Source organism: Vicia villosa, unplaced genomic scaffold (genome assembly GCF_029867415.1).
Source record: "Vicia villosa cultivar HV-30 ecotype Madison, WI unplaced genomic scaffold, Vvil1.0 ctg.000494F_1_1, whole genome shotgun sequence".
Lineage (NCBI taxonomy): Eukaryota > Viridiplantae > Streptophyta > Magnoliopsida > Fabales > Fabaceae > Vicia > Vicia villosa.
This window is the reverse complement of record NW_026705239.1, coordinates 133,389-205,477: the sequence shown is the minus strand read 5'-3', so window position 1 is coordinate 205,477 and position 72,089 is coordinate 133,389. Positions and strand designations below refer to the sequence as shown.

At 33.0% G+C, this 72,089-nt stretch overlaps 4 protein-coding genes across 4 annotated transcripts; 2 read left to right on the top strand and 2 right to left on the bottom strand.

The window, feature by feature from the left end:
• The first annotated feature begins 14,474 nt into the window (after positions 1–14,474).
• Positions 14,475–15,284, top strand: LOC131628998 (uncharacterized). Its single transcript, XM_058899801.1, has one exon. The coding sequence runs from the start codon at positions 14,475–14,477 to the stop codon at positions 15,282–15,284; it is 810 nt and encodes a 269-aa protein (XP_058755784.1).
• Positions 15,285–37,474: 22,190 nt separating this feature from the next.
• On the top strand, positions 37,475–37,968 carry LOC131628997 (uncharacterized). Its single transcript, XM_058899800.1, has 2 exons — positions 37,475–37,624; positions 37,723–37,968. The coding sequence occupies exons 1-2, from the start codon at positions 37,475–37,477 to the stop codon at positions 37,966–37,968; spliced, it is 396 nt and encodes a 131-aa protein (XP_058755783.1).
• Positions 37,969–38,490: 522 nt separating this feature from the next.
• LOC131628996 (uncharacterized) lies at positions 38,491–40,287 on the bottom strand. Its single transcript, XM_058899799.1, has 3 exons — positions 39,790–40,287; positions 39,039–39,709; positions 38,491–38,962 (listed from the first exon to the last, which is right to left on the bottom strand). Exons 1-3 carry the CDS (start codon positions 40,285–40,287, stop codon positions 38,491–38,493), a joined length of 1,641 nt encoding a protein of 546 aa, XP_058755782.1.
• Positions 40,288–54,142: 13,855 nt separating this feature from the next.
• On the bottom strand, positions 54,143–67,589 carry LOC131628981 (protein MICRORCHIDIA 1-like). The gene is made up of 18 exons (XM_058899781.1): positions 67,250–67,589; positions 67,091–67,165; positions 66,948–66,982; positions 66,153–66,231; positions 65,967–66,056; positions 65,805–65,880; positions 64,318–64,396; positions 64,103–64,231; positions 62,380–62,478; positions 61,286–61,393; positions 61,047–61,193; positions 60,128–60,220; positions 57,116–57,167; positions 56,920–57,031; positions 56,033–56,237; positions 55,636–55,697; positions 54,577–54,619; positions 54,143–54,490 (listed from the first exon to the last, which is right to left on the bottom strand). The coding sequence occupies exons 1-18, from the start codon at positions 67,479–67,481 to the stop codon at positions 54,392–54,394; spliced, it is 1,815 nt and encodes a 604-aa protein (XP_058755764.1). The 5' UTR covers positions 67,482–67,589; the 3' UTR covers positions 54,143–54,391.
• Positions 67,590–72,089: the final 4,500 nt, after the last annotated feature.

The following is a 72,089-nucleotide window of genomic DNA, read 5'->3' as shown; positions in this document are numbered from 1 at the left end:
AATCTTATAAACCTTCAAAACCTTTTTCAATGATTCATTGTGATGTTTTGGGGCCTAATCAAACAAGTACTTTATCCAATAAAAAATGGTTTATCCCTTTCACAGATGATCATACTAGACTTTGTTGGGTATACTTGTTGAAAGAAAAGTTTGTGGTTGGTCAAATATTTCAAAAAATTTGAAACTTGGTGCAAACACAGTTTAACACCCAATTACAAGTGTTTAGAGCTGACAATGGTACTAAATTTTTTAATAAAATTGTTAGAAATTTTTTCTTGAAAATGGAATTGTGCATCAAAGTTCATGTGTTAACTCACCCCAACACAATGGGATTGCAGAGAGGAAAAACCGACACCTTATTGAAGTTTCCCGAGCATTACTTTTCTCTACCAATGCCCCTAAATATTTATGGGGTGAAGTTGTCTTGACAGCTGCACATTTAATAAACCATACGCCTTCCTGTGTTTTGAAATTTCAAACTCCTTTGCAAAGTTTCTTGAAATATTTTCCAATTGCTTCAGTTCTATCTGATTTACCACTTAAAATATTTGGATGCACAACTTTTTTTCACGAACACAAGCATCTGGGTAAACTTGAACCCTGTGCAATCAAATGTGTTTTTATTGGGTATTCATATTCTCAAAAGGTAGTAAATGTTTTGATCCTAATACAAAGAATTTTTTTGTAACAATGGATGTTACTTTTTTTTTAAAACAAACCTTTTTTTGGTAATGATCATCTTCAGGAGGGGAAAACAAATGAAGATTCTCATGAATTGTTTGAAAACTTAATTGTCTCAGAAGATGTGTATATATCACATGATTATGCTCCATGTACATCTGCACCTAAAGAAAATGCCTTGAAAAAATTAGATGAACCTACTCCTTCCATGAGTAAGGATAAATCAGAATCCGAGGCAACAAATCAAAACAAAGATCAAACAATTGTTTTTTTTTGAAATTAATGAAAATGCACCAGATAAAGATCCTTATAATGAAACAAGAAAAAGATTTGAGGAAGGAAATCCAATTTGGAAAGGAAAAATTTATACCAGAAGAAACAATGATCAAGTAGTAGAAGACCCTACTCCTCAGCTCAGCTAAGAATATGAATAGAGTGAAAGCCAACCGACTCAGATAGGTAAATCTCTCCTTGATCCTAATTCTCTATATACCGACCTTGATGTCCCCATAGAACTTAGGAAACAATATACTAATCTTAATGTTCCCATAGCCCTTAGGAAGCCAGGTAGGCCATGTACTAGGCACCCCTTGTCTAACTTTGTATCTTATTCAAATTTTTCTCCCAATTTTGCTGCATTTACTTCTAATATATCTAGTGTCAAAATTCCTAAGAATGTACAGAAGGATCCAGAAATTCCAAAGTGGAAGGAATCTGTCTTTGAGAAGATGAAAGCTCTTGAAAAGTATAAAACTTTGAGTGTCATAACTCTGCCGGCAGGTAAAAGAACTGTGGGATGTAACTGAGTGTTCACAATAAAGTACAATTCTAATGGATCAAAATGAAGGTACAAAGCTTGATTGTTTGCAAAAGGATTCACTCAGACCTATGGCATAGATTACTCAGAGACCTTTGCTCCTGTTGCAAAGCTTAACACAATCAGAACACTCTTATCCCTTGCTGCTAATTTAGATTGGCCTCTCCATCAGCTAGATGTCAAAAATGCATTTCTCAATATTGATTTAGAAGAAGAAGTATAAATGGATTGTCCTCCAAGTTTCTAAGAAACCTTTGAGTCACAGGTGTGTAAACTAAAGAAGTCCTTGTGCGGGTTGAAACAATCTCCAAGAGCTTGGTTTGAAAAGTTTACTCAGTCTATGAAGAAATAGGAATATACTTAAGGACAAGAAGATCATACCTTATTCAAAAAGTCAGGTCAAAATGGAATGATAACTGTTTTGATAGTCTATGTTGATGATATTATTCTTACAGGTAATAATGAGATAGAAATTGAGAGATTAAAAAGAAACTTAGCAACATTTTTTGAAATCAAAGACTTGGGTCCGCTCAAGTATTTCCTTGGCATGGAAGTAGCAAGGTCAAAGAAAGAAATTGTTGTTTCACAGAGAAAATATGTTCTTGATCTCATACAAGAGACATGTGTGAGTGGTTGTAAGCCTGCTGACACACCGATGGACCAAAGTGCCAAACTTTGGGAGAAAGGGGACACACCAGTTGACACTAGAAGATATCAGATGTTGGTTGGAAAATTTATATATTTGGCTCATACTCGTCCTGACATTGCTTTCTTTATTAGTGTTGTGATTCAATTCATGTATGTACCATATGAAGAACACCTTGAAGTTGTGCACAGAATCTTGAGATACTTATAAGCAACTCTTGGAAAAGGGTTATTCGTCAAGAAGACCAATGATACAAATGTGGAAATATTCACTGATGCAGATTGGGTAGGGTCCATTATTGATAGAAAATCGACTTCAGGTTATTGCACATATGTGTGGGAGAACCTAGTGACTTGGAGAAGCAAAAAACAAGGAGTAGTTGCAAGAAGTAGTGTTGAAGCTGAGTTTAGAGCAATGGCCCAAGGAATTTGTGAAGGTACGTGGATTCTCAGAGTCCTAAAAGAACCAAAGATAGAGGTATAACTCCCATTGAAATTGTAAAGTGACAACAAGGCATCTATAACCATAGCTCATAATCCGGTTCAACATGATCGTACAAAACATATTGAGATCGATCGTCATTTCATCAAAGAAAAGATAGACTCTGGTACTCTCTGCTTGACATTTATCCCTTCCAACCAACATACCGCTGAAATATATTGACCAAAAGCTTGGGAAGAACAACATTTGAATACTTGATCAGCAAGTTGTGCATGATTGACATCTACGCACTAACTTGAGAGGGGGTGTTGAAATATTTCTTATTTAATATTATTTATTTTCTTGTTTAAGATTCATTATGAGTCATTATATTACTCCTAAAATAAAGGAGTTGATTTTGTATTTTCTCTCCTATAAAAGGAGCATTCTTTTCTTTATAATAATATACAAAAAATTATGACCCATATACTTTTCTTCATCTCTCTCGCGACCTGTGTTGGAGAAGCTAATTCCATGGCAGAATTTATTGATCCATATTCGAGGTTGAATATAGGGAAGTTTTGTCTCGCACGTGGATGAAAGCTATTATTCTCACTATGATAGGAAAGTAAACTCAGATGCAGGAAGTTTGAGGGAATAGAAAGGGGGAAAAGCAAAGCAGTTACTCCTGAAAAATATATAGGAAGTCCAAGAGAAGCTGACTCTTACTAACGACCAATAAACTAACTTCAGGAGCGGGAAAACACCCACGTCTGGGTGCCACATGTAAATATGGGGGAATGCTTTGTCTTCTCATGGAAAATCATCACGAGGAGCATTTATGCCGCACATGCCTCTTTCCCTCCAACACTTAACCTGATCAAGTTGGTTGACGTCACATCAATATAAACATGTTTCCCAAATCTTTTGCACGCCATGCGATGTGGGCATGGGCCCAACAAAGTATTCTCGCTGGAAAACTTGCCTGTTATTTTCCTCGCTGCATACTTAGGGACTCGCTAAAAAGAGGACAATGACCTCAGCGAGAAGATTCGACCCCAGTCATAAGGGTTGCTTGTTAGGCGAGGGCGTGCAAAGAGTAAGGACGTCTTAAACACTTCGCGCCTTTAACAAAAAAGCCCTCGTGTGTGAGGAATTGTGTAGTGTCCTATTTGACAAAGTCTTAGATTAAGGCACCCATCGCCTAACAGTTGAGCCGCCTAAGAAAAATTCAGTGGGGCCGCCCCGGTGGTCCACCAAAATATAAATATTAAGCAAGTAAAGTCTTTATTAACCCAAATATACAGTCGGTCAAGGGGTCTTTCGAGAAAGGGGGAACAAACAATACCATTTCTAAGGAACCGTAAACCCTAGTCCCGGAGAACTCTTATAAATGGACTATCCCTTAGAGGATAAAGGATCCTCATTCATTCAAGTGACAACCACTTATCACCACCCAATACTACCCCGAGAGTGCTTCTTTCCGAGTAGCCACCTAAAACACCACTCTAACCAACCTCCTATAACCTAGCAGCGCCGACCACCATCAGGACCACTCACCTCATGTGGGTTGGCTCACTAAATACTCTAAAAAACCATCATAAAAGGGCTAATCGCCGTCGTGGGCTAGGCTACACTCATTTCATGTAATATACCTACTAGGGCCTCTGAGTCTCCTTGCCATTGCAGGGATAACACGCACACATTTGTACTTTTTTTTAGACAATACAGTCTCCTTATCCAACCACATTAAAGAATTGTCTCCCATTGCCTTACAGGGCATAGTAGGTAGAATATTCATTTTGTAGAATACTGTCAACACAGAAAATGCAAAAGTGAAGAAATAAAGCAATACACACGTAAGGGTAAAGGTTCATCACTCTAATTAAAGATGCCAATAATATAAGTTCTAACATCAGAGATATCTAAAACCTACTCTCCAAAAACCCTAACAAAGAAGGAAGAGAAAGCAATGAGAAAGATATATACTTTATTTTAAAAGAAATAGGTTGATCTCATATATGTCTTAGATACCACTGGACGAGATACCATAGATGAAACTAATTATAAAGTTAGTGTAGAATAGCTCACAAGAAAAAAAAAATTTGATGATACAAAAGAAAATAGCTTTTGTAATTCGTAAATGGCAGAAAGAGGAAAAAAGATACTTCTGGAACGCTTTATGTATGCCTTAACCACGAGGACCATACTACCCACTACGTTGGGAAGTGAGAGGTGCATTAATGGTCGATATTTCATCTATTATTCAAGATACTTGAGTATCCTGAGGTAGAGAAAGAACTATTATAATTAACTAGCATAGGGACACACGTTAAAGACCCTCTGTGAAACGTTAAACATTGCAGGAAAGAAATTTAATGGGCCTGTTTCCAATGATAGTGATGTTCCATCAAGGCTTTTCACCTACTCCGGTCTAGCAGCTAGGCTATGGGCGTTCATGACAAACCCTCGCCCTGAAAAGTAGGGACAAAGGCATGAGGGGCAAGTGTTCTAAGTCGTTCGTAAATCCTAAAACAAAAAGTCTAAGAGCACCACCAAAAGGTAAAGTGCGTGAATCATGTGATCTCTCATTCATCTAAGAACACAATTCATCCCTTCAAACACGTTTACCACCGTGTGATTAGATCCAACGACTATCCTCACAATGCGTCTCACCTCACATGGATGATTTTAATCACTCCGACTATATAAGAAGAAAATCGTGTTATTTCAAATATTCAAATTCATTTCTACTCTCACTTTATTTCTTTTTCTCAAACTGACTTGAGTGTTAGAATTCTAACCTTACAAGTCACCTCATCTCCAACGTATATTCCACTATACCAAAATCTCATTTCACCATTCATCGAATACTCTAGTTCTTTAATGGAACAATTTCCACCCATTTGTAGTAAATATTAAAGGTGTAATATCAATTATGAATTGAATATATATGTTCTTTTTCTATCTTTGCCATCTTTTATCAAATGTATTTTTCATTTATATTTGCATATATATTTCATGTCTAGTAATTTGTCTTCAAAATTTCTTTTAACTTCTTTAGTTTCATTTTCTTAAGCATATTTTTCTTTCGATCTATTCCGTGTATTGTAGTTTTCTCTTATGCTTCATATTTTTAGTTCTTCACCTCCTTTTGGCATTGCACTCAGTTATTATTTTGTTTACTTTTATATGTCTTTATTTTGTTTTTATAAATGTTAACATCATATGTTCTTTTGTTATATAAGTTTGGTGCTTTTTTTTTTATGTCTCTTTAATTAGTATATTTCTTGATTTATTTTTATTTTTTTAAAATTTTTAGTTTTTTTAGTTTACTTCGTTTTGTTTGGTGCAAAATGTTTTTAACTCTTAGATATAATGGATAATAAGTAATTTTATTAAATACGAATGTTCCATGACCCCTGCTTTACATGAGCAATGATTTGTTTGGAACTAGTGTGGTCACAACATACTAGTCTATGGTTTATGTGTAGTATCCCATGCATGTGATATGTTATTTTATGATTTAAATTGTGAAATATTTTTTTTCAGCACAAGAAAACTTGTATTTTGGGATGAAAGTTTCGGATTTGATTTTATCTCAAGTTTAATTATATTTTCAAATGTATAAAGGATAAATTGAGTTTAATGAAGATGCATTGATAATGTATTTTTTTTTTTTTTGCACTTTCATTTGATAAAAGAGTTAAATATATTTTTGTTCTTTATAAATATTTTACATTTTATTTTTAGTTTTTATTAAAAAAGTAAATATTTTAATTTCTATAAAAAATTTATGCATGCAGTTTTAGTTTATGTTATTTTTTAAAATTTTGAAAACTATTTAATTACTCTTTAATTTTTAAATTTTTGAATAATTTTTTCATATATGTTTAGAGTACTGTAAAATATCTATTAACCAAATTTTAGAATTTTTTAAAATGAGAAGAATTAAATATGAAATTTTTAAATTTCAAAAGATAATGATAAAAGTAATAAAAATCTCGACTTAAAAATCAAATTTTGAGTTCTTTGTTTAAGGGACTTTTTAAAACGTTCTAAACTAGTAAATCACCCATGTTGTCGCACGGGTACATTTATTTGATATTATATATATATATATATATATATATATATATATATAAAATTTGTTTAGATATTTATAATATTAAATGATAAATATAATTGTATAAAGAATAATGATATTCATGCATTTGCATAGGTTAGAATAATTTTGTATGGTGATTCTATACTCGATGCATATTGATAGCAATATTTATAAAAAAATTGCGTGAATTTAACTAATTGTGTCCCGTTACAAATTTATTTATTATGATATAGATTTTATTTAAATAAACATGTAGATATTTTATTGATAGTGCCCCGTGAGAAAAATAAAAATTTTGACATTTGAAAATAAGAATTTTGTGTCTCATATAAAAAAAAACTGCAAATTAAAATAAAATATGTATTTTGCTGATAGTTTTCAGTGAGAAAATAGAAATATTGACATTTGAAAATATTTTTTCAATAATTATAAATAATTTTGACATTTAAAAATAATATTTTTAATTATTATGTTAATTCAATTTATTAATTTATTTATGTTTAAAAAATAAAAAAGAAAAGAGAAAATTGAAAGAGAGAAAATTAAAATGAAAGTGAAAATATTGGAGAGAGAAAAAGAAAATGATAATTTCAAAACTGAAAGATTGGGGGACATGTGTTGCATTTTGATTTGTTTGTAAGTTGAATAAAATGGTTGGATTATAAAAATACAATTTAGTGCTTTTTTTCTTTGTAAATTGTTGAAACAAAAATGGTAATTTTTGTAGAATGATAGACTTCTTTTTTAATAGCTTGATAGTAGACATATCTGTAAAACATTCATTCAAAAATACACATTGGTTTAACAGTAGAAAGATGCATAATAATTTTAGGGACCGAAACATGTCATTTTTTATAGGAATAAAAAATAAAATTTAGTATTTTATTGGGACAAAAAACATATGTAACCCTTTAATAAAAATATATTATTCTTCTATGTCATATAAGTAATTTTAAAATTTCAATTTGATTTGACAAAATATATGATCGTTTACAATGTAAAATTAATTTCTATCGAGTACATCATCCATTTTCTCTTTCAAATTTGTTAAAAGAATTAGGACATATTTTAAACAAAATTTATCTTGTTTATTATTTTTAATTTATTGAAAAATTGTTTCAAATTCGTATGAAAATTTTGACAGATTTGAAGCAACACACATAACATTGAAATTTTTTATTTGTTAATCAATTTTAAATTAATTTTTTCAAAATTTTGAGACGGGTTTAAAACGGTATAATATTGTGCATCTTTTATTTTTAATCAATTCCATCTCAAATATATTTAAAATTTTGGGACGAACGATAAATATAATATTGTTTCTGTTGAGATTAATTGTTATGTACTGTCCCTATAAAACTTTTTATACAATCACTCTATCACAACCATTTATAATAATTATACTTTATATACATTTAAAATAAAAGTCAAACGTAATTTAAAATCCGACAATTATCATTTATTTGCTGTGTAAAATTTCTTTACACTTTCCGTACATTCCAATTAAATTCTTTTTTATTTGGAACAGAATTGATATTGAAAATATAATGTTGTACATTTCCCAAATATGTCAAACTTTTGGGACATAAATGTTTTGCATTTACTGTTTAACTTTGTCTTGAATAAATTCAAAAGTTTGGTGCATGTGAATATTGTGCTTTTTTAAATTGTTAATTTATTTTAGATGGAGAAAAGGGGTTATGCACCGATAGTGTAAAATATTTTTACACTGTTAACCAATCACCATCATGTATCCAATTAAAGTATTTTTTTATTTAAAAAAAACTTTAATGACATGGCATTTTAATGATTCTCTATTGGATGACAGTGTAAAACTATTTTATACTATCAGTGCACTACCTTTTAACTCTTTTAGATTTAGTTGCAATTTAGTTCTTCTTATTTTATCTTTGTTTTTTTAATTTTGGTCCCCCATTTTAAAAACATGGATTTTAGCCTCTTTTTACGTTTTATTTTAGATTTTAATCCTCCATCAAAATTTGGAATCAATTTTTAGTGAGGTGGCTCTGTCGTTGATGACGTGTTAGTTTTTATTAGACCAATATTGATTTCCACGTCAGAATAGTCATTTTTAAATTAAGTAAAATTTAGTTATGATATTAAAATTATTATTATTTCATCACATTTATTATTATTTCATTTTCATTATTAAAATATCGTTACACTTAAAATTAGGTTTTTTTATTAAGTGACTTATAAAAAAACCTGAAGAAACACACTTTAACACTTTGAATACAAACCCACGAAGACAAATCCTAAGTCATTATCACCATCGCAATCCAACATATATAATTGTTGTTCGCGTTTCTGTGAATCTGAAATGTCAAACACAACTTATGTTTTGAGGTATGCACATCTGTTGTACTGATTTTGTGTTTCATTGTTTCAAAGTTTCCATTAAGGTTTATGTTTCAATATTTTGCTTTAGGTTTATGTGCATAATGTTTAGGTTGATTTGTTTATGGTTACGTTTGGGATCTGTTGATGTCCTGATTTGATGTTTTGTGGTCCTAGGGTTTGTGGTTTCTTCATGTTTATGTTGTGGTCCCTGATTTGTTTTGTGGTTACTTTCTTGTTGTTCCTTGTGGTTGATCCCAACTTTACAATGGTGTGTTTTTTTTTTGTGTGTGTAGGACAACTGAAATATAAGTTGGTAGACTTAGAATACATCATAGGGGACGTTTGGTTCAGCATCCAATGAAGTTGTATGTTGGAAGGATTGTAACTGAAATGAATTGGGTTTCAGATGTGGACTTAATGTCATATATGGATATCGAAAAGATAATTAAAAATGAAGGGTATTGTAATATACGGTGTTTATGGTATTGGAATCCTAAGTTTTCTTTTCCTCGTGGACTTCAGTTTTTGAATGATGACAAAGATGTGTTAAGGTTCGTGGAAGATGTTAGAGGATTTAAATTGATTGACATTTATGTTGAAAACAAAGTTGAAGAAGTTAATATTGAAGATGTTAGGTTTGATGATGCAAATGTTTAAGAAGTAAATGTGGAAGATGCAAATGTTAAATAAGCTAATGTTGAAGATGCAAATGTTGAAGAAGCAAATGTTGAAGATGAAAATGTAGAAGAAGTAAATGTTGAATATGAAAATGTTGAACGTGTCAATAGTGAAGATGTCAATGGTGGGGACGCAAATGTTGAAGATGTCAATAGTGAGGATGCAAATGTTAAGTTTAATAAAGACAGTGAAACATATCCTGGTTATAACATGAGTAATGAGGAGTATGAGGATGATGAGGAAAGTGAGGATGGTGAGTGGAACTTAGGTCATGATGTTGGTGTTGATTGTACCACAGTTCTCCCTAACAGTTCAACCGAGCAACCCTCAAGATTGGATGATAATTCAGATAATGAAAGTTGTGATTCATATGAACTTCATACACCACTTGGAAGTGATGTTGAACAAGCATGGAAATGTTTCCAGCTTTTAAACAAACTACAAAGTTTGAAATTGGGATGATGTTCAAGGATAAGATGCAAATCAAAGATGCCATAAAAGAGTATGCAATGGAATATAATAAGAATGTTGTGATCAGGAAAAATGACAATAAAAGATTTGTTTGATAACAGTCTTTTTATCCCGAGCTTATAGCTTATTTTACTAGCTTATAGCTTATTTTCCAAACGCTATTTCAAATAGCGTTTTATCTTATAGCTTATCATTTTCTTCCATTTTTACCCTTATTATTTTAGCTAAAATCCACTTTTATCCTTTATAATTTATTTTAATTTAAAATAAAATAATTAAGTATTAAATATCTGTTATGTTATTTTAATTAATTAACTAGTTGAACTGCTAATTTAACAAACACTTCAATTATCTTATCAGCTATAAATCATCAAACATCAGCTATAACCTATAAACTATCGGTCATCAGCTATAAGCTATACCGCTATTTTTTATCAAACAGAACCTAAATACATAATACAAATTTCTTTTTTTATTATTTTTAAAATGGTTTGTCCCAAACTGTTAAAGAATTTGAAATATTATATATTTTAAATTTAAGTTTTTTTTATCCTAAATCAATGTGAAGCGTTGAATAAATTCTGACAGTTTCATCTCTAATCAATTTGCACGAGTTCTTTTTTAAAATCTCAGCCATTAATAATCCAAATTTAATTTTAAAATGAAATAAAAATAAATTATAAAACACATGATAATTTTTTACAAATGTAGATAAATTGAAAAAATAGTAGTACTATATTGTTTAATTGATAATAAGAGATAGTAGTGTTTTTTTATATGTCAAAATGAAAGACAGGGAAAATAGTTGTATTACATTTCTATGTAATACTATGATAAGTTTTTTATAGGCATCTACCCCCTGTAAATTTTATTCAACATTAAAATTTTAAAAAATAATTTTTAATATATTGGTATGATTTTTTTATATTAATTGTATTTCTTATAAAAATATTATTAATAATTGAAATTTTTGTATTTTTAGTATAATTATAAAAATAGAGAAAAATATAAAGATTTAAACATAGTAATATTAAGAGAAAGTAAAAAAAAAAAAAATAGGGTCCCTCTCTTATTATTGGCGTAGTAGACAAAAAGTCACATATTAAAAACAAAATTCAATGATTAAATATTATTTAAAGTGTAAATAAATAATATCTACTATTAATTTAAAATCAAATGTATATATTTATTATAGGCAGTACATGATAATGTTGTGAATAGTCAAAGTAACAAAAACTCACATTCGACCTATAATGCTTTTCATTTGTCTTTAATTTTTTATTCTCTATTCAATATTCAATTCATTCATAAATATAAATAAATTGTTTATAAATTTGTAATTTTGAAAAACAAAAAACAATAAGTTTGTAAATGCTTATGTTATTCTGAATTAATTATTAAAAAAAATTGAGTATGCATAAAATAAATCAACAATTTTAATTAAAAACATTAAGTGAGACAATTAAAAAGTTGAATACGAATAATTTTTTTTCATAACATGCTTATACCTACACTCATAAAAAATTATGGCAGGCTAATATCTGGACATAAAAAAGAAAATAAATAAATAAAAAGAAAATAATTAGTAAAATAGATAGAAACAATAAAAGCAAAAAAAAAAATGATAATACGATAAAAGATAAAACAGAAAATTTGAATAATATAACTAAATAATATCTTATTTCCAATGTAAAATCCTTTCATCCATGTCATGCTTTATACATGCAAAAACAAAAACAAAAAACAAAATAAAACATAAGTAAAACATGGAATAAAAAAATTAGAAATTTAATCTATGACAGATTGATATATACATAAATAAAATACATTACATTTTATACCTTTAAATTTTACCTTAAGGTCTTTTTGATAAACATATCAGCTGACTGATAAGCTAGTTGATAGCTTATAAATTATAGTTGATGGCTGATGACAGATAGCTTATAGCTTATGACTGATGGTTGTGATTGATAACTGATAAATTAATTGAAATGTTTGTTAAAATTAGCGGTTCAAATAACTTAGAAATATAAAATTACATAAAAGATATTTAATACATAATTATTTAATTTAAAATTGAAATAAATTATAAAGGATAAAAATGAGTTTATGTTAAAATAATAAAGATAAAAAAGGAAAAAAATATAAGCTATAAGGTCGCTAAAACGCTATTTGAAATAGCGTCTGGAAAATAAACTAAAAGTTGGTAAAATAAATTATAAGCTAGTGATGAAAAGACCGTTACCGAACATGTCTAAATTGTTATATGAATTTATAAACTATAAGACATAAAACATAAATTCAAAATTATGTTTTACCAAACAGAGCCTTATAGAATTAAGTTAGTTTTATTTTGCCTATTCAATTATAATATGCACAATAAATATTTCATAAAAAAAACTCGTATAAATTGGGAATTACGGTGCATAAAAAGTCATAAACCTACTTGGTCAGAAAAAATAACCAGCATATATACATCAGCCTCTAAATATTTCAAGTGAATCTATCAATAAATCAAAGAAATGAGTAATTAATATAAATTCACTGGAATGAAATGAAAATAGAAAGAAAAAAAACCTTTTTATATGATGTGGGTCTTTTGATCAAATAAATAGCACTCTAAAGATGATCAATGATCGAAGCATGTTTTTGAAGCAGTGTGACAAATCCTTTATTAGTGTTAAACTGTTAATGTTAGTAGACTCGAGCAGATTGTAAAAAATGGTATATAAGTTCCATAATGCTGACCCACGACTAGGGTGGTGAAAATAGGTTAAGGTAGGCTAGTTTTTATAAGGTCTGAGTCTGGTATCTAATAAATTTGAAAGACCTGAGTCTGGCCTTTGACCTATAATAGGCTATTTTTTTTATCTGACCTGACTTTTTTAAAAGTCTGGCATGACCTGAAAGCTTATTTAAAAGTCTATTTTCATTATGGTTATCAATTCATCCATATTATTTAAGAAACCTTATAGTCGTCCTATATATACATATATAGACCGACCTATTTAACCTTTGTTCTAATATATATGTATATATAGGGTTGTCAATTAAGCCTTTTTTCTAATATACATGCAAATATAGACCGATATATTTAGCTTATTTTTAATATACATGAAAATATAGGTCGGCCTATAAGACTTCATAGCCTTTTTTAATAGCTTAAGCTTGATCTATTTTATTAAATAGGCTTTAAAAAAAGTCTAAGCCTGACCTTTTTGTTAAATAAGCTTGGTCTAGCCCGACCTTATATAGGCTAGATCATAGGCCCCCGTAGGCCAGCCTGACCTATTTCCACTCCTACCCACGACATCACCGTAACGATTCCACGATTTTCCATCAATTAATTTTATAAAGTGTCGGTTTTATTTCAATAACAACTTTCATATATAAAATTAATAACTATTTTTATTAGTTAAATTTAAAAACTAAAATTAATTGTTACTTGTTAGTGAGAGAAAAGTTGATATTTATTTATTAATTAAAAACAAAATTAAATAAATATAAGAAAGATCAATGACTATTTTTACTAGTTAATTCTAGAAATTAAAAAGTATTAAATAAATATAAGAAAGATGAATGACTATTTTTACTAGTTAATTCTAGAAAATAAAAAGTAATTGTTAGAGAGAAAAGTTAAATTTCTTCCTATTTGTAAACAAAAAAAAGAGAAAAAGTTAATTTTTATTTATTAATAAAAAAATTAAATTAAATAAATATAAGAAGATAGTGAAAGAAAATGTTTCTTTGTTAAATATAAATTTATTTATTAATTAAATATTTATATTAAATAAATATAAGACATTATTTAGTGGGAGAAAAATCAATATTTATTTATTAAACAAAAAATAAATATAAGAAGTTAGTCGAAGAAAATGTTTATTAGTTAAATTTAAATTTATATTATAATTAAAAACCTAAATTAAGTAAGTATAAGCTTAGTGGAAAAATATTTATCATTTATACTTAAAAAATAAAAATAATCGTTAGTGAGAGAATAATTAATATTTATTTATTAATTAGAAAACAAAATTAAAAAGCTATAAGATGTTAGTCGAAGAAAAATCAAATTTTATTAAATAAATAATTAGAAAATAAAAATAATAAAATTAAATTAAATAAATATGAGAAGTTAGTGAAAAAAATTATTTTTTATTAAATTAATAATTAAAAATTAAAATATAATAACTATTAGTAATTACTAAAATAACTCAATAACTCTTAGTGTGCTACAAGCTAAAAGAGGGTTGAGACAGGGTGATCCCATCTCACCTCTTCTTTTTACCCTTGTTATGGAATATCTACATAGGCACCTGGCAACTCTCAAAAAAGAGGAAGGTTTTAAATTTCGTCCTAGATGTGCTAAGCTAGGGATTACCAACATCTGCTTTGCAGATGATCTACTACTGTTTGCAAGAGGAGATGACAGGTCTATCAGGCACTTGATGGGAAAGTTTCATCAATTTTCAGAGGCAACTGGTTTAAAGGCAAACCCTGCAAAATGTAAGATATATTTTGGGGGCTTAAAGGATCAGGAGCAAAGAGATCTTGCAGCTGCCAGCAATTTTGGTGTGGGCTCCTTACCATTCAAATATTTGGGAGTTCCTTTATCCACAAGGAAACTCACTGTGAACCAATGCCAACCTATTATTGACAAAATGCTTGAGAAGATCCATCACTGGTCTGCTAGTTTGCTCAGCTATGCAGGTAGGAAGCAACTTGTCCAAAGTACTTTGATGACCATAGCTGGATACTGGATGCAAGCTTTTCCACTCCCAAAAACAATTATCCAGAGAATTGAAACTATTTGTAAGAATTTTCTCTGGTCTGGCAGATCTGTGGGTAGAAAGGCTCTGGTGGCTTGGGATAAAATATGCCTCCCTTCTAGTGCAGGTGGTCTGAATCTGACTTACTTAAGAGATTGGAACAAAGCTACTATTCTGAAACTTTTGTGGAATCTCCATATGAAATCGGATAAACTGTGGATTAGGTGGATTGGAGCCTACTATCTGAAAGGGGGAAGCATAATGCATTGGGAACCTAAGACTACTAGCTCGTGGATACTAAGGAACATAGCTAAGGTGCGAGATCTTACTATGTAGAGTGAATATTGGAGTGACAGTGTTCAGCAGAACAAATTCAACACCAATGCTATGTATAAGGAACTGAGGGGAAGGCATGAAAATCAACCTTGGAGAAAGCTTTTAGTCCAAAATTATGCTAGACCTAGGGCGTGTTTTACCCTATGGCTTGCTATTCTAAACCGGTTCCCATCCAAAGATAGATTGTTGAAGATCAATATTCATACTGATGGAAAGTGCATCTTTTGTGGGCAGCCTGAGAGCATTGAACACCTGTTTTTCCTGTGCAGCTTTACCAGTAACATTTGGAACCGTGTCCTGGGTTGGATAGGTTATTATCGAAGCTGTAAGGGGTGGGAGGAGGAAAAGAAATGGTTATGTATTGAAACTGCAAAGAAGGGATGGCGTCGATGCCTCCTTAAGCTTGCCATTGCTGAAGTTATATATCAATTATGGCAAATGCGCAATGATAGAATCTTTAACCATAAGAATGCAGATGGAGATATTATGAATATGATCAAGCAGACCATTGTTATCAGAGCTTGTGCCAAGAGAGTTTTGAAGAACCATATGACTTTGGAAAACCTGTCAGTTAGCTGAGTTAGTTTTGTTGATGTTGGTGATTTAGAATGATGTCCTCCTTGTTTTTTTTGTCTCTTCTAGCTGCCTGGATCGGTTTGTGATCGGCATGTTTAAATTGTTTTGGTAATAAAATTTTTACATTTTACTCCAAAAAAAAAATTACTAAAATAACTCTAATTTTAACGCGCAATTGTCTTTAATAACTTAACAACTTTTATATTTAAATATTTAATTATTTTTTGAATAAAAAATAAAAGAATGTTAAGGATTAAGATGAAGATAGTCGAAGTCAACTACACAAACCTTAAATTTCTCTCATAGTTTTCCTTTTTATTCTAGGCCTCAGTATTTCTAAATTCTACTGTGTTGCTTTCTTCTTTTTCATTCTCGTCTTTATAATTTTTGTATCATCACATATTCTGCTGTGAAAAACGATACTGTAAATAAAGTATAAACAATTTTTTTTACGGTAAGAAACTCATGAAGGTTAGAAAAGATGGTAAAATAAGAAGAACACAATAATTGGTTATAACTGCTATTCTTTCATTTCTCCTTAAAACAAGATTATAAGTTACAAGAATAACAAATAACCCTCTCACCCTAAATTAAAATTTGTAGTACACAATGATGAGAGACTAGTATGTTATTTATAATAAAACCTAACATACTAACTAATGGGTTTTTCCCACAAGGCTTATTACACAAGTTAACTTAATAAACAAGCTAACTTAACAAATTAGAGTTTAAACACTAAAACCTAATTTAACATGCTAACAACCCTAGCATCTTTGACACCTGCATGCTCGACCCATCTTCGACTACAACATGCACATTTCGACACCAGCTATCCTTCGACCATACTAGAGTTCGATCCAATATCTCACAAATCTCCGCCTTGAAACTAACTCTACAACATCAAGGGAACAAACTAGCTTTCTTCATGCAGCTTTATCAACTGCATACAATGAAAAAATTTGCAACTAGGCAATGTCTTGGTAATCATATTAGCAACATCGTGATCTGTTGAAACCTTCAGCACTAGGACTTCTCCACGCTCGATTACTCCTCTGACGAAATGCAACTTCACATCAATGTGCTTAGTTCGCTCATGATATGCTGAGTTCTTCGACAGGTGTATTACACTTTGACTATAACATTTAATAGTGATACCTCGACCTTGAAGTTTTAGATCCTTCACAAAACCTTCAAGCCACAATGCTTCTTTCACAGCTTCAGTTATGGCAATATACTCTGCTTCATTGGTTGATAGAGCAACAATCTTCTAAAGTGTTGCTTTCCAACTAATTGATGTCCCAAACATAGTGAAAACATATTCAGAAATAGACTTTCTAGAATCCATACAACCTGCATAATCAGAGTCGACATATCCTTCGATTACTGCTTTACTATCTTCACCCAAGGCTCCACCATAAATTAGGACCCAGTTCAGAGACCCATTTATGTACCTTAAAATCCACTTCAATGCTTGCCAGTGAGTCTTTCCAGGATTCGCCATGTACGTGCTTACAAGACTTATTGCATATGATATGTCGGGTCTAGTACAAACCATAACATACATCAAAGAACCTACTATATTAGCATATGAGATCCTATTCATATAAGCTCTTTCTAAATCAGTACTGGGACACTGATCTACACTCAGCTTAAATTGAGACTTTGTTGGAGTCACAACAGACTTTGACTTCGACATACCAAACTTGTCAAGAATCTTTCGTAGGTATGCCTCTTGAGATAAGCATAATTTCGACTGCTTTCTATCTCTTCGTATGTCAACTCCAAGAATCCTGGATGCAGCACCCATATCCTTCATATCGAACTCCTTATGAGAATATCATCCACTTGAAGAAACAAAATAACAAATGAATTACCAAGTAGAAATCTGAAGTAAACGCAATGGTCGAACTGACTTCTAATGAAACTTATGTGTGCCATGAACTTGTCGAATCCCCTATTCCACTATCGAGGAGATTGTTTCAGTCCATATAAAGATCTCTTTATCTTACACACATAATCTTTCTTCCCCTTTTCGACATACCCTTCAGGTTGCCTCATCTGGATCGTTTCATCTAGACCACATACAAGAATGCAGTCTTCACATCCATCTGTTCCAGTTCAAGATCGAACTGTGCCACCGTGGCAAGCAACATTCGAATGAACCTATGCTTCACAATAGGAGAAAACACATCATTGAAGTCGACACCTTCTTTCTGAGTGAAACCCATTGCGACCAATATTGCCTTGTATCTTTTCGACACCACTCCTTTGATTCCTTCCTGAACTTTGAAAATCCATTTACAGATGACTAACCTTGCTCCAACAGGTTTCTTGATCAGTTCCCAGGTGTGATTATCATGAAGAGATCTGATCTCATCATTAATGGCCTTCATCCAATCAGTCTTATTTCGACTCCTCATAACTTCCTTATAGTCTCTAGGTTCTTCGTCTATAACCTCATTTGCAGAGATTAAGGCATAAGCTATAAGATCTGCATACCCAAGTCTCTGAGGTGGCTTGATGACTCTTCTCAATCCATCTCTTTCCAACAGGTAGTCATCGACAGTTTCCTCAACTTTCTCAGCATCTTCTGCTTCTTCTTCGACTTCATCCGGAATACGCAATTCAACATCAGCTTGCTCCACCTCAACAGGAATCTCTACCTGTTCCAGCTCTTCGTCAAATTTTTCTGCATTTCGATCAACATCACCAGTTTTCTTAAAAGCCATTTCATCTTCATTCAAAACTACATCTCGACTGGTGATACTCCTCCCGTGACCTGGCTCTAGGCACCATAGCCTATAAGCTTTGACCCCTTTAGGATATCCCATGAACATGCATTTCATAGCTCTAGGTTCGACCTTGTCTTGCCTAATGTGAGTATAGACTACGCAGCCAACTACTCTAAGTTTGTCAAAATCTGGTGGATGTCCCGACCAAACTTCTTCAGGTGTTTTCATATTTAACACTGTCCAAAGACATCTGTTTATCAAATATGTTGTTGTCGAAACCGCCTCAGCCCAAAACACATTCTTTAACCAAGCACTAGTCAACATGCATCTGACTCTCTCCAAAATAGTTCGATTAAACCTTTCAGCCAAACCATTTTGCTGTGGAGTACCTGCAGTAGTTCTATGCCTTACAATACCAGAGGCAGCACAAAAGCTGTCCAACGCCTCATTGCAAAATTCAAGGCCATTATCGATTCTCAAACTCTTGACCTTTCTGCCAGTCTGATTTTCGACCAGAGTCTTCCAACTTTTGAAATTCTCAAAAGTTTCATCCTTAGTCTTCTGGATGAATACCCATAATTTTGTGGAATAATCATCTACTATGGATAGAAAATACCTCGCTCCTGAATGTGATGGACACCTTGTAGGCCCCCAAAGATCAGCATGGATATAATCAAGGGATCCATGCGTTCTTTGTTCGCCTTTGTTGAACTTCACTTTGCAAGATTTTCCAAGTACACAGGGTTCAGAAAACTTTAGCTTTTCGACTTTGTCTTCACCAAGCTGATTTTGTTTCCCTAATTCGACCAGACCCCTTTCACTGACATGGCCCAATCTCATGTGCTAGATTTTTGTCTTCGACAAAGGTTTCGTGGATGCGACATTTGTCAAACCACTTACAACTTCAGCATCAAGGATATACAGGCCTTGTTTCATCACGCCTCTCAATACTTCCTTTGACCCCTTCATGACTCTTAAGATACTTTTCTCTCCTTGGAAAACATATCCTTTCTTGTCGAATTCACTAAGAGAAATCAAATTTCTCTTCAAATCAGGAACATACCTGACTTCAGCCAACAACCTTATTGACTCATCATGGAGCTTAAATCTCACAGATCCAACACCTGCAATCTTGCAAGCTTTGTTGTTTCCCAGCAATATTGATCCACCATCTTGATCACATAATTCCTCGAACAAGTCTTTGTTTGGAGTCATGTGCCAAGTGCAACCTGAATCCATAATCCACTCTCTTCTCGAGTCACTGCTTGAAACCACAAGAACGTCAGATGATTCGAAATCATCTTGAACAATAGCTGCATTGCCATTATCCCTACCTCCATGATCTTTCAGGCGTTCAGGGAACACCTTTCTTATGTGACCCTCCTTCTTACAATGATATCATCGAATACCAGATGCTTCACCACTATAAGACTTCTGCTGAATTTTGCCTTTCTTCTTGTCGAACTTAAAATCCTTTCGCAAGAATTTTCCCTTAACGGCCAAACCTTCACCAACAGTCGATGGTTTATGTTCCTCTTGTTCATTCAAGTCCTTAGGATACAAAGTTGATTGAACTTCTTCAAATGTCAGAGACTCCCTTCCATGCAGGAGAGTTTCTTTGAAGTGAGCATGTGTTCGAGGCAAAGCGCACAATAGTAACACCGCTTGATCTTCATCATCGATCTTCACATCAATATTTTCATGATCAAGAATCAACTTGTTGAACATATCCAACTGCCCAGCTAACACTTTGTCTTCAATTATCTTGAATGAATACAAAGTTTGCTTAGGTAGAGTCGATTTACCAGTGATTTAGTCATATTAGATAAATAAATATTTGAATTGGATCATACAATTTTTTATCTTCTATAACTTAAACACATTTTAATGATATTAAAAATAGGTATTAATATTTTGATTTACAATTTCTTTTTTGGTAGAATTATATATCTATATGTAGATCTCGCACAGGTATTGCTACACAACTAGTTCGAGTTTTATGAATTTTGTGTGTATCATCATCATTTATGCTGAAACATGAAAATGAAATATCAAGCTATTTGGACTAACTACAAATAAAATAGTTGAATGAACTTAGCAGTGCAAGCAGTAGTTGTAAATTTCAGGTCATATAGATTTTGGATTATATGAATCATGTGTCTATTTAAATGATTGGGTTTAGGGAACATGTATATAGGTAGCTATGACTAGGATGGTTATCTATATTACTACAGAAAATTCAGAGACAAATCATGGAATGGACTACACATTGAAGCATTTGCTGTCAATAGTATTCATGTGATGGTGAGACATACCCAATTTTTAGAGGAGAAGTGTCTCTTTACATTGGATTGATACAAATTATTTAAAAGTAATTTAACAATTAAGTCATTTTGCTATCTTTAAGTAGAAATTTAGAATCTTTTGGTTCTTTACGGCTGAGACGCATCACGGGTGTCAACTCTATACCAGCAATAAAAAATTACTCCGTGTATCATAAAATATGTGAACAATTTACAATTTTAAAAAGTATATTATATATTAATTTTAATTATAAAGTTAATAGGATTTATTAAAATATTTTTATTAATTTTATTTTGAATATAGTAAAATTTAATATATATATATATATATATATATATATATATATATATATATATATATATATATATATATATATATATATATATATTGATAAAAAGGGAAATATTAATTTCTGCCCCAAGGTACATGTTAAAAAATGATAAACAAATTTTTTTTATTAAAAATAAATAAATTAATAAATAAATAAATAATAAAATAACTAAATTAATACACTTCAATTACAAAAGTTGTATGTTCAACACAAATATTTTATTAATAGTTTTTTTTAACATGTATCAAAGAGACATAAGTTAGTATTATCTTAAAAAAATAAGAAATATTGTATTGATATGATAAAGACAAAAACAGTTATCTTAAGATAAGAAAAAAAATACAAATGAAATATTTTATGAGAAAAGAATATTCTTGCTATTTTAAAAAAATATTATTTAAAATTTTTGCATTCAAATTAGTAATAAAATCATCAGATTTTTATTGAATGACTCTTATTTCGGACATAAATATAAAGATAAAAGTAATATTTTCGAAGTAGTGTATTAGCCATAATTAGATGAAAAATTAAAAAAAAACTATATATATTTTAAAAAGCAAAAAATGACATCATTTTTAAAACTTTTATTTTTGTTAAAAAGACATTTATTATAAAATAGAGGGAATATAATTTAAGTTTTGAGCACAATTACTTTTCTTTTTTTTATCAAACAACGTTGATTCATGAGCACTTTATATATGAGCCCTACTTTTCTTTGAATTCTGAATTCATTCTAATTTTTATAAAATTATCTTACGAGATGATTATTCAATTCTAGGTTATGAATCTCTCTCAAATTATGAATAGTTGAGGTTATTGGGATAATTTGACGTGTTTCCCCTAAATTACTTGTATGAATGTCAACATCATGTTTTGATTTGACGAATACCTGTTATGATGAATGAATTGTATTTAATTTATGTTTCTTATGGGTGGATTGAGTTTATATGTGATTAATTCTACAAAAAAAAAAAAGTGAAAATCCGAACAGTGTAATAGATTACACTCATGGTGTCACTACAACGACTAACATTTTTTATACGAATCTTTCATCTCTAACATGCTAAAGACGGAGAGAATATCTCTTGGGTGCGCAATGTTTTATTTATTTTTAATAAGATAAACAACACATTACGTTGGCGTTTTAAAAAACCGAGGTAACACAACTATAAGTTAGCGCCTTTTTTAATTCCATAAAAAAAACCTGTTATCTCGATTTTTTTGAGAGCCGAGGTAATATAGCTATAAGGAGCCTCACTTTGAATCTCCTTTGTTGCATTTAAAACTTTTTTCAAAGATTTATCACTTGGCGTCTTTTCCAGATGCACTGTTTTGTTTTGTTAATTACTAATGCTCAAAAACTTTGTTAAACAAGAATATACAATAATAGAAAAAGAAAATATTTCATTGATAATAAGAAAAACAACACAACAAAGAAAACTAATCAACAAATTCAAACTTATCAGTGAACTCAACTTCAACTCACCCCTAACTTATAGAAAAGTTCAGAAGAACTCTTCCATAAGGTATGAGGAAAGTCGTTTCGAATCGCCCTTTTCGCATTTAAAACTTTTTTTAAAAGATTTATCACTTGGCGTATTTTCCAAATGCCATGTTTTGTTTTGTTATTACTAATTCTAAAAAACTTTGTTTAACGAGAATAGATAATAATAGAAAAAGAAAATATTTCATTGATAATAAAAAACAACACAACAAAGAAAACTAATCAACAAATTCAAACTTCTCAGTGAACTAAATTTCAACATCACCCCTAACTATCCCTTATTATAGAAAAGTTTAGAAAGAACTCTTCCATTAGGTATGAGGAAAGTCGTTTTCTCCCGAACAGTCTTCAAGATGTTGAAAATGGTAAGAGGAAGATTAACTCTGATGTTGTGGGGGAGGAATAACATGAGATGCTTGTCATGCCAATAAGCGTTTCCAGTTCTTTCTCTCTTGGTCAGAGATTTGCCACTAGAAGCTGAAACTAAATTTTGTAACAAGGGTTAGAGAAGCAGGACTGGAGAGATTATTTTGGTTGGTAAAAAGTCGGTGAAGGTGGATTGCATAGATATTGTTGAATTCATAATGTTCAACACAACTACCAAACTCTTCCCAGTTGATTGTCATAGAAATCAGTGATGGAGTAATGTATAAATTAGTGGCATTAACATAAGACTGGATGATTTCTTGATGACCATCTGGAACAACGGAGACATTCAACCAGAACTCTTTAACGAGGTTAATGTATATGGGACCATGTAAAATGTTAAAGTAACCATTCAACTTTTGTTTGTTAGCATCTTTCCTTAACTTTGGTTTAAAACGTTCGAAATCATTGAAATCAACATACTTTTCATTGATATCGAACAACATATTTGCATCCATTTTTTATAAGAAAAAAATAAATTTGAAACAGGAAAAAGAGAGTTGGTTGTAGGACGTTGAAAATAGGAAAAGACTTTGAAACAATGTTTGAATTTCAAACTTTCAGGACACAACAATTTGATAATCTAAAAGAGACGTTACGACTTGATTATATAGCTGATCATTGCATATTCTAGTGATATGATTCCAGTGCATGCATGAAACGTCAGTGTTCTAACCTCTCTTTTAACTGTATTGTTTATTTGTAAATTAAATGTTCTAACCCGTCGGTGTTCCTAAAAACCGAGGTAACATTTAGCGTTAAAATTGGAACCTCTATATTAGTTGTATTTTTTATTTGTATATTAAATATTCTAACCCGTCGATTTTTCAAAAAATCGAGGGATAATTTAACATTAAAATCGAGGGCATTTATCAAATCCTTGTCGTCTATTTCATGACTCAACTCTCAAGACATTACCATTGGTGATCTGCGTGCAACATAATTTACTTCTATTATATAGAAGTTCTCTATCATGGATTGAATTCTGAATATTAGCGACGGATTTAGCGACCGATTTTTGAGTTTTTACGTCGCTAATATGACAAAAAGGACACCTTTTGTAGAGTTAAGAGACTAATTTGAAACTTTTTAAAGTTAAGGGACCAAAATTAACCCCGAGGTTAACTTACGGGACTAAAAAGAGTATTTTGCCTATAATAATTTATATATTTATTAAAAAATTGGTGGAAGCATGAGTCTTTATGCAATTAAAAATTTGAAGAGAATTATATAAGAAAAATTTATATTTAAGGACAAATGTAGTATTATTTATTATTTTTGTTGAGAAGTAACAATTTATATATTTAAAGAAAAATTGGTGGACGCATGGATCTTTAGTCTATTATTAATAATTGAGAAATGCTAACCAGTGTCTTCAGGGCAATGGTTAAAACTTTAAAATAATAATTTTATCTCGATAATTTGTGTATTTAACGCTTTAAAAATTGAAATATTAAAATTTCTATAGAATATTTTCTTTTTTATGAATGCTTAATCATTACTCTGAGAGCACTGACTAGCAAGACCCTGAATAATTTCAAATTACTCAAAGCATTGTTATTTCTTAATATTTTGAATCATAGTAAATTTCAATTCTTTTTAATGATCAAACATATGTATATATCGATTTAAGTTTATTTGGCATACAATAAGGTTTGTATATTTGATTTATAGATTTCATGTTATTTTTATAGTCAAAGGGTGCGTTAATTTTTATGTGTATGTGAGGATTATTAACGAGTGCAACGAAAAGGAGGTCTACGCATCTAGGAGAAGAAGTGTTTCACTCCAACTTTGAATGAGGAGAGAATAGAAGAAATGAATGATATGATATTATATGAGGGAGTCTCAGTAATTAATTCTTGTCGCATGTGTCTTTGTGTCATTCTCGAGCCCTGTGTATGTTCCCACACTTGACTACCTACCTCTCATCGATAATGCTGCTCTATTAAGTCTCGTCTCCTATAATAAGGTGTACTAGTACTACCTTGTTCATTTCATTATCAACGTCAACTTTTTTACAATAAAAGGAATTTATATTATAAAATTTTATTACATGTATATTGAGAAAAGGGATGGTGATTTTATATAATTTCAACTAATGAGTATCATGAATTTCGCCGTATCAAGTTTTTATTTTAAAATTTTTTTAATGACATGATATATTATTAATTTGGCTTAATTACAGTTTTGGTCCCCCTATTTTGTCTGATTCACGAAATTGGTCCCCCTATTTTAAAATTAAACAGTTTTGGTCCCCCCTATTTTAAATTTAAACAGTTTTGATCCCCTTTCATTCTTTTGCACTTAAAATTAACGATATTTTTATTTTTAAATTACAAATTACTTGTAAAATATGACAAATAATCATATATAAACCTATTATTGAGCTTTGTAGATAAAAATCTAAGTTAAAAAATAAAAAATTTCATCGATTTTCTTAAAAAAATTATGAGAGGAGGACTAAAACTGTTTAAATTTAAAATAGAGGGACCAAAACTGTTTGAATTTAAAATAAGGGGACTAATTTCGTGGATCAGACAAAATAGGGGGACCAAAACTGTAATTTAGGCTATTAATTTTATATAAAATGATACTGTAAAATTATTTTATATTTATCACAATTAATGTATATCTCATCGATAATGCTACTCTATTAGTCTCCTATAATAAGGTGTACTACCTTGCTCATTTCATTACCAACGTCAACTTTTTTACAATAAAAGTAATTTATATTATAAAATTTTATTATATATATTGAGAAAAGGGGTGGTGATTTATATACTCTCAATTACTGGTTATCATGAATTTCCCCAAATCAAATTTTAATTTTAAAATTAGTAACAAATTCTTGCATACGCACGGATTCTATTCGGTTACACGCATTATATATATAAAAATATTCAGATCAATAATAAATTTTTTCTCGTATATAATTTTTAGATCAAAAATATTTGGATCATATATAAAAATATTTAGATCAATAATAAATTTTTTCCCGTATGCCATTTTGGAATAAAAATATTTGGATCATAAATACCATTTTTTGTAAATAATAAATTTTTTTCTGTATATAAATATTATTTTTGTTTAGTTAAGATTTACAAAAATATTTGGGTAAATATTAAATTTCCACATATAAAAATATTTAGATCAATATACATTTTTTGGCCCAGGCTATTTTTGAATAAAAATTATTTAGATCATAAATAACAATTTTTCGTATATAAAAATATTTAGATCAATAATAAATTTTTTTCATGTATACAGACTTTATTTTTGTTTGGATATCATTTACAAAAATATTTGGATCAATAGTAAATTTCGTATATAAATTTTTTTAGATCAATAGTAGATTTTTTTCCGTATACCATTTTTGAATAAAAAATATTTGGATCATAAATACCATTTTTCGTAAATAATAGATTTTTTTCGTATACAAATATTATTTTTGTTTATGTATCATTTGCAAAAAAAATATTTAGATCAATAATAGATTTTTTTCCGTATATCATTTTTGGATGAAAAATATTTGATCATAAATACAATTTCTCGTATATAAAAATATTTAGATCAATAATAAATTTTTTCCCGAAACAAACTTCATTTTTGTCTAGGTATCATTTACAAAAATATTTGGATCAATAGTAAATTTCGTATATAAAATTTTTTAGATCAATAGTAAATTTTTTTCCCGAAAACCATTTTTGAATAAAAAATATTTTGATTATAAATAACATTTTTCGTGAATAATAATTTTTTCCGTATACAATTATTATTATTTTTATTTAGGTATCATTAACAAAAATATTTGAATCAATATTAAATTTTCGTATATAAAAATATTTAGATCAATAATAGATTTTTTGAATAAATTTTTCCCATATATCATTTTTGACTAAAAGATATTTCGATCATGATTTTTTTTTAAAGAAAGAAGTGAGAAAGTGATGAAAGAGAAAAAAATGGAGAATGAAGAGAGATTTGGTAAGTTTGATAAAATATAATGGTTGTATTATTTTAATAAAAAAATTAAGAACTTTATTGTGCAAAGACCAAATAACCACAATTTTAATGTGGTGGCAAAAAATCAAATAAGGGTATTGTAGACTTATCCATAACCACTAATTTTGTTATATTATAGATTCTTTTAATGACATGATAGATTATTAATTTTTTATTGGATGATAGTGTAAATTATTTTATTTTTATCACTATCAATGTATAATTATAAAATTATTTTTTTAATTAATTCTAAATTATAGTAATTTATTTCACAAAATAAATTATCACAAATTTTAAATATTTACTTTGGTCTAGTTTTTAACTATCATATCATGAGTAGTATTATTTTGTTTTAATAATATTGTTCGTTTTCTTCTTGTTTGTTGTGCATTATATAGAATATAGATAAGTTAGAATGATGAATTTATATTGTACTGAAACAAAAATAAATGAAAGATTGAAGATGACTACTGTGTTGGAGCATTCGGCATGGTGGTTAGGTTCTCTAATGATTACATTTCAACACATAAATTACAATTTAAATGATGTGAAACCTTGCAACATTGTGTAAAATGGATTCATGAGTGTAACTCAGGTCCATCTTATATAAATGAGATGGTTAGAATCATTTTTAATTTATTGGGCATGGAGTGCAGGCGATCGTTGGGTGTCCTAGAATGAATGCCCAATTGTATGTGTGTTTAGCTTTCTTGGTCATGTCATTTCTGGTGATGACATTGTCGTGGATTTGTCTAAAGTTGAGGCCGTGTTAAGATGGGAAACTCCTAAGTTGGCTACCGAGATTCGAAGCTTTTTGGGACTAGCTGGTTATTATAGAAGGTTCATTGAAGGTTTCTCTAAGTTAGCACTTCCTTTGACTAAGTTGACTTGTAAGGGTAAGGCTTTTGTGTGGGATGTTTCTTGTGAAGAGAGTTTTACCGAGTTGAAGAAGAGGTTGACGTCGGCACCGATTTTGATATTGCATAATCCGGAAGAATCGTTTGTGGTTTATTGTGATGCTTCTAAGATGGGTCTAGGAGGTGTGCTCATGCAAAATGATAAGGTTGTTGCTTATGCATCGAGACAATTGATGGTTCATGAGAAGAATTACCCTACGCATGATTTAGAGCTTGTTGCTGTTGCGTTTGTTTTAAAAATTTGGAGGCATTATCTTTATGGTTCTAGATTTGAAGTATTTAGCGACCATAAGAGTTTGAAGTATATGTTTGATCAGAAGGAATTGAATATGAGACAACGAAAGTGGTTAGAGCTGTTGAAAGACTATGACTTTGGTTTGAATTATCATCCAGGAAAAGCTAATGTTGTCGCCGATGCTTTGAGTCGTAAGACTTTGCATATGTCGGCAATGATGGTTAAGGAATTGGATGTGATTGAGCAATCCCGAGATATGAGTTTAGTATGTGAAGTGACCCATAAGAGTGTTCGATTGGGTATGTTGAAGATTAACAATGACTTTCTGGATAGTATCAAGGAAGCCCAGAAGTTGGATGTGAAATTGGTTGATTCGATGGTTGGAATCGACCAAATTGAGAATAGTGATTTCAAGTTGGATGTGCACGGTGTGTTGAGGTTTCGTGATCGGATTTGTATTCCTGATGATGTGGATTTGAAGAGAGTTATTCTTGAAGAAGGTCATAGGAGTAATTTGAGTATTCATCCAGGAGCTACAAAGATGTATCAAGATTTGAAGAAGTTGTTTTGGTGGTCTGGAATGAAGCGTGACATAGCTCAATTCGTGTATGCTTGTTTGACTTGTCAGAAATTGAAGGTTGAACATCAGAAGCCTGCTGGATTAATGCAACCGTTGGAAGTTCCGGAATGGAAATGGGATAGCATTTCTATGGATTTCGTGACGGGTTTGCCGAATACCGTGAGAGGACATGATTCGATTTGGGTGATTGTTGATAGGCTTACGAAGTCGGCTCACTTCATACCTATTAACATCACTTATCCAATTTCGAGGTTGGCGGAGATTTATGTCCGTGTGATTGTGAAGTTGCATGGTGTTCCTTTGTGTATTGTTTCGGATAGAGATCCGAGGTTCTCTTTAAATTTTTGGAAGGGTTTGCAAGAGGCATTAGGTTCTAAGTTGAGGTTGAGTTCGGCGTATCATCCTCAGACAGATGGTCAAACGAAGAGGAAGATTCAATCCTTGGAGGATTTGTTGAGATCGTGTGTTCTTGAGCAGGGAGGTACGTGGGATACTTATCTTCCATTGATAGAGTTCAGATACAACAATAGTTACCATTCGAGTATTGGTATGGCACCTTTCGAAGCATTGTATGGTCGAAGGTGTAGGACTTCGTTGTGTTGGCATGAATCGGGTGAGAGTGTAGTACTTGGACCTGAGATTATTCGAGAAACTACCGAGAAGATTAAGTTGATCCGTGAAAAGATGAAGACTTCGCAGAGTAGGCAGAAGAGTTACTATGACAAGAGGAGGAAAGATTTGGAATTCCAAGCTGGTGATCACGTATTCTTGAGAGTTACACCAACGACTGGTGTGGGGAGAGCCTTGAAGTTGAAGAAGATCACTCCTCGTTTTATTGGACCGTATCAAATCTCAGAGAAGGTTGGTAATGTGGCGTATAGGGTGGCGTTGCCGCCTAATTTTTCGAATTTGCATAACGTGTTTCATGTGTCGCAACTTTGGAAGTATGTTTCGGATCCTTCACATGTAATCCATATGGATGATGTGCAAGTGCGGGATAATCTCACGGTGGAGACTATGCCTATAAGGATTGAGGACCGCGAGACGAAGACGCTTAGAGGCAAAGAGATTGCTTTGGTGAAGGTTGTTTGGTCGGGTGCTGCCGGTGAGAATTTGACGTGGGAATTGGAGAGCAAGATGCGCGAGTCGTATTCTGAGTTGTTTGCTTGAGGTAATTTTCGAGGACGAAAATATTCTAAGTGGGGGAGAGTTGTAACACCCGTTTTTCATTTAAGTATTTTATTTAATTGTGTGCTATATGATTTGTTTAATTATTATGTGTTAATTATTTGCTTATGTGCTCTTTGTGTTATCCATTGAGTTTTTATAGTAAATAACATGAGTTAGAAGAGTTATTGGGCCTAAGTTGGCATTAGTAAGTGGGGAGTGTTAATTAGAGACCAATAGCAATTAGGAAGTTAGTATGAGTTTCACAAAACAAGGGTTTTAGAGAAATAGAAGTTAGAAGCTCATTTGGGGTTTTTGGTGAAAAAAGAGAAGAGAGGAGATAATAGGAGAATCTCAAGGTTGAAGATAGAGTTGGCTTCAATCCAAAACCTAAGGTAAGGGTGGGGTTCTTTCATTCTAAAGGGATGTATGATGATAGTTCATGGTGGGATTTAAGGGTTATATGTATTGAATCATTTTCTTGATAAATGTTAGGTTTTGAGTGAAATCGATTGGATTTTTGCGAATTGTTGTGTTGAATGATGTTATAATGATTGCCCATGAGTAGTAACATGCTAGGTATCACTAATATGTGCTGGATTTGGTCTGGAATGAGATTTTGGGTGATTTTTTATTAGAACCCGTAGCTGTTAGTTGAATTGAGATTCTGATTTTTGTTCAGTTCGCCCCGCGAACTGAGTTTGCCCCGCGAACAGCAGAATTTCTGTCATCGCGCCGCGAACATGGATGGCGTTGCGAACTGAAGACAGATTTGGGAAAATTCAAATATGTGTAACTTTTGATTCGTAACTCCTTTTCGTATGCCATTTGAAACTTCGGGAAGCTCTAATTGATGTCTTTCCATTGTATACGCTTTGAATATCTTTAGAAACTATTGTGAATCTTTTTCTTGAATTGGATTGTTGTATGATGTAATTTTTGTTGTGAGATGAATTGTTGTTTTTTGATGATGCAACCTAATGACGTGATAATGACGTGATGCATTCTTATGAATGTTGGTGATTTTGTTGTTGTTGAAGTTCGACATCCTATTGATGATGTTCGATGGTGATTTTGAGTGATGTTGTGACGTATTGTCTGTGTTGTTTGTGTTGTGTTAGTGTGGATGTTGCATTCATTGTGTCCCATTCATTTGCATAAGCAACGGTGGCCTTTTGGCAAAAGCGACGGTGGCCTTATTGGCAAATAGTGACGGTGTGCCCAATGGCAAAATTGAGACGGTGGGAGTTTTACTCCAAATTGGTACCACATGCATTCGCATAAGTCGATTCGCATTGAAATGGCATGTGATGTTATACTCAATATGTGTTTATATGATGTGGTGATGAGACGTTGTTGAGACGTAGCGATGAGATGCTTGTTTGATGTATTCGTATTATACTTGTGAATGAGATATGATGTTATACTTGTTACTTGACAATCTTACTGTATTGCTAGATGTTTAGCGAATTGAACTGTATAACATGTTATGTGATGAGAAGCGGTGATATATGTATGATCCTTACTACGCTTTGAATATTATCATACGTTTCTTTATCGTGAATGATATCTCACCCCTTCTGTTTGAATGTTACCCTCTGTTAGTAACGTGCAGGTGATGAAGCGGTGTAGTCGGGTACCTTATAGCTCGAGTCGGTGTGTCGATGCTCTGATACGTAGCACTCGGGGGGATGTCGGATTACTTGCTTATGTCTTGCTTCTTGTTGTTTACCTTTTGTTGGCTTTCATCATTATGTTATGCTGAGACTTGTTGGATATATTGCGCCATGTTGCCCATGATGTTATGACTTAGATTGTTATTGATATTCGATTTCCGCTGCGATGTGATTAAGTTTTGACATTGATGATTAATGCATTGGTTATTGCCCTCCTTTATATGTGTTATATATCTATGTTGGTGAGCATGACATGCGAATGTGTTATTAGTCGATTAAATGTGACGCCTCGAATCATGATGCTTGAATTGTTTTTAAGATTTTTGCACTCTGATTTTCCTGCTTATTTCGGGGTAGATTTGGGGTGTTACACCTGTGGTGAATTAACCGCAAATTAGGGCTCAAGTTAGGGTAGCTAGGGAGTGTGAATTAACCGATAGCCGATTTAACCAACCTGGTCGTGCTCGTTAGTGTTTATTTTGTTTTTTTGTAAAAGTAATTTAATTTAAATATTAATATTTAATATTTAGTTTTTTAATAAAATTTTATGTTTGAAAAAAAATATTACACAACGTAACCAATTGAATTGACGCTGACACTTAAACATTACATGCAGTTGTCAATTAGCGATATCACTATAATTTTTAAAAGCAACGCTAATTCATTTAGCGTCTGCACTTCGTGCCAAAAATTTTTATTTTAAAATTGGAGTATATTGAACATTCTCTTGAAACATGGATTAGTTTGAGAATAAATTTTAAAAAATAGACTAGTTGGATAAAAAAATTCTTTATTTCTAACTTATTGAATTGATTTTTCTTTATTAGAAAGCAAATTAAGTCATGTTCATAAAGTCACTAAAACAGCCTTGATTCACTAGGTAGAAAACATATTCACCTACTAAATTGGTCATGTTTTACTTATCTTTTTTCCATATTCTATTTTAATAAACCCATGAGGGGTTGCCTAGCAAATTTTCTTCCATAAATTTTCTTAGAACATTTGTGAACCTAAATTCACATATTGCATTTAAGGAACTTCTAAGCAATTTCAATTTATTTTTACTATAATGATAACTATAAATAAGCAACATATATTTGATTTTATCAATTTATATTAGTTTATTTGTACTATAATTTAATAACTACTTTTCAATCAAATTGATTAAAAAATAATAATATTTAATATTAAATTCTCCACTTTTGAAATTGCTCTACATCTCTTAAGTTTAAGTAATAAATATTACTATATTAGCACACTCCAATGATTAAAAAAATAAACAATAAAACTTAAGAATTAAAGAATCAATTAATATATCACCATTGAAGATATTCTTATCCGAATTAAATAAGATACCACATCTTAGCGGATTACTCCTTACAATCAAAATTCTTTTATCTATTGATTCTCCACTCTCTAGAATTTTTTTAACCTAAACTCAAAATATAAAAAAATAAAAAGCATATTTTTAATAAAAAATTAATTTTTAAATTTTTAAAAAATTTTAATGTACATGTATTTACAGTGTAAAATAACTTAAATGATCGTCTAAAAAATAAACAATAAAACTTGAATAATTTTAAATATAAAGGTGACTTGACAAAACACATGATATTAATTGATTAACAGTGTAAAATTGATTTACGTTATTAATGTATCTTATTTTTTCTCTATTTAGAATAACTTAAAAAAAATAACTCGATTTCTATTAATTATAATAATAAATGTAAATAAAAATATATTATACTTCAAATAAATGTAACACTAATAACTCATTCTCCTTCCACTTTTGTGAAACATTTTTTACTTAAGAATAATCAAGTATCTTATTCGTTTAATAATCATCTGACTTAGACGACTTCATCTAACTTAATTAAAATTATTAGTTATTGTCGATTATTTTATTTTCACACATTTTTTTGAACTAAATAATACTTTGATTAATTTAAAAAATTGTAAGAAACAAGGCGATCGTAAGGATCCCGTCCCCAAATATCAAAAAGACATAAGGACCGACAAAAAAAGATCGACTATTCGATCATTAAACTAGCTAGGTGTGCTCTAAGTTTTCTATTTGTCCATCCTCTATACACTATCATATCAATAATTTTTTCAGCAATATTCCTATTTTGTACATCAATACCAAAAATTCTATCATTATGATACCGCCAAATCTCATAGATACTCTCAGCAAAAGCCAATTTTAAGACCGACGCGCCACTTCCCTTTCCTCTTGTATGCTGCAAAATCCAATCTAATTCATGATGCCACCGGACATGATTATGATTTACATGAATACATTCCAACACTTTTTCCAAATACTACCTGTCTCCCTGCACTCAAACAGTTGGTTGCTCTGTGACTCTTCAGCATTACAGAAGCAAAACTCAGTTGTAGTAACCAAGCCTATTTTGTTCATTCTAGTTCTGGTAGCCAACCTACTGTTACAAGCAATCCACAAATTAACAAAATTAAAGCACGCGGATTGACACTGTTTTCATAGAAAATCGTTCGTCATACCACAGTTTGGTTGTTATTTTGAAGCGCCATATAATCTTTTTTCATATCAAATTTATGTCCATTCATCATATCACTCCAAACATGTTCAAATTAGATCCCTTTTCGATGATTCATGATAGCTTTTATTATCCAAGAGACAGTAGCTGGGATATGCGCTTCCATAACCCGACGATTGTTAAAGTAATACACACGGATCCATCTCTCCTATAAGTTGTCTGTTTTATCTAACAAGTTCTATATGAACTTCAGCAATGAGACTTTGTTCCAAAGATCAAGATCAATCAAGTTCAAACCACTAAACTTTCTCGGCCTACAATTATTCACACATATTAATATAGCATAATTTGTACCCGTCTCATAAAAAGTACAATCATATTTGAGCAATGCACTGTTCTTTAAAAAAATGTATTAATTTTAATTATAAAAATAATAACATTTACTATAAAATTCTTATTAATTATAGTTAGTGGAGTAGTTGAATAAAAAGAACGGCAATAAATAAGAGTATAGTAAAAAAAATATATATTATATAGATAATGTAAATAGACAATTATTTTAAAACAGAGAATAAATATAGATGAGACACTTTAAATGAAGTACTTCCTCTGACTATTATTATAAACAAATTTTTTTTTTAGGTTCTTTGAATAATGAATATATCTGGTCTTTTATATAGACCAGATACATTATTACTCAATAAACCTAAAAAAAATCTTTATTTTATAATAATGGCCAGAAAAATTACTTTATATTGCATTGAGACGATTTATAAACAAACCCAAAAGGATATATATAATGCCACCAATCCCAAAGTTACCTAACTTGATCAATCTTATCTTAATAACCAAGTAAATTAAAGCAAATAAAACACATGTATATATACATATAACCTTGTTTGTAAAACAAAAGAAACTCCACTTGTGGTAACTTCTTTATACTCATCCAGTAACGTCACAGAAACACATCACAAAAACGGCTGCATGTGTCACTGCATCACTGCATGAAAAATAATAATAATATAATCCAAAGTAGTGCTTTCATGCTTCTGTTTCTATTGTTTAAAGTTTCTCACTCATATTTTTCTCACAAACAATGACAGAGACAGAGAGAGAAAGAACACAATAATAGTATTAACTTTGTGGTAGAAAAGAGATGCATAAGAGAGGTCACATGTCAGAACCATAAATGAAAAACCTAAACAATAAAATGGTAGTACTAATATACACAAAAGATTTTCTTGTTTTCTTGCTTGATTAGATTGGATTGTCTTTTTCTAAAGGTACCCCCACCTTAAACAAATGATATTCTCGAAATAAAAGAGAGAAAAAACAACAAACAGAAATTTTTACATATTCATTCCATTTCCATTTGGTTTGATAGCAGAGTGTGTTACCTTTTCTGGTGCCTGTGAGTTTGGCTAGTCATGAATAAACACAACTGAGACAAGTTAGTAATCCAAAAATACTGATGATGGTAAGTAACTAGATCACATGCATTCTGCCTCTGGGTCCCTATCATTCGTTTACTTGTAAAGTAGAACATTTTTTTTTAGGTCTAAATTTCAGTTTTTCATTTTAGTCCTTTTTTTATTGCTTCTTTGGAAGTTTGTAAATAGATGCACTCTCTTTCACAATTTCTCTTTGGTTAATTTTTTTTTCTTCTTAGAATTTTACAGAGTTGGGCTTACATCATTTTCTGTAGGCTTTTTTAGAATCAGATGTATAAATTCAATGAAAGTGAAATGTTGTATATATTACTTTGAACATAAATTTTTTGGAATATTTTAATATTATTATGTGGACAAATATTTTTATAATTATATTAAACTTTTTATCATATAACAACTTAATTGAGTAGTGAAGGAAGTAAATCATAACTAGTTAAATTTTATTTTTATCAGATAATTAATGTAATTAACGGATATGAATTTAAATATGAATAAATGTAAAAAAACTTAATTTTTGAATAACGGAAAATCTAATTTAACTATCATAATATATCAATAGGTTATGATTATTAATATACCGAACACATTGTATATCACATTTGTTCTTATTTAAAGAGTGTCTAAAAAAGGAACGGAACCGGCTAGTACCCGGGTTTGATCCCGGCTGGAGTCAAAAACTCCCTAGGGCCACGGTGCCGTCGTCTCCGAGCCCGGGTCCGGATTAGTCACGTGGGGCCCCTTTCCCCCGCGGATACCGGTCAGTTAACACAAAAAAATATGAGTCCCAGTTTTGTTATCGTTTGAGTTTCTATGCATTTGAGGATCTACTTATTGCCCAAAGATTTTCTTCCATGGATATATTCAAATATTTTTAATAATCTTTAATAATTCTATTAAAATTAATCAAATAATTTATTGTGCTAAACATGTCCCAGATATATATATTATAAGCGTAATTAAATACTTAGTGTATGAGTCAAATAAATTCAATTAATGAAACTGAAATGTTAGCTATATACTTTGAGCATAAATTTGTTGGAATATTTTAATCTTATTATGTGGATAAATACTTTTATAATATCATGAGTTCTGAGTTTGCGTGACGGATTATAGGATATTATTTTTCTTATTTAAGATTATCACGTATTATAAGGGAAATCCACATAGTATAATTGCACATTTTGTGGGAGTGTCTTTGAATATAAGCTTACTATCATAGTTTCCTATGATAGCATATTGAGGGCTAGCTATATATGTAGGAGCAAATACTCAATTAAAATACTCATTTCCAATATACGTTTCTATGTCTAGATTGGTAGCACAAATGTTATTACTTAATAGGCTTAAATGCACTTTTAGTTCCCCTATTTTGGTATTTTTAACTTTTTAGTCCCCAAACTAAAAAAGCCAAGTTTCAAGTCCCCCATTTTTAATTTTGGTGAATATTTGAAGGTCCCCCATCACTTAAGTGCAATTTTAATGACATGGCAACTAATATTTGATCCAGTCACTTGCCACGTCACTATTTTTATTTTAAATTCAATTTTTAATTATTAACTTAATATTTAATATTTTCATAAAACATTTTATGTTATTTTATGGATTAAATTGAATCTTTAAGTATTGGATTGTCTTCTTCATCCATCTCAACGCAAGAGTAGCAGAACTAGGGCAAAGTCTCCATCTTCATCCTTCAACGCATGCGTACGAAGTCTTCTTCTTCAATTTAATTCTTCGCCCTTTCTTCTTCTTTCGTTTCGTTTTCCATAGATGTCTCAATGCACGAAGGCGAGTAGTATCGGGGCTACACGTTCATGTCAGTTTCGAAGCCAGTGCAGGTGTGGGCTTGAAGCTCCATTGATGACCTCATGGACTGATTCGAACCTAGGCAGACGTTTTTTTGGGTGTGGGATGTACAAGGTAATGTTATGGTTACTGTAACTGAAAGTTTACATTTTCATCTCATATGTATGTAGCAGCAGAATTAATTTGTGATTCTATATATGTGTGGTTTGCAGGTACATGGCCATAAAAGGTGTAGCCACTTTGTTTGGTACGACGATGAACTCTCATCAAGGGCCAAGGAAATTATTTACTCCCTGCAGAAAAAGTTGGAGCATGAAAGGGATAGATTGGATGAAGCTAATACTAAAGTAGCAGATGTGAAGATGAAGTTGAATGCAATGAACTTATTGATGAAATTCTCAGTTTCAATGACATTAGTTATGGCAGTAGGACTTGTGATGCTAAATGTAATGAAGTAGGGTTTATGTGATTTTAGGGCATCTGATTTTACTTGTGTTGTTAGTTCAGTTCAGTTGTAACTTGTTCTTTGATGTCAATTGTAATGGATCTTATCCCCCTTGAAATTTAATGTAAACTTGTGTTTTAATTGAAATTGTGTTTCATAGAATTGACTTGAATTGTAATGTTCCGCTATACAATTGAATTGACAAAATTTGACCATAACAAGATAGCACAACAAATTAAATTGGCAGCACAAGATAGCACAACAAATTAAAACATTGACCATAACAGAAAGTTAACAAATCTTGCCATAACATTGACCATAACATTGTTCTAGACATTAATCATAACTTGTTCATGACAATAACTTGTTCATGACATAAACATAGCATGCTCTTGTTCATGACAGAAAGTTAACAGACCTTGCCAAAGCATACATAACAAAATAGCTTAACAAAATAGACATAGCAGACACTTGTTCATGAACTTGCCAAAATAGCTTAATCAAAATAAACATTACATAAACTTGAATCCTATCACTATTCTTGAGTGGGCTGTGTTGCAGGTGGTCCCTGGGATGATGAAGCAATCTCAGCTTCATTTGTCTTAGTCTTTGCAGCCTTAGTAGCCTTAACCTTTGCAGCACCCTTAACTTTAGCAGCACCCTTACCCTTAGCAGCACCCTTAATCTTTACCTTCTTGTTCCCACCAACAGGTATGGATCTATCTGCAGCTCTTTTACCCTTGCAACTTCTTATGTTATGTCCAACAGCTCCACATTTCCTACATGAGACTGTTGACAAAGTCCTTGGCAGCACATTAGAGTTTCTTGGCTCATCATTTGACTTGTTCCTCATCTTTTTTGGGCGCCCAATAGCCCTTCTCATCAAGGGTGGGTTGACTGCAACTTCTCCATCAATAACAGGCCACAATTGTGGTCCATTAGTTGGATATATTATGTTGCCATAATACTCCAAATATTTAGCAGTCATACAAATAACAACCATAACACTTGATTAACATCAAACATTTAAAATTTAGCAGTCATACAAATTACATATAGCTACAAATTACATAAAACTCTTACTTGTAATAATCATCAACATAATCTTCTGGAGATTTCTTCATTTGCCACATACATGAGATTGCATGGCTGCAAGGAATACCATTCAACATCCATTTCCTGCACGAACATGTTCTCTCTTTGAGATTGATACATAAAGTGTCTCTCCCATTAGTAACTCCAAATATTGCCATGTCATCATCACCATGCCATGTAGGAGTCCAGCCATGAGCATTCTTCTTGTTCTTTTCAATAATAACTTGGATATTAGGGCATATCACTCCACTGTACTTTTGCATCATTTCCTTGTGACTTGTGATCCTCTTGGTGATGTAATGTTTAATTCCCTCTAACAAGCTTATAATTGGTTTGTCCCTGTGTTCCAAAATAGCTCTGTTAAATGCCTCACACCAATTATTAACTTGAAGATCACACTTAACATGTGTCTTGAAGTGTGATCTAGACCAAAATTTTGCAGGTGTTTCCTTAATATCTTTCCAAGCCTCTTCATTCAATGCTTTAAGCCTAATCATTGCTCTCTCCCATTCTGGAATGGTAGTAGCCCTTGCTGCACTCCAAAAGACCTCCTTCAAAACCAACCCTGAAAATTTCTTCTTCCAATTTCCATATAAATGCTTTACACACAACCTCTGCTCAACATGTTCACTTATTCCTTGAACAGCTGGTACAAGTCCCTGAAAAACCATAAATCAAAAGCCACGGTTAAAAGACCACAGTTAACATAAGTTAAATAGACGTGCATAAAACCATTTACCTTTTGTTGATATGAGATAAAGGCATATGAAAGCTTATTAATTGACTGCAAGTCTTCAAGGAGAAGATTTATGAACCATTCCCAAGAACCCTTAGTCTCTGCTTCTACAACAGCATATGCAATGGGAAATATTAGGTTATTCCCATCACTCCCAACTGCTGCCATCAATTGTCCACCATAGTCACCTTTCAAAAAGCATGCATCCAGACCTATTAAAGGTCTACCGATTTTTTTAAAAGCAACTTTGCATGCATTCAAACAGACATATACTCTTTCAAATACAGGCCCATTACTTGAATCACTACACTTTAAAATAACATTGTTGTTGGGGTTAGAATTCAAGAGTTCTTGTGCATAGCTCCTTAGATGTGTGAACTGATCCCTCCCAGCACCTTGTAACAATTCCACAGCTTTTCTCTTAGCTCTATATGCCTGGTCTATTGACAGCTTCACACCCCATCTCTCAATTGATATAGCTATCAACCCAGCTGGTTTCATATTAGGAGTATGTCTAAGAATGTGGACAAACTGCTTTGCCAACCATTCAGTCTTTGATTGCCTATTAAGGCAGTCCTAGCATAAGCATGTTCTTCATACAAGGAGGTGATTTGCCAAAACTGATTTCCAGCCCTCTTACTAAACCTCAAATGATAATTGCAGCCTTCTTCACAATTGACCACCATCCTTTTTGCATCATTTTTTTTAAGTACACATTTTTGTTGTTAACCATTGCATACTCCTTGACAGCATCCTTAATGATATCCTTGTTGTTAAACACCAACCCTAACTTGAACCTTTTATCTCCACAACTTTGAAAATTTGGAAAATGTTCATACTCTTCTTCATCTTCACTACCAGGTTGAGTGTATAGCTGATCTGAGTCCTCATCCACAACATTCTCAGTTGGCATTGATGATGTATCTGTAGGTAACACTGTAGTCCAATCCAGTTCTATAGACTCTTCATCAATATCAGGTGCAAAGTCATCATCATCATCTGTACCACCATCGATATTGTTTTCAGCATCATTCATGTTATCACCCTCACAATCAGCATTTGCCTCTATCCCAACATCACCCTCACCATCAGCATTATCCTCTACACCAACATCATCCTCACCATCAACATTATCCTCTACTCCAGCATTTTTAGCACCTTCAGCATCACCCTCTACCTCATCATTTGTAGCACCTTCAGTATTTTCCACTCCTTCACCATTTTTCTCACCCTCTACAGTTGCATTAGTACCATCCACATCCATTTCTACACCCTCATCAACTATTTCAGGTATATCAATGGCATGCTCGACATATACATTCACAATATCAAATCCCTCAACATCCTTGATAAACCTTAGTACATCCCTGTTATTTTCTATAGTTGCCAGACCCCTAGCAAAACTAAACCTAGGATTCACATACCAAATACACTTCAGACTGGTATATCCCACCTCATGAATCAATTTCTCTAGTTCTATGTATGATATATAATCAACATCCCATGCCCAAATTCAATTCTGTAACTATCCCATCTAGGTACCATTTAACAGGACTGTGCACAAGTTTACCACGATGGTGAATCCTTAGCTTAATTTTTTGGGCAATAGCTGGCCTGAATAAGACAAATTTTAGGGTTAGGTTTTTAGATTAAACAACATTTTGTTTTCATTCGTAGGGACCACAATCAAATCAATACATAAAAAATTAAGGTTTTTAATAGTTGGGACCACAGACAATATAAAACACATTGGGACCACAGACAAAGATGTTCAAATACGTACCTGAAGCAAAACTTTTCATCTTCTTTCAACTTTGATGAAAGTGGAACTGGGAACTCTTCTGACATTGCAATGAAGTTCAAGTCGAAGGTGGATGCACAACGGAGATGAACAAGGTTGAGCAAAAACTACGAGAACGGAGCTTAACTTGGTTAGGAGCAACTTAAGTATGTTATCTGAAAAAATTGAAGAAGACGAAGGTTTACGAGGGAAGATGAGGATAGGGCAACTGATGATGAATTTAATCCATAAATTAACATAAAATGTTTTATGAAAATATTAAATATTAAGTTAATAATTAAAAATTGAATTTAAAATAAGAATAGTGATGTGGCAAGTGACTGGACCAAATATTAGTTGCCATGTCATTAAAATTACACTTAAGTGATAGGGGACCTTCAAATATTCACCAAAACTGATAATGGGGGACCTGAAACTTGGCTTTTTTAGTTTGGAGACTAAAAAGTTAAAAACATCAAAATAGGGGGACTAAAAGTGCATTTAAACCTACTTAATAAAGATGCTAATTTATCACATCTGTAGTTAGGAAGTCAGTTAGTATTTTTTCTAGTTATTAGTGTTGCATCTTTATTGCGTAATAAATGTAAAGTTATTATATATATATATATATATATATATATATATATATATATATATATATATATATATATATATATATATATATATAAAATAAAGAGAAAAGGAATGTAAAAGGAAACACAATTAAGTAATGTCTCTTAGGATGGTAATTTGGCTCATATCCTATGAGTTTCCGTAAAAAAAAAAAAATTCATAATAAACAGGATAAAAATCTACAAAATAGGTATGGGCACAGGCACACATACCCATTAAAATAAGCAGGTATGGGTGCAATGATCGGTCACCAATTTCTCTTATACTCCGCGATTTATTTGGTAAAAATCGGTCATTTCGGTAACACTGTGAACGGTTTGTTCTTTGTTTTTAGTAGTTCTTTCATGTTTTGCTAATCTAATTGTTTTTGATAAATTTTAGTAGAATAGTTGCTTTTGATCACTTTGTTGGTAGTTATTGGTTATTTCAGGTGTAAGGAAGAATCGCCGAAAAAATGGGACGAGAACAGAAGAAAACAAAGTCAAAATTGCAAAGAAAGAAGCTGACGCGGGCGCCAGTGTCGTTTGACACACCCACGTCAGCTGAAAAAAAAAGAAAAAAAATGCTGCTGGGAGCTGACACGGGCGCCAGTGTCATTTGACACGGCCGTGTCAGCTGTTAGATGAAAACAGAGTTTTTTTAAAGAGAAAACAGAGGCTGACGCGGGCGCCAGTGTCGTTTGACACGCCCACGTCAACTGTTGCGGCCAGAAATTGATTTTTTGAGCTGTTTCATTATTCCAAGTCTCATTAAGGGCGTTTTCGACTTTTTACATGAATGGAATGTAACCTAACACTACTTAGTCCTAGTTTGAGAGTTTGAAAAGGATCTTGGATCATATTGAAGAATTTTACGGTGAAGAATAGAAGCTATCAAGGGTTTCGGAGAACGGAGATTTTCAACGGCAATCGCAATTGAAGATCAAAGTATTCCCTAATTTTTGTAATGTTCATCATCTTTCTTTATAATTCTTTGAATATTACTATGAGTAGCTAAACCCCCCAATGCTAGGGGGTGTCCCTGAATTGCCATTGTTATGAACTAATTTTCTCTCAATTTATGTTATTCAAGTTTTAATGAGTTTATCTTCATTGTGCAAAGTTTTTAATGCCTTTTCTATCGGACAAATAGTTTTTGGATTTACGGTTGATGTTTAGGTCGGACAAACCACTCAACGCATGTTGCACAATAATACTTCGGTAAAAATTGCTTAGGAATGAGGATTTCACCGTAGTAACCGTTTAATTCTTGATATTCATTATTATAGCACTTGTTGTTATCGTTAATAGCTAAGGAATTAGGATTAAAGATAAACACCAAAGGTTTTCCGTTAAGGAATTAAGGAAAACAACTCTTGAGATTCGGTAGTAGTTCATTATAACTGTATTTCATAAATTGGGGAATAAAGTTCATTGCGCGGCAATTTAAACACCTAACCTAGCATGCTTTCTCATATTGTCAAGAACGATTATTTTACTTTTGCTTTTATTAGTTATAATTAATATAAATTCTCTACAAACAAACAAATCCCATGATCTTTTGTTCAATTGAATAATCGTGAAACTTATATTTCCTACGCAGTCCGCGAGTTCGATACTGGGTATAAACCTCTTTTTAAAACTACATTGATGAAAAATAGTACACTTGCTAATTTTCCGATCATGCAGGCACGAGTATCTTACTATCCACTCCGCTGATACTCTCACTACATATTTATATAATGTCATTAATGTTATCATATAAAAATATGTTTATCAATTTCTTAAAAAATATATCACTATTAAATTTTTATAACTAGTCGATTTAATTTAACTACAAACATAGGTAAACAGGTACGGATATGGATATTGAGGACCTATAGAATACGGGTATGAACATTGATGGCCACGCAGATATGAGCTCTGGTACATAATTTTTTTAAACTGTTAGTATGAAGACGGGTAATATAATACCTTGCCCAAACTCAACTCATTGTCATCCTTAATGCCTCCCTTTAAGAAGTAAAAAATCATCATAATTTTAGTAGAATTAATTTTACTTTGCAAAATTGATTCTATGTAAAAATAAGATTTATAGCTTTTAAATTTAAACATAATTTTTATATTAAAATTTACTATTTGATTTATTTTTTTAAGAACTTATACCAATATAAATCATTTTATTTTTAATTTATTATTAAAATCAACAATTTTTCAAAATCAATCATTCATAATCAATTTTTTCCCACCGCATAACCTACCTGTATATTTCAAATACAATATACTTATTTATAGGATCTTGTTAACCACTGTCCTCAGGGTAATGGTTAAGCATTCCAAACGAAGAAATTATTTTATAGAAAACTTAATATTTTAAGAGAAATGCTACTTGTACACTTATGTGTACACCCACACCGTAATTTATACGGTAAAGATATGTTCATCATTTTTTTAATCATTTTTTTTCACTTTGATTTGCGTGCAGCACATGAACAAGTGCATGTATATACGGTGTAAAGTGTTCTGGTGTAGGAAACTGGTGTATGCATAGCATACCTCATATTTTAATTTTCAGGACATTAAATACGCAGATTACCGAAATAAATTTACTATTTTAAAGTCATAACCATTACCCTGAAGGTATTGGTTAGCATTTCCCTTATTTATATTCAACAAATGTTCATCTCTTTTGCTTAAATGGCAAGTTGCAAATTATTAAGTCAAACTAAATAAAAAAAGTAGGATCACAATTTTGCCTAACAATAGTAGCTGATTTAACTCACTTGATTTCTTTGCTTAGACTGGTCCTCAATGTGGGGATAATATGAACTTAATTTTAATTTCCAGAATGCATTAATTTGTTGTGAATTGGGGAACAAGCACTAGCTTATTTTATTAAACCATAGGTTCAAAAAGCCATTTATGACGGACAATGCTGAATAACGCATGCCTATACTCTTATAATAGTTAATTGTTTTTAAAATATTATCATATAAAATAGAAAAATTACAAATTTACTTTTAATAATATTTCGATGGATCTCAAATTGGCATTAGTGCATTTATGAGTTTATTATCCATTTTGAGTATAAGAATTCTCATTATTTTATTTTTTAGAAAATACGTCTTGTTATGTTGAGGAGTATGAGTATATTGTTAATGAAGAAACTTTGATAATGCCATGCTTGATTGACACTGAACTATGGAGGTAGAAGAAGAAGGTGAAAGAAGATGATAATGATGATGAAGATAAGAAAATAGTGTATATGATATTGATGGCTATACAAGGCAAGGGTTTATATAGTTGAGGTTAGTTACACTTAATATAACTAACTTTGCACATAGTGTAACTAACTGTCAAAACTAACTAAACACCTCCATATATCTAATGGATAGCCATTTCTCTAATATGCATAAATTAAGTTTAACTCCGATCTATAAATAATATTGAACTATTTTAGTCAGCAGAAATATTGTCCTACAATCCAGATTAATGGATATAGTGTAAATTTCTAATTCTCACATACGATAACAATGTTTCGATCAACTTTAATATCGTGTCACTGTGGAATAATCCCTTTAAAACAAAATTTATTATTTTATATATTTAAAAGTTGTTATTAACATATAGTTTAATTTGTGTCGAAAAGGTTATAATACGAATCAAATATACTAAATTTTATTTAACGTTACATGATAACTTAAAACTTTTGTAATCACTCAATATTAAAAATTTTATTACTAAAAAGATATTTATGAATTTTTTAAATTTAAATATCACATCATTTATATAAAATTATAAGAATAAAAATATAATTTATCAGTAAAGTTCATTCCCTTTCCTCTCCTCCCCCGGTAAACCAAACATATTTTTAATTAGAATCTCTCTTCCCCTCCATTCTCCTCTTTTGAACCAAACACATATAATTTTAAAAATATTCTTCAACTCTCCTCCCATTCCCTTCCCTCTATTAAAATTCATCTCCTCCCTTTTTTTTAATATGATTATTGCTTTTGATTGAAACAACCTTTGAAAAGTCCTAAAAAATAATGGATTTGCTAATTCAAATTTTATAATTAATAGTTTCCAGTTTAAATAAGGAATATAATTAGTGATTGAGTTATTTTGTAATAATACTAATATTTTTTGAATTATTTGTTAATTTTCTTTCTGGTAATTGTAATCTCTATTAATCTTGCAGTTTGGTCTAGTAGTACATATTTCATATTTGGGTTATTAGAATATGCTCCTCTCAAAATTTTATATTTAATTTTATTAATTAAGTATAAATAATTTTTATTTTGAGACAAGTTCGTACAGAAGTTTGTTCGGTCTTTAAATCAAGATTTCTAAAAAAAGTCTCTATAAAAATTTTAATAATATATTTTAAACATATTTTAAGCTATAAATGCTATTTTAAAATAAAATTATTGTTTTAAAACTAACACTCGTACTAAAAAAATATCATAAAAACTATATAAAAGAGGAGTAATAAACATATCTAATACTGTTTATAAAAAATTCAAATTCATTATCTATTATAGTAAAATATAATAAAATATATGTTGAAAGTTTTATGATGTGATAAGTGATACGCATTTGTTGTTTGAATGAATTAATGTGGGTGACAATATCTTGAGATATAGATATTCTTTTGATAAAAAATGTGTTAGATGAAAGTTAGAAGTATTGTCTATAATTCTTTTGAAATTAGTGAAGTTAAATAAGATTATTTTAATTGTTAGAACTTTGGAGTCATAAGTTAGTATTGGATCCAATTCAAAAATTCGACAAAAGTAGCTTTAAGATTTGACAGAGCTGAATCATACATGTTATAGTCTAAGTCAGTTCAAACATGTTGTAAGTTGAAGTCAGCTCAAGCATGATATAGTCGAGGTGTGTTCATGTTTAATACACCATGTAGTTTGATGATTTAATAGATATGTATGTCATGTAGCTATCATCATACTTTAGATAGATATGCTAGTAGTCTATAAATAGGTTGCTCTCTCACATGTTAAGAGAGGTTGGTTGTTATTTTTCATTTGTAATCATTTAACGATCTATGAGAAAGTGAATTGAATAACCGTCATAACCAACTCTCTCTCTCTCTCTCTCTCTCTCTCTCTCTCTCTCTCTCTCTCTCTCTCTCTCTCTCTCTCTCCTTTTTCCCTCTTTTCTCTCTTCTTGAACTGAAAGGTTTCTTGTTTGATCAAGAAACTCTTTCTTTCTCTTAGATTTACTTTTTTCTTGCCATCAATTTCTCAACAAATTGGTGCGGCGAGCATGGAGAAGATGTCATCAACGAATTATGAGATTGATAAATTCACTAGAGTAAATGATTTTGAATTATGGTGCTTGAAGATGTAAGCTCTTCTTGTTCAATATGGTTTGTTAGAAGCATTGAAGGGATCGGAAAAAATGGATGAATCCCTAATGGAGAAGGAGAAGACGACAATAATTGAGAAAGCCCACGTGCCATCATATTGAGCCTTGGTGATAAGGTTCTCCAGCAGGTCTCAAAGGAGAAAACTACAGCAGGTGTGTGTTACCTTGGAATTTTTGACACACATGAAATATAAGTCATTATGGTCAGTATCCTAAAGATTAAGGGTATGAATGCTTATGATGTCGACTAGGTCAAGTCTTGGTCGAACCAGGATTTTGGTTGTGTTCATTCGGGTCTGTCGAAGTAAGGCTTGTAATTCTCAGTCGGATTTTCATACTGGAGAGATAGAGTCATGCAATTCTAAGGACTTAGAAATTTTTTGGGTTCTTTTGTTGTTTTAAGCAAAGTCGAGTTGAACTTTGGTGGATAAGGACAGGCAGTTTTTCAAAGACACGTGGAAGCTTGTCGGACAAAAGGTTGCATGAAGTCGAAGACATGGCAGAACGTGCTTAATCGACTGTGATCGACGGTTATTTTAGGATCTCTATATAAGAATATATTTTTTTCAATTTTTAGGAGTCTGTATTTGTTACATTTCTTAAAGAAACTCAAAATATCCGCGTTACTAAGAGAAAAGAGTGTCATTTGAAAAATATATGTATGTGTTCCATGTTATTAAACTTCAGGCAACTTTACTTTTACTGCAAATTTAAAAGTTTTTTCTTTCTTCTTTCCAATTATCAACATTATCCCATTTCTTCTTTACTTTATACTTTCCATTAAATTTTCTATTATTCTTAGAAGTTAAGTTGTGATCACCAGCATTTACATTACCATAAACAAAACACAAAATCAATAACACTTAGGCACTATGTCCTAGGATTACTAGTCGATATTCCTGCAAGTAACCTTTAATAAAGAGACTAAATATTGTTTATGAAAATCAAGGGTAAATAATGTGTAGAACAAACTCGAAGGTTTGTACATGACCAAGTCGTTGGTCAATCGTCTCTACTTAAAGCAGCTCTGTATTCATTCAAGATGAGTGAAGATAAAGTTTTGACTGAACAACTGGATATGTTCAATAAATTGACTCTTAATTTGGAAAAAATTGATGTTAGCATCAATGATGAAGATCAAGCATTGTTGTTGTGTGCTTTACCAAGATCTCATGCTCATTTCAAAGAAACTCTCTTGTATGGAAGAGAGTCTCTGACTTTTGAAGAAGTGCAATCGTCCTTTTACTTTAAGGACTTGAACTAAAGAAATGAGCATAAGCCACCATCTGTTGGAGAAGGTTTGTCTGTAAAAGGAAAATTCTCGAAGAAGGATGGTAAGTTTGAGAATAAAAAAGGTAAAGTTCAACAAAAGTCTTATGGTGGTAATGCTCATGCTATTAGGTATTACCACTGTAATAAGGAATGTCAAATAAGAAAAGGGAGTCCTGAAAGGTTGAAGAGTAATGGCGATAGCAAGGACAATGACAATGCAGTCATTATTCAAAATGATTACGAATCATATGATAACCTAATGGTTTTGAGCAGCAATCATAGCAAGGAATTGATTATGAATTTTGGTTGCACTTGGCACATAACTCCAAACAACGATGTGTTTAAGGAATTATGTGACCAAAATAGTGAATTAGTGTTGCTAGGAAACAACAAAGCCTACAAAATTGCAGAAATTAAATCTGATGAAGTTCAAACTCCAAAATTGCAGGAATTTAATCTGTGAAATTCAAGCTCTTTACATTAAAAATTATACTTTCTTTTACTCTCATATTTTTTATATATAGAGTTGAATGAGATGCATCCAAAAATTTTGTTAAGAAAAATTACCATTAAGCCAAATATAAATTACATGGCCTTCAGTTAAAATTTTAGTTTTTTTAATTAACTCTTTTATCCAATTGATTCAAACTATCGAGTCATACCGAGTTTGAGCTAACAAATCAATCTGAATTATTCGTTAACTTTATTCAAGCTGAGTTTAAAGTTGAAAAAAATAATGACAAACTCAAGTCGGTTTTTGAACCAGTCCAACTCTTGTCAAGTCGAACCAATATGAATTAAGTTCGACTCAGCTCGAGTTTCCACTCTACCCTTAGTTGATGCTTGCGGGGCATTTTAACTATGGAAGACTAATTTTTTTCAAGTACAATTTTCATCTTTTTGAATCATATGTTAATAATTGATAGCAAGTTTCTTTTCGAGAGGGAATTCAATCTATAATGAATATGTACGCTGCTTGAAAATGAATATGTAAGTAGGATCTTTGGGCTTATTTAGAAGCTTGGTTAAACCTAATTTTTTTGTTTTGTGATAAATTCAATTTCATGCCTTTACAAGGTGAAAAAAAGGGTAGAAGAATGCTTATGTTGAATTATGATATGAATCAGTTTAAAGATTTTATAAATAATAGAGAGCTGAATTGTCTTTGATTGGATGTCAGATCTCTTAGGTGGCGGAGTGTGTGATTTCATTGTGTATAAAAATATCTTTCAAGAGGGGTTCTCAAATTACTCTCCAATTTTCTTAAGTTTTTATGTGGTCAACTGAGCACCAAAGCCTTATAGAATGTTTACATGTTGGTCCCAATCTACTGGCTATCTTGATTTTGTGAAAGAGTTGTGGCATGAATTTGAAGTGGTTCAGTGGGAAGATTTTGTGTTGAAAGATACATTTAAGTGTATAAAAGGGACTATGTGATGTTGGCATAAAATTAAACACTTGTCAATAATATGAAAGATTGGATCAAGGTCAAATTACTTCTAGGTTATCTTTGAGTTTTTGGGTGTTTTGTTGTTTGTCTGATATTTATCTACAATATAAGAAAATAAACTGTTCTAGAAAATACCATCATACCCCTCTACTTCTATATGTTTCACGTGTATGCTTTCTCTTTCAAACAATTCATTTGTTTTGCTTACTTCTCTTTCTTATCACGTTTCTTTTCATTTCATGATGATGATACATTGCTTCCAATGCATGGCTTGGCTCACATAATATCTAATTCAAATATTTTAAATCTTTTCTTGAAAACACAAATATTTTCTTTCCCCTTATTTTACTCAATAGTTTTTTCTTACTCCTACCTATACTCTCTCTTCAGCAACTTTCTTTTACATTCTTTTTTCTTATATTGCCACATATTTTTAGTAGTTATATGTTAAGGTTTTTGGTTTTGTTTGTTTTACTGCTGTTTACGTCTATTGAATAATAGACTAAAGCTTGAAAATGTAGACTAAAGCAGCTTTTCAAACCAATTTTCTCTTTTTTAAAATGTATAAATTATAATAGAATAAAACTTGGAATTGTAGACTAATAGACTAAAACTTGAAATTTATAAATTATAATAGACTAAAACTTGAAATTTTCTCATACTTTTTTCATTCATAATTTTTTTAACTTCTATTTTTTTATCATATTTCTTTAGCTTCTATTATTCACATATTTTATAATAAAATTATATTTTTATTAAAAAATCTTATCGATCTAAATGTTTTTATCGGTATCAGACATTTTTCTATACATTCAATTATTATTTTTTTACGGGTACCGGATATTTTTCTATACATTCAATTATTATTTTTTCACAGGTACCAGACATTTTTCTATACATTCAATTATTACTTTTTTACGGGTACCTGACATTTTTCTATGCATTCAATTATTATTTTTTAACGGGTACCAGACATTTTCCTATTAAAAAATATACATCTGAAACAAATATGCGTCCCGTACCATAACCCGTGCGAACGCACGGGTTTATTACTAGTTTTTCTAGTAATTAAATCTCTCGCAATCATTTTTTTTACATCTTTTAAAAAGAGTTATTTTTGTTAAAATCTCTTTTGCATTCATAAAATTTCTCTTTAATAAAAGTCAACGCAAGGTGATTCAAATCAAGATGTTTGTTATTAGATTAAAAAATCTCATACATATTCATGATTCAAATCATACAAATTCTTGACTCGAATCATGAAATTTTTGTTTTCACATGAATTTACTTTTGGACACATGATTAGAATGAGGAAATGTCATAACTCGAATCATGAGCAAGGTACATTCTCTGATCTCCACTTTTACTACACGCGTCTTGAATCTTGAACTGACTTGGACATTAGAGTGTTAACCATGCAGGTCCACCCTTCGTCGCCGCAAAGGAAATCAACATCGTTGGTTTAAGATACTCTGTTCAGCAACTGCATCCAATTCTAGTTCTTGAACGGAACAGTAGCATTGTCTATGATAATCAATTTATGATTTGACTTCTGATTCCTACGATTTTCATGATTTCAGATTCAATTTCTAATTTACTAGTTCATAACCTTCTTAGGTCTCCGAATCAAGAGCATTCAGAATCGAACGCAGAGATATGTCATATTTGATAGCAAGGAAACCAAGTCTGCTCCAAAGAAACTTCTGGACAACAATTGTCTCATTCATATTTCCTCGCCCGACATCACCGTTTCTTAGAGAGTTTATTAGACAAAAAGAGTGGTCCAAGCTTCTTCCATAAGGGTCGGGGAGATGGGCCTCCTAAAAAATGTCACCTTTGTTTGGCCATAGCCTTGTACCCATGGCAATCCAGTCGTAAGTCTAGATCACCTATAAGCAAATACTTCGGGCCCGTTTGTTTTGGCTTTTTTTAAAAATGATTTTTATAGTGTTACATAATTTTGTGAAAACAAATTTTACAAAAGCTTCAAATGAAAATTTGTTTGAATAGTTATTCTTAAAATGTGATTTTAGGTATTTCATCTATTTATGGAAGAAAAAAATTGGATATCAAAATTTCAAAAAATCACTTAATTTTGAGGCTATTTCAAATAAATTTTCACAAAAATCATTTTTGAAATACAACTTTTTGAAAAAATTGCGATTTTGACTAAGTTTTAGTCTTCAATAATGTATGTTTGTGTTAAAGGATGTCAAAATTAGTATTTCATTTTAGAAAAAACGAATATAAAAAAATTGTAATATTTTGAAAAACGATTTTGAAAAATCTATTTAAGAAAATACAAAGAAAAATCCATTTTTTAAAGCTGAAACAAACAGGCCCTTAGTCATGTCTCTCCTGATCAGGGATGATATTCACACCAAAGTAAGAGGGGAGCGAGAATGTTGTCGTTTTAGTGCTCAAAAGGCGTTGTGACGGAATATTCGACAAAGATGGTTCTGGGGCCTTAAGGTTTAAGCGGTCGTCCTCAAGCTACATTCTTGAAAAAGCCAATCATCCAACACTATCTCGGCAGACAAAGATAAGGTCGAATACATTGAAGTGATGTTATGGTTGAAGGTCTATTTATCTAGTCATTCCCTTGTTTCACTGTAACAAGTTCACTTCATTATGAATATAAGTATTTGTCTATCTTTTATTTTCTTCCTCTGTTGTGTGCTTTCTCGTTTATCTCTCTTTAAGAATGCAAAAGTCATAGATGTTAAAGACTACACGCATTTGTGCGTATCCGATAAAGACTACATGCATTTGTACAAAGTCAATACAAATTAAACGCATTCTATGAATCTGGCGCATCCAACCTCCTTCGAATCCAATCAATCCAATGGCGTCAAGCGGTGAAATCTGACTATGTTCACCTCGATCCGAGCCAAGCCTTAGGAATAGGGACAGAAATCCTACCTTTGGCTGGGGAACGGTCCTCTATGACGCGGAACAGAGTACAAAGATGTATAAACATCTCACCAAATACAAACCCCACCATAGGCAAGCATATATACGTTGATTCAATAAATTATAATTATAACAAACAAATACACAAAATCAATGGACGCTAATTATAGCGAACAAACACAACATCCAAACATGGCAGCTAATATTTTTAATGTTTAGCCGCAAATCACAAAGACTATTGTCAAAGCAATAAGGGTTCTAACACCCAAAGTAGATAGCATTTCGCAGCTTCCATGAATCAGACTCACGGGTCTCTTATGAACACTTAAGATGCCCCTGTGGCAAACAAACTTTACATTGCATGGATCTCTATAAAATACTAAATTTTATTTTTGGTCCCCATAAAAAAAAAGGATATTTTAATCTCTACAAAATTATTATGCACCTAGTACTATGTATCTTTTTAAATGATTGTTTTGCAAACATATTTAGAACATTTTAAAAAATTATTTAAAAAAAAAAACTCAAAATTTAATTTCTGAGTAAAAATTTTCATTACATTTACCATTATCTTTTGAAAATTAAAAAATTCATATTTAATTCTTTTCATTTTTTAAAAGATGTATGAAAAAAATTATTTAAAAATTAAAAGGTAATTAAATAGTTTTTAAAATTTTAGAAAATACTGTAACATACTAAAACTGTATTGCATAAAAAATTTGTAGAAACTAAAATATATCATTTTTTAATAAAAATTAAAATATGTTTTTGGTTATATATATATATATATATATATATATATATATATATATATATATATATATATATATATATATATATATATATATATATATATATATATATATATATATAAAAAAAGAACCAAAAACATATTTAACCAAAAAATTTACATTTCTATATTTAATTCCTTGTCCGTATAAGTCACGTGTTAACAAAACTCATTATTTACACATTCATAATAAGACAATTTTTAGCAAAATCAATGACAATAGCAAAAGGGCAACCGGGAAATATTTACCGTCAACTAACAATTTACATGTCATGATATTGCCAAAAAAAAAACTAGCTTAGAAATCGATTAGCAAGCTCCACAAAAGACACTTTTTTTTGCTTAACATAGAATTGATTCTGGACAGTAAAATTGATTGGTCATGAAAAAACCAACAATGATCAGCATACATTCTTCAGCTTCTTCTTGGCCTCTACGAATGAAGCGATATAGGAACGCTTGGATTCGATTTCTTTCAACTCCTTCTCCAAATCTTCAACCTATTTTGTGTCAGCAACAAGAAAAAAACTAAATCGTCAAAGACTTTTGTCATAAGAATCAAACTTTATTCTCTAACTACTATTACCGTCTTTCTCAACTCTGCCTCTTTTTGCCTGTGCTCCTCACACCTGCAGAAAAGTGTCTTAGTGAAATTTATTAATTCATTAATAAAACTAGTAATTAAGATATCTTAATGGAACATAAACCATCTAATTAATGTGAAATTTCATTTATATGATATGGATGACATGCATCCAATATAACAGTAGACCATATATATGTACATCTATAAAAGATAATGACTGCAATTAGGAGACCATGAGATTAGAAAAATATCATTCAACACAAATTCGATGACTAAAGCAAACAACAATTTCAATGGTTAATGTTGTTTAAAATAGGCATGTCAACAGAATCCGTACATGCGGATACTCACTCGAACCCGCTCCGAGATTGACGGAAAAAGTCCCGCTTTGATTGTTAGTGTTTGGCTTTGGGTTTTTCCCGATTACAAAATATGAAGACGGGTCGGGTAATGAGAACACTAGTATTCACCCTGAACCTGCCCTGTTTATATCAATTTGTACTTTATCATTTTGTTTTGATAATTTAGAATATTGGTTGTATAGTCAATTCTTAAATAATTTGATTTGTACTTTATTATTTGAAATGCATATTTGAAATTTTAAGATTGTTTTATTTTATTATTTGTAACGTAATTTGATGTTAGGAAAAAAAATATTTCTATTAAAAATTGATTTCACTTGATGGATGAGGGCGGGACAGAGTCCCTGCATCCAATCTGATCTCGTTTGGGACAGATTTGATATTCAATTCTTCATCCCCGTCGGAGATTGGGGTGGGTAACGGATATTGATTGGAGATTCAGGTTCGGGTTTGGCTTGGAACACATTTTATATTCATTAATCGTCTACTAATTATAATAACTATGAATTTGAACTGCATCGACCTACCAAATTGTTGTCAACTTTGTTATCCCACTTTATGTCAAAATAATCCAACTCATAAGATTGATTAGCACCAAAAACAGAAAACCAATAGAAAAGGGTATAGCTTGTTGATAAACTTAATAAGGATTGAAAAGTCGTTATCCTGAAATATTTCATCTTGAAAAAGGAGTTACCTCGTGAAAAGTTTGATGTTTTCTTCACAGATTTCATCAATGGATCTGGACACTGATATACCCTGTTGATAAAAGCAACACACTGGTCATGATCCCCCAAAAGTACTGTACTCACTTGAATTCAATTTAAAAAGAGAACCATTAATTTACAACAAATCCTTGCATGGGTTGATAAAAATAAGAATTCAAAATAACTACTTCCTCTGTCCCAAAATAACTGACCTAGTTGATCATTTCACAAACATTCACAATAAGATGCATCTACTTGTGTCAAATAAATTATTTTAAAAAATGATAAGGAAAGAAATATATTTCACTTCACATCCGGAAGCAAGAATGTCTATAGGTGATAAAATTAGACAAGTACAGCCTTTTGCAGATTACATCAATTACTTACACACTGCTCAGGAGTCGAACTTTGCTTGCCGGTTGCAAGAAAACCCTCATTTGGCTGATCTAATTCTAAATCTTGTGGATCAGCAAGATACTCATCCCATGAATTAGTTAAATGCCCAGCTGATTGTCGAATTTGGGCTTCCTTTTGCATAATTTTAGGCCTATAACCTACAGGCTGAAGTCCAACTAATTGACAGTGACCCTGCCTGTTAATAGTCCAGAAAACATTTCACCAAATCAAACATTGTCAACATCATAATATGGAAACTCTAGAAAAAGAAATATTAGGTCGCACTTAATTTTTCACATACTGCAGTCCTTATTATTGGTAATTTCCCATAAATATTATGTTAGCAACAGACCTTCAATTAAGAAGACTTGTGAGTCGCAAATACAACAATGCTGGACCAACTTAAGTATACTTGTAACTTGTAACTGACTATTAATTGTATTTGTAATTGCCTAAAATTATGACTGCAGGTATGGTAACAGCAGTCATAAATTTTAAGAGAGGGTTCCCTTGGGAAGTTAGGAAGGCAATTATTCAATTTCAGATTGGTGGATATTGGGAAAGACAAATCCTAGGACGTTATCTAAGATACTTTTAACATTAGAAACTAGTCCTAAACGGATCCGAGGAGATAAACTGATTAACCAACACAAGAACAGTCACTATGACTGCTAATTGAAATAAGCAAGTGAATTAAGAAAATATAGAAGAAAAATAATTCTAAAATGCATCATTAAGGAAGCATTAGGCAACATCAACTACTACTAGTAATGAGGTATAACATTGAATTTACAACACGACCCTCGCTAGAGCAGAAAAATATAATCATAGAGCAATATAAAAGAAAAGGTTCAAAATAAACTAAAGTATAAACAAACCAGTAATCATTTATCATTTGTTTCAGCTTCCCTTCTAGCCGTATGAACAGCAGTGATCTCTCAAAATCTTGCTTGTCATGTGCAGGTTCTATAAAATTGGCTTCAAGAACTCCTAAATATGTACTAGAAAATTAAAAAACATGGATATTTTGAAGTTCTTGCACAAAGAAATCAACAGGGGAGGATAAGAACATACCAACAACACCATTCCCTCTAGATGAACCATCTGGGCTTACTTTCCAAAATGGCTGCATTCTCAAAAAAAGGTTAACCACATCAGATCAGAATGGTACGCAAATAACATTAGCGAACAGATTTCTATTCCAATTGACTTCTTAACAGAACATTGTAAACTTTCCCAAACTTACCATGGTTCAATAACCTTTCTAAACGATTAAAGTTTATTTAGTAAAACACTAAAAATAAGTGAAACTATAATAAAATAAAATAAATGAGATTTGTGAGCATTGAGATGAAGAATACATTTTTTGGTCGAATAGGAATGGCGGTAAGATCATACAGAACCTCTGAATGATAGTGTTGATCTACCAAATCAACCAAGGAAGGGATAATGCACACCAATAAACCAAGGAAACAACACTAAAGGTGATGAACAACATGCATGATGCAAAGAAGAAAGTTCACGATAACATGAAGTGATACAAAGAGAAAGTTACAATTTTGACTTAGGTTTATAACGGGAGTTGGATTTGGTGTCAAGTCTATACTATCCTTATTAGCAGCATGAGGACGTGAAAACCCCAAAGGCAAACAATGGTAAAGTTCAAAAAGATGGACATGAATGAGTGTTCCTTAAAAGCTTAGGGTTATATTGGACGAACACTGAGTGAGACAGTTGGAATAGGATCAAACACAGTAGGGGCAAGACCTCAAATATAAGCTCCATAGTTTAGAGAGGAGATCCAAAAACATGAATAAACTCTAGAGGCAATATTGGCTAAGATGAGATAATGCTGTAACCAAAGGAGCACTAACGATAATCCTTTAGGGGTTGAGTGTAATCAAGAACGACACACTTAAAGGATCAAGCACAAGATTTATTGAGACCCTGTGTGAGATCACGGATGGAATAGATAGAATGCAAAGTGAGGCATTTGATTATCAAGGATAAAAGTGATGGTGTCTTAATAGTTTCCATTTTTTAGAATTACTTTCAGTAGTTTTTAATATAATTTAATAAATCATGGAATTAAAAGTATGACAATTATTAAGTTCTGAAATTCAATAGTCAATTTGGTCGTGTTATTATTAATGCTTTATAACCAGACAAATTTGTGCAGTATTTGTTTTTTTTTTCAACTTTCTTGGTTGACTTAGAGACTTGGACCTACCTACACTCAGAAGTTATTGAGAATTGATACAAATGTGGAATGACCGTTGAAACCAAAAAATCAAGTCAGAAGTACTCATCAGCACATGAGGGAAACATTAACGCATTGCTAAAAGCCCGTGTGCGATAGGCTGTTTGAGACACTGGGTTCCTGCCCAAATCTAACTGAACAACAGCGCAGGAGAATGTGCTTAATGCATTGTGCTAACCCCATGCTACGCAGTAGGCCATTTGAGGCCCCTTCTTTCTGCCAAAACTGAATAACAGTTGGAGCAATGCGCCAGGATTAACGGAATATGCTAATGGGTATCAGAAAATGTCTTTTTAAGCCAGAAACTTCGAAATTTTGAGGTATAGGACAAACGTGACATATAGAGAAACTGTTGAAGCATCTAGGAGATTGTTGAAACGTCACATATTCAAATGATGTTGGTCATTGCATCACTGCAATTTTATGTGTAATCTATTTAATTATATTTTATCTTTTGTTTAATAATATGAATAGCTAAACCCTAATTGGTTAGGATGTAGATGAAGCTCTTTGAGTCTATATGAACTATGTAATTCATGAATTTTATTTTATGCAATTGAATTCCTATGATTATTTAGTTATACTTTTGTGAACAACTTTTAATATTCCGAGTCTCGGACCAACTGTGAAATGAACTTATGGTATTAATTCATTATTGAAAAATAAGTTTTATAATCGAAGTTTTATCATGTTTTTAGATAACAATAGTCCGCCAATGAAATTAGGGTTCATTGTTAAATAAATGGAATTTTATACTAAAGAATTGGTCTTAGTCTATATTACTACCTTTGTCCCAAATTATAAGTCACTTTGAAAAAAATTATTGACCCAAATTATAAATCGTTTTACAATTCCAATGAAACATTGATGTTTATTTTTCATTCATACCCCCTTACTATTTATTACTCTCTATTCTTTCTACTCTAAATTTCTCTTTCCAATGTCATTAATGATGGATAATTTTGTAAATGATCTCATTTTATCTTTCTCATACAAAATTAACTATGTTTCTAAATCTACGTGAAATGACCAAAACATCATATAATATGGGACGGATGGAGTACTAATTTATTGTGACCATATGATATTTCTGTTATAGTCAGAACCTTTATTACCAAGTAGAGAAGAAGAGGGGATTTGTAATCCCAACCATTTCTTTATCATAACTTTTAATCAATTTGATTTCTCACTTTTCAAAATAATTGTCAAACAAACCCCTATATGTATTGCCAGTATGATTATAATTGTTTCATTCTAAACTAATCACAATTCAAGACATGTGGATTCAAACTTTATGTTATTTGAACGAAATTTGGTAAACTTCTCAAATAAGTGTGTGATTTATTATAATGCAAGATAAAATTATCCTGGCAATTTTGAAGAGGTATTATATTTTATATTTTCTAACCCTATGCTGTTGAAGAATGTTGTATTACCTTAAAGTTCCAACGGGAGATTTGTGGAAAAAAAACACTCAAAATGTAAAACAACCCATATCTAAAGAAGACACAGTACAGAAGGGACATAGACATCCAAACAAACTAAAGCAAATCAGGAGAACTGAAATAGACTCTATCAAGTATAAGGATATGGAAACATGTATGATTTCAAAGCTAATAAGACTCACAAGTCAAATGCTACTTCCAATGTACATGAACACGTATATACAAGAATATATATTTTTTATTTCCTCTCCTATTTCCAACATATATAAGAATGGTGGTTTGCTGTATGAAAAAAGAAATAAAAATAGACATACCAAAATGCAGCTGAAGTAAATAAAACTTGAGATAAGACTATTCAAGCAATCAAAAGTTGGAACATACCTTGATTAGGCGATTTTTGTGGTACACATTAAACCCAGAAACATTAATAGCAGGAAACTCCTTTATAAATCCAATGGTCGTCTCCACCGTGGCCTAAATCAGACAAAACTCTTTAGTTTGAAAAATAAACTATTTTCTTAATTAGTTAAATGTTTGCAGGGTGATAGGATACTAGACAAATAATTATTGTTTGTTATTCATAATAAAACATTATATCTTCTTCTGATACTGACACGAAAGAAAATCAGTAGAACAAAGAAAAAGATGCACTGAGTATGGGGTGAGGGAGACAATGCAAATCTTGGATGGTCTACTCCTCCCAATCCTTTCATCACTTTAAATCATCTACTCTCTCCTCTCATTTATCCCCCTTTGTATCCCACTAATCACATACCTTTTGCTTCCTCTCTCAGCTAACTTCTCAATTTCTGCTTAAGCTGCATGAATATTCATCAGAATTCCCATATTGCCCTCCTTAGTCCTTACCCATGTGATACCTTTCTTCCCCAATCTCTCTTACACTCATGCTTAAAGAGACTTAAAGTTAGCCATTCCACTGGTTAACAAATCTAGATAATTAGACTTGAGTTGTCTCTCATAGAACAATCCCCCTTCTGTGAGCTGAAATTCCTTGATTTAAGGGTATACATTGATTACAACCTAATTACTCACAGATCTTTAGACTAATAGATGTACCTTCCTAGAATAACGATCAGATTCCCAAAACTAACAACAATTCTATAATTCTTGATTAAACGTCTGGACCTATAGATCCATACAAAAAGGTTTTCTATCATGCATATTTCTATTTAACTATTATTAAATGATCTTTCATTTATGAGTAATATCTAGCAACTTTCAACATAATGCTGCATAAAATTGCTTTAAATGATTTATATTGTCATATTATTGATCTAACCACATGTGCCGCAGCCATCTGGGGCTTGTAACTAATAATTTCTGAATGTTTTAACTCATCCGTAATGTCAACGTGGTCCACAGGTTTTCCCCTTAGTATGATTTTGAAGTTCGGAAATTTTCTGAGATACAAAAGTGAAACATATGCCTGAAAAATATTAACTGTCAATGAGAATAGAGATTAAAGATTAGAAATCAATGGTAACATGTATAGCTGAAATTCCAAGTATTAATCATTACCCGTAAGGAGTAACGGATGCGGTACGAAATATGCGACTGAAGCTGAACAATTTTTTTGTTCAACTTCTGCCCAGTTCCATGCTTGGCCTCATCTCTCAGCATGATATCCTGTGCAGAAGAGAGAATCAGATCATGATTGCAATAAAATAAAATATCGAACAATATCAAGTATAGAAAATTTAGAGTAATAGCACCCCAAGCAGATACATACACCCCCAAACCACTCACTACCTTAGACACATGTGAACAATTCCAAACTAGCTAAATATGTGAACAGCACAGTTACCTCAAAGGCAAGTTATTTATTTTCTAGAATCGAGTATGACAGAATGAAAAAATTGGCCAAACCTAGCACTTGGTATCATTAGTTGATTTCATTTACATATATAACCAAGATGTGACAAGTACAGAAAATAAATGAAAATGTAAAATCACTACAACCAAAACTAAGTTGGTACCCAAAATCATCCCTTCAACTCATTTCTTGCGATAAAGATATTAACCAAGAATGACAATTACAGAAACTAAATGAAGGTGTAAAATCATTACAACATAAACTAAATTGGTACCCAAAATCATCCCTTGCAATTTTATCATGAAATTAAAACTCAATTTGGTGTGTCTATTTGGTCTTTGCCTAGTGATGATGCCAGAGAATACCTGTCCCATCAATTTCAAATTGTATTGCCTCTTATGCCTTCAATAAAAATATAATCTATAAATCATGTGCCATGGAGATCATGGAAGTGAAAAACATTTACAAACCAATTTTGTAAGAATGATTTGATTTAGATCAAGAATCAGGCTATTGTGGGAATGAAATTATACTAGTAGTAATACACCAGCTTCTCCCACTTGTTAAGTATAAATAGGTACAAGTGCTTTGTAAATCAAACACATCGTATCAATATAATATTAACGAGAACTTTCTTTTTGTTTTCCTACTTCCTACCCAAACCTTGTAATAATTTCAATACATATTAACCGAGATATATTTGAATATTTTCGTCATCCAATAAAGAATACCTGAAAATACACTAACAAAAAACCTGCAAATGATAAAGTTTATGTAGTAATAAATATACACAACATACCTCAGCATCATCATCAAAACTCAATTCATATATTCCTTCATCATTCAACCACAAATTATATATTAAAATCTTGGTACCATGTGATCCTATATCCTCAAACTGAAAAGTGTAAAAAAAACAGATCAGTAAAAAGAGTCCATGGCTAACACTTTGAAGGAAAAAACGAGCTATCAATAGGTCAATTACATTTCATTTATTGCATACTTCATTATAAGGTGATCCACATGATAATGCTTTGGCCGGTGGCCCAACAGATAATGTCATTATTATGAGAATTGATGTCAGCATAATACAAAAACAAATCGATATAGACCCCATAACAGTAACTAACTGTCAATATATTTCTCATCGTAAAATGAAAAAGAAAAGAAAAGGTTTGTTCTGAACCATAAACATCGTTGACATGCATATGAATGAAATTCCCTGACTCACATAGCCATATAGTGCCACAGTCTATCATGCATCAGAAATCGATAGAAGAGGCTAATGTGAAACTTAGGCTAGAATTCAGTGAAAATGCTTGGAGCTTAACTCATCATTGGTTGAGGTTCCTACGTCACAACAGTTGATTAAGGATAACATTAGGTATTTTTCTTCTCCTTATAGTAAAGCACGGGATTTTTTAAGGGAGTTGGCCTGACATATTGGGGGACTGAGAAACTCTGCAATATTCATGTTTTCTCTTTTCTTAGTTGTTTCGTATTAGACAATTAGTTCAGGAATATTCCTTATACTCTATCATAATATCTTTTCTCATCTTAATGAAACAATTTAATCAAAAAATAGAAAGGTTGCATGTGGAGGAAACTCATAGATAAAGAATGAATGGGAGCAAAGTTTAGGAACATGAAATTACTGATCAAATAGTGAATATTAACGGGAACATGAAGTTACTGATCATAATATTGAATATTAACGGGAACTAGAAGTTACTGATTCAAATATTGAATATTAACGGGAACATGAAGTTACTGATCACAATATTGAATATTAACGGGAACATGAAGTTACTGATCAAAATATTGAATATTAACGAGAACTTGAAGTTACTGACTAAAATATTTAATATTAATATAAACACGAAGTTATTGATCAAAATATTGAATATTAACAAAAACATGAAGTTACTGATCAAAATATTTTGAAATTAACGAGAACCAAGTTACTGAGCAAAATATTAAATATTAACGAGAACGTGAAGTTACTGATCAAAATATTGATTATTAACAGGAACGTGAAGTTACAAAAGGCTATTTAGACACAATTTAATTTTGGTGATTTCAATTTTGTTCCTGATTTTTTTTAGACACAGTTTAATGTTAATTGTTCTTATTTTTTTCCACAAAATGTTAATTACTTTTAATATAATTTTTTTCTATTAAAAAATATACATTTGAATCAAATGCGCGTCCCGTACCAGAATCCGTGCGAATGCACGGGTTTGTTACTAGTTTAATCAAAAAATAGAAAGGTTGCATGTGGAGGAAACTCATAGATAAAGAATGAATGGGAGCAAAGTTTGGGTATTGTGACTAATAAATTACTCATGTGACACTTCTCAAGCCTTAGTTCTTTTCCAGAGGCAAATAGCTAGTAGAAATATTGCCAAAACTGCTAATATATGTCCAGAAAATTGATTTACATTATTTTGAAAAGGTAACCTTCCATGGGTATTTTTATTTGGTGAAAAGATTTTGTGGATAAACAATAGAATGCAATAAACCTGAAGCATGAGCTCGTCCTTGGATGTGAAGGGAGACCAATCAAGAATTGTTTTCAAGTTTGATGACCAATCGTCCAGTGACCCATAAACAATTGGCTCAGGCCAATGGCCAGATATGTCAAAATCTATCTGCAATGAAAATGATACTTTGCATATAAAAATTAAGTAGAAAGCATTCACTGTTACATATTTGAACATTTGACTAGGAAAATTACCATTGGAATGATTACATCATCTTGCCCGGTTTTTCGCAAAAAGGTATAGGATAGTAGACCTATACTTTGTGTTGGTCGGCTGAAGGATAGAAGTTAACCATTTAAAAGGATCAAATCTTATCAACAATTATAAATTAAAAATTAGGTTACAGAAGATAACATATTTACATATAAATTGGAAACAATAAAAGGAAGTAGCCTGAATGGAAAATATGTTGTCAAGAATATTGACATCGCTCTAAACATAATACATCCATAAGAAAACTAGAAATGCATATACAAAGAACTAAATACCTCAAGAAAACAAACCATACCCTACATATTTGCTGTTTATTTCTTTATTTCTATGCACCAATAATTGCAAAGTGCCTACCAAACTGGAGGGTAAATTTTATCTGACCCCTATAACATCAGAATACGATCGCAGAAATGTGAAGAAAAATGGCAACAAGAGTTTGACGGTCAAGAGTACCCAAGATGATAATGATGTGGTGGACGGGTGGGGGGTTTATTGGACAATAGAGGTTAAGGAAACATGGAAGATTGGGTATAGTCTTTGAGGTTAGTGTTATCGATGGTGGAGAGCCAAACATGGAAGAGTGACTAAATTAGGTGGGTCCCAGCAACCTTTATCTTACTTGGCTCCTATGCGAAGAGAGACAGCAAAGGAGTTTGGAAACCAAATTTATGTATATAGTATTTTAATCATTGAATTATTTCTCTCTCCAAAATGGACCCTCGGGTTCTAGAGGGAATCCAAACTCCCTCCTGCAATGGCACTCATTTTTTTCCATTTCCATTTCCATACTTATCTTTTCTCTATTTCTTTTATCTCTTCCTTAAACCAAACAATACCTCAAATCTATCATATTTTTCTTTTCTTTCTCTCTTCTCGCACTCTTTCTCGCTTCACAATTTCTTCTCACAACCAAACAGTATTAGAATCATCTATTTCTATCACTCAAGCTCCGCAGACATAGGATGACCCTTTTTTGCGTCAATTTTGTATTACAATGAACAATGATGTCTTGCATACCTAATGTTATTATTCTCTCGATTCTCGTTATTCAGCTCCAACTCTAATTTCTTCCCCGACCAACAATGTACCAACCGGGCATTTCTGCTGACCTACCTATTGCACTCTGTAATTTAAGCATTCTATTCTACTCTCCATTTCCATCCCACTTTTGACTTTTTGAGCTACAATTGATTATCTTTTTCCTCTTGTGCTTTTATTTTTTATTTGTCATCTATAAGCAATGATTAATGAGATGATTGCTTTAGAGTCCAATAATACACGAACCCATGTTCCAGCTCCTAAAAATATATGATTAGCTGTCGGTGGATGTTTACTATTAAAGTTGACCCTAAGACAGATGGACTAATTGATGCACACCTCTAATTCACTATTGAGCCACTACACCCGGAGAATGAAGTACGTAAAATCCAATCACCCAAACCAATATATACAAAGAATAAAAACGTACCCCGAATGTGTAGTCCGGCTAAAAACAATAGCATCAGCACCCAGTCTCATAGTACTAGTCTTGAATCCATTTCCATCTAGAACAAAACAACATATTCTCATACAATTGTGCAACCGCCGTTGCTTAAAGAAACTAATAGAATAAATTCAGTTAGACACTTACACTGTCCAATTGTTGTCTTTGACTTCTTTGAAGAATAACCCAAGCTCATGCACTTCCGTAGTGAGTTAGGATCCATTCCACCACCATCATCTACATAGGAAACATAAATTCATTTCCAACAACTAGCACATCAAGCCAACATAAATTACTATATTAGTAGATACTATGCATGTTTGAATAGCATACCTAGAAAGCATAGCACAGGTGAATTATCCTTCTTGTTCTTAAGCTTGTCAACCTTAACAAAAGTCGCACCATTTTGGACCTAGTAATGCAAAGGAAAATTCAGCACATCTCTTACTCTATGAATACAGACACTTCATAATATCCTTTTTAAAAGTTCTAAAATACTGGCAGGCCATCATCAGAGGTAAGTTTTGTAAGTTATTTTACAGTTTTAAGTCAAGCAACTAAGAATCGAATATTGTTAATTGACTTAATTCAACTAAATATATATTTATGTGCCATTCAAAATTAAAAATGGTAAAAATATACTTTAAGATTCCATTTATATTATAATTGTTTTGCTAAAAGTAGAAGTGGGTGTTAATTACTCCGAGACTACAACTCAGGGTGCTAGTAGCATGTCTTGATATATTGAGACCCAAAGGGAGGTATAATAGAAAGCTACCCATGGGATTACTTAAGTTATCCAACTCCAAGTATATCTCCCAGCAAGGAGGCTACTCAGCTAGCTCCTGCATGGAACAGGAACACCTAGGATGGAATGATCACCAACCATTACTACTAGTTAAAGGCAACTCAAAGTTCAATCCAATGCACATGGACGACATAACTTTTTTAGTTGATCCTTCATCAAAAGATGCATACTCATGCGAGTTTTAAATGTCATAACATAAAGTCAACTAAGAGAGCACTTACGCAAGCAACAAACATTCAACAATATTTTCCATGTTTATTAACTACTACTACTATCTCGCTACCTAGAAAACAGAAATTCATTATTGACTTAAATCATACCTCATCAACAGCATTATCCACTAGCTCAGCAATTGCTGCAAACAATGAGAAATTCTGTTATTGTTTTTTGTGCTTGCCAAACAGATTCTAAGTTACTAATAATTTAGATTACACAAATACAACTGAGTTAAAAGAAATCACACCTCCAAAAGCCCACTTATGAGAAGTGGCGTTAGAATGCAGAAACTTAGGATGAACTCGTGCATGATCCAAGTGACCTAAAATTGCAATTAGGGCAAAATCAGTAACAGAAACAACAATTAAATTTGAAAGTATGCAAAAAAAACTGTAATGTGAAAGACCTTGACTGGGAGATGGCTTAGAAGTTGGACCAACAACATAGTCACCGGCTTTCCAGAAACTATGGCTTTCAGTGACTAACGGAACTGAACTTGATTCGGGAGGGTTTTGCTGCTCCTGAATCCGAAGTGGTAAATGAACGTCGCTCATTACAGCACTGGCGGAAGCGTCGTCGTCGCTGTCGACGTTGAGGACAGGGACGGTGGTTTTCTCTGTTTTGGGAGCGACGGACATGGGAGAGGAACGAAGTACAGTCTGCAAGTGAAAGTGGAAACTTCGATTCTGGAATTTGGCAAGTGTTTAGTGTTTACTTGCGTGAGCAACGAGTGAATGGCAAGTACTATTTCTTTTCCTATTAAAAAGTAAATAAACTAGTACTAGTATTATTTATAGGACAATTATAAATTTGACGATTTATCATCCTAACTCATGAATATCTCATACATCACGCGAAATTCTAAAAATATCTCATAGTTTTTGATCGTACTTGATCAGAAGAATCGTCGCTGGCTGCTCGGAATTGGATCTTCGAGAAATGAGAAGGGGGGTGTACCTGCAAGGTACTCCGATGCCAAAGTGAGAAGAGGAGCAAAGGAGCGCAAGTACAAGCTAAAGTGAGTAAGAAGTGAATACCTGACCCTCTAGTAAAAGAGGGTATTTATAGCCCCCAGCGCTGGGCCATGATCTCGCTACTGGACTTCCAAGCCCAACTAGGAGACTGCCAGGTTTCATGAGCGGAAATATCGGAGGTGCGTGAGTGTCCTCTGTCCTGGTTAACCGCTCCGAAGTTTAAGGGAGATGCGGTCTTTTAGGGACCACGTGGATTCCGCATTATTCCGGGGGTTGGATATGAAAGGACCCTCACGAGGAGCAGGGTCCTCGGCGGAAAGGGTGCTCGCGGAGAGCAGGGTCCTCAACAGAGAGGATGCTCGCGGGGAGCATCTCTGCCGGGCGTAAGATGGCTCACGAGGAGGGTCATGCCGAGCAGAATGAAGACGGGCATTCTAGACCCAAATGTGGGTCACAGAGGGATCTGGGCCTCTGAGGTTCAGTGGGCCGAAACCATGTTGGGCCTAGTCTTGGCCCAGTCCAGAATAGGAGCCCCTCAAGTCGGAGTTTTCTGGTCAAGGTGCTGCGACTTTGATGATGCTCGGCCCTGGTGGGATGGATCCTCGTCGAGTGGATATGCTCGAACGGAGTGGTCTGTGGGTTGAAAACGAAAAGTCGCGCGTGTGTAACACGCGCTGACGTGGCACTGGCAATGATTGCCTAGGGTCTAGATGGCGGCGCTTGTCAGGGGGCGCGACGTTTCGCCTTCCGAGCTTTCTCCCTATAAAAAGGGGTGAGTCCCCACATTCAGGCGTTTTTTTCTCTCTGCTCGCGTGTTCGGCTTCATGTAGACGATCCCCGGAATCAGCTGTTCGTCCCATCGTTTGTAGTAGTAGCCGTCGTTCGCCGAGGAGTTTATTTTAGCATCCATTACCATGTCTTCAGGTATGCTTACGAATCTCTTCGACGTTTTTATGTCTTTTTCGTAGGGTTTCGAGAGCTCGCGACTGTGTACTTTCGCCGTTCTCGTCATCTACATTGGCTGAGTTCTACGCACAGTCGTTACTTTCTCCTCGGGTTATCCAAGCGATGCCCGGGGGTCAGTACGTGGATTAGACGACGTTCCTGGTTAGATCCGATTGCCGCAATCGCGTTCCTTTTTGCTAAGTTTGGCGTGAGTCCTCGGCTGACGGACGTTTTTCCTCGATGGGGGTTTAGCCGGGGGCTCTACTGCTCCTGCTCTACCCTTTCGCTTGCGTTGCGGTGGAAGGGTGGATTTGATGAACTGTCGAATTCATTTTTTCCTTCTGCATGCAGGTGAATCTGATTCGAGTGTCAGTTCGGGGTCCAGTTCGGAATCTGGCTCGTGGGCCAGTGAGTCGGAGGACACGACAGCGAGCAGCTCTGATGTTGAAGTTGTCGAAGTTCAAAACATGCCCGCCACAGCCGAGGAGACCCATGAAGATTCCTCTGGTTCGGACGCCGAGGGAGGGGTTTCCCCAATGCCGCTCTTTAGTTATGAATGCACGGTCGATCTTGACTGGGTGGCCGACGAACCTATGTCGGTTGTTTCTCGATACACCGAATCCTTAAACGGAGTTTGTAGGGAGATTGAGGTCCGAGGAGATGGTGATGAGTTGAACTACCAAATCGGCTGCCCCGTCCCGAGATGAGCGCATATGTTCTCGGTTTGACGGGGACAGTTTTGCTATGTACGAATATGTGTTCAAGGATCTTGGTTTTCGTCTGCCCTTCTCTAGCTTCCAAACTTCTTTGTTGGCGTTTCTTGCCCTGGCGCCGTCTCAATTGCATCCGAACGCCTTTGCTTTTATGCGGGCATTCGAGATTGTTTACGACTACTTGGGTATCGGTGCTACGACCGCCTTGTTCGGCAGATGCTTCCGTGTCCAAAGACAGACGGCGGATGGGCGATATAGTTGGGTCTCCTTTAGAAATGCCGACAGAAAACTTTTCGGGATGTATATCGACTCGGTGAAAGGTTTTAAGGATCGGTACTTTCTCGTCCGCCCGCACAGCCCGGCAGCTTATTCCGCTATGTCTGATATAGTGGAGGTGCGGGATGAGGCCGGCAACTTAGAGAGGGATGAGGACGGGCAGGTAGTGAAGGAGTTCTGCACAACGTTCCCGTTCTTTTGGTGGAGAGGCCACTTCTCGTCCCCCCCTAAAAATTATGCTTGGAAAGACGGAGATCTGGACGAGCAGGATACGGCGTCGTACTCGGTTCTCTGCAAGTATGTAGACGGTTTCACCATGTCTCAGTGGGTGACGAGGAAGGGAGATCCCGTCTTGGATGAGAATGGTGTGCCGAAGGTGGAGCTGCGGGCTATTAACACCAAGGCCCTGTTATCTTGTCGGACCCCCGAGGAGACCCGTGCGCTGTTAGGTCGTATTTGGGCTATTTATTTTGTTTTGTCTCTTCTGTTTGGTGTTTTCGCTAACCTGTTTGCTTCCTTTTTTCAGATGCTATACCGAAGAAGGATGACAAGCTCTTGAAGATGGTGACCCAGGATGCGAAGAAGCTCCGGCAGAAGAAGGCTCGGGGAACTGGCGTTGGAGATAACTCGGGCTCGGCTGGTTCTCCCCGGGTGAACTTGGATGAGAGGTCCCCCAAGAAGGCTCGTCATGCTGAGGCGGCCCGTGAGGAGCCGTCGAGTCTGAGACCCGACCGTGCCTTCGTGTTGCCTCCTTGCTTCAAAGATGGAGGTTACTTTGAAAAGTTTCCCCTGGTAACTTCTCCGAATGAAGCCCGCCGGGTCGACGAGATGGATTCCCCGGCCCTCCTTAAGCAGCTGACGAGCGATGGTTCCGCCGTGATGAGGGTTTTGGGAATGGCCCAAGTGTTGGCTAAGGGTGGTTCGGGTTCTACGGAGGCTCTGAAGAAGGCGGAGTCGGCCAGGAAGCAGGCTGAGGATAAGGTGAAAACCATGGAGGCCGACCGTGAGAAGTTGAAGAAGAAAATTGATGCGGCTCTGAAGCAGAAAGACGGGGAGATCGCGGCGGAGAAGAAGAAGCTTGCTGACCTTCAACTGGAATGGGCACCCTCGACTGACGAGTTCCCGGATGTGGCTGCGTTGAAGTCCAGGGTCGAGCTCGTCGAGAAGATAGACGGGCTGAAGATGAGCCTTGCCGAGATGGCTGAAGCTGGGTTCAACTGTGCAGTTCGTCAGCTGAAGCTTCTGAACCCTGGTTTGAAGGAGGACAACATCGGGCTCTCTTCGAAGATCGTGGACGGGGTGTTGGTGCCCGAATCTCCCGACGGCGAAGAATAGTCAGTTTTTTACTCTGGGCCTGCGTGCCTGTCTTTATCGGCCTGCGTGCCATTTTCTGTATGTTGGGCTATGCCCGGATAATTTTTGGGGCCTGCGTGCCCGACATTTTGTTGTAATGTTTGGATATCGCCGGCCAATTTGGTCGGCAGTTAATGCTTTACTTTTTCGCATTTATGCTTTGATCCTCCTGTGCGTGTTTTAGAATTTCTTATTGTTGCATGTTTTAGGGTCCGGGTTATGTTTGCTCCGGGGAGGTATTCCAACACTTAGGAATATTTTGCTTTTGGATTGTGCTCGGCCGAGGTTGATTGCCCGGGCGTGTGGTGTACGATCTGGTTGCGCAGAGCAGGTGTGCGCCATTAGCGAGCACGAGACCGCAGTCGGGGCCAAGTGCTCGCGGCGTGAACGGTCCCATCGCGAGCTGGGGTTCTGCCGTGCAGGTGCTGCCACAGAGGGTCTAGGTGTAGAATCCGCCGTGTAGTCGGTCTGCCCTTTGATAGGGAATTCCGACTGTCGCTGTCGTGGAGCACTCGCGTTCGCACCATGACGCGGGTCCTTTCCCGACTTATGCTCGTGTTCGGTATGAGTAGCCGGGGAGTGTTAGGTTGTGTCTAACTGTAATAGCGTCTGAGTTTTTCAGCGTTCCAAGGTCGAGCAAGTTTTTCGCCGAGAAGGTTCTCGAGGTAATAGGCGCCATTCTCGGTTTTATCGTAAACTCTGTATGGGCCTTCCCAGTTTGGGGCTAGTTTGCCCTCGCGGGAGTCTTTCATGTTTCTGCGGAGCACTAGGGCGCCGACTTCGAATTCTCGTTTGATAACTTTGGCGTTATGGCGTAGAGCTATCTGTTGTTTCAATTTAGCTTCTCGGAGGGAAGAACCTGCTCGGATCTCCTCTACCATGTCAAGTTCTTCCCTCATAGCCTCGTCGTTGAGTTCTTCCTCGAGAGGTGATTCGGTTCGCCGAGAAGGTTCTCGGATTTCCACGGGGATCACGGCTTCGGTGC

Excerpts from the sequence above, each read along its gene's own strand:
- LOC131628981 (XM_058899781.1), bottom strand. The coding sequence starts at position 67,481 with ATGTCCGTCGCTCCCAAAACAGAGAAAACCACCGTCCCTGTCCTCAAC. Across the intron at positions 65,881-65,966 it reads AAAGACAACAATTGGACAGT|ATGGAAATGGATTCAAGACT; the intron begins GTAAGTGTCTAA and ends GTTTTGTTCTAG. Across the intron at positions 54,620-55,635 it reads AACATCAAACTTTTCACGAG|GTGTGAGGAGCACAGGCAAA; the intron begins GTAACTCCTTTT and ends ACTTTTCTGCAG.
- LOC131628998 (XM_058899801.1), top strand. The coding sequence starts at position 14,475 with ATGGAATATCTACATAGGCACCTGGCAACTCTCAAAAAAGAGGAAGGT.
- LOC131628996 (XM_058899799.1), bottom strand. The coding sequence starts at position 40,287 with ATGAAACCAGCTGGGTTGATAGCTATATCAATTGAGAGATGGGGTGTG. Across the intron at positions 39,710-39,789 it reads TTATCTCATATCAACAAAAG|GGACTTGTACCAGCTGTTCA; the intron begins GTAAATGGTTTT and ends ATGGTTTTTCAG. Across the intron at positions 38,963-39,038 it reads TATGTTGATGATTATTACAA|TGTTATGGTTGTTATTTGTA; the intron begins GTAAGAGTTTTA and ends ATGTTAATCAAG.
- LOC131628997 (XM_058899800.1), top strand. The coding sequence starts at position 37,475 with ATGTCTCAATGCACGAAGGCGAGTAGTATCGGGGCTACACGTTCATGT. Across the intron at positions 37,625-37,722 it reads TTGGGTGTGGGATGTACAAG|GTACATGGCCATAAAAGGTG; the intron begins GTAATGTTATGG and ends TGTGGTTTGCAG.